Source organism: Gordionus sp. m RMFG-2023, chromosome 3 (genome assembly GCF_954871325.1).
Source record: "Gordionus sp. m RMFG-2023 chromosome 3, tfGorSpeb1-WG-v2, whole genome shotgun sequence".
Lineage (NCBI taxonomy): Eukaryota > Metazoa > Nematomorpha > Gordioida > Chordodea > Parachordodidae > Gordionus > Gordionus sp. m RMFG-2023.
In genome coordinates this window covers 13201108-13268814 of record NC_088777.1, presented here as the reverse complement: position 1 = coordinate 13268814, position 67707 = coordinate 13201108, and the positions used below count along the sequence as shown (strand labels likewise).

The window sequence follows — 67707 nt, the reverse complement described above, 5'->3', positions numbered from 1 at the left end:
GCTTTCTTAGTGAATCTTGATCCCTTAGATGTTCATGAGCATATTCAAGAAAAGTATAATAACCATTAAGAGCCTGATTTTTTGTAATTAAATGATCAGATATCTCTAAGTTCCCTTCGTCATTCTCGGAGCTTTCATAACCTTCTATAAAAAATAAGATTAATTAAAATTTTAAGTAATTAAACCTTCCAACTCTAATCTTATCTGATTACAAATATCCTGATCATCTAAAATTCCATGGCAGCTAGCATCATCATCTTGTAGCGTATATTCTTCAAATATGTCAAATTCATCTTCTTCGTTGTCAGTTAATGCTATATCATCCTCCGATTTCCAATCAAATGCCATAGACTTATCAAAAAATTTAGCTTCAATAAAACACTTTAAGATTGTGGTACTTGTCGCCTCACCCCATGCAAATTTTATAAGATAGAGGCTATCGTAAAGTGTAAATCTTTTATAAAAAGAGGTGGTGTCATTTCCTTCCATCAATTTTATCATTTTTCTCATGATACCCTTTCTATAATGACATTTAAAGGATCTAATTGCACCCATGTCCAATGGTTGAATTAATGATGTTGTATTTGCTGGTAAAAAAATTAATTTTATATTGTTAAATGTTAATTTTGTTTTGTGACAAGATGCATTGTCACAAAACAATAAAATTTTCTTCTTTAATGAGGAATCCCATTCTTTAAGAATATCTTCAAAAGTTGAGGTTGTCATCCAGCTGCTTTTATTGGAGTAGTATTTAACTGGTAATTTTTTATTTTTAAAGCACTTAGGGTTTTTAAATTTCCCTACAACATATAACTTTTTATCAGATCCATCCCCATTTATGATAAATAGAACTGTGACCTTTTCCTTGTCTGGTTTGAAGCCCAGTGGTTGAGTTCCACTAAATTCCATTGTGCCCTTTGGTAATGCTCGGTAGTATAGTCCTGTCTCATCACAATTATAAATATTACTCGTTTGATAATCTTTAATCAGAGATGGGAGTGTATTTCTGCTCCATTCATTTGCATTAATAATATCTGCACTCCCCTTTTCATTGCAAACATTATGAAAATTTATATTCTGTCTTTTCCTAAATCTCTGCAACCAGCTGCTAGTAGGAATGCCTATAATTTATATATATATATGATAAAACTTATAATTAATTTCATTGAATGTTTGGCTAAAAAACATAGCTTTTTCTAACATCACTGGCCCATTTAGACTGCAATTTTTACTTCGCATTTGGGTAAACTAAACCAATAAAGCTGCTTCTGTCTTTGGGTAACAACTCATTCTAACTCTTTTAGTTGTAGGAGGTTTATTCCTTAGAAATTGTGAGCATAGATTTTCTTTATTCGCTATTAAACGGTAGATTGTCGAGACGTGGCAATTGTAATTTGATGCTAATTGTGTTTTTGATGTAGTGTTTAATTTATCCATTATTTCTTTTTTATGCTTCAGGGTTAATGTTTGAATGATTTTTTTACCATTTTTATATTAATTTCTGGCGTGGTAATGAATGAATGAATGAAAAAAGGTTAAATAAAAAAAATAATGAATAATTTTTTTCGATAAATTTTTTTAATTTTTTCACTTATCCGATTAAATTAACGTTATTGTTATATAAATGGGACCTGAAAAATTTTGCAATTATCCGATATTTCGCAATTAACCGATTTGCAATTATAAATGTAATTTAACATTATACCATAGTAATTATTATCAAAATCGCGGGGTTTTTTCGCATTTAAAAGTTTTTGCACTTAAGCGATATGCAATTAAACGGTTTTGACTGTACAGCTTGATTCAAATTTTATTTTAAAATTAAAGATTGAGCTTTACAAATCGATATTAAATTTGTTTGATATTACTTTCATCTCGTTGATGCTACTAGTAGTCATATTTGTGATAAAACCTTCGGTATACCATAAATTTATACCCTAGGTAAATTTTTTTATCGAGATTAAAATATTTTGCGAGATCAGGAAAAGAAAATTCTATATCATCATCATTTTCCAGGGAAATTACTTTGTCGATATGATCTGTACCCAAATTTTTTCAATATTAATCTCTATCGTCGACATTTCAATTTATTTTGAAAACTAGATTTATAATTGAGATTTTTAAATATAAAATTCAAAAAAAAATTATATTATATAAAAAGAATATGATTATAGAATTATATAAATATATTTCAATAATTTTTATGTGTATTCGCTACTTTTCATATTAGTAGCCACCTACTTCTATAGCTATTATTTTTTTCTAAAGTAGCGCGATTAAGCTATCGCTACTGAAAAACACGATATATTACTTCAACGACACTGATTATAACCAACAAAAAATTAATTGGGGTTTAGCCTAAATAGGCCTGAAAGGATGTAAATAAAATTTTGTTGTCAAATTATAAGTGGTAGCTAAACATAAGATTCTTTTTATCAAAATCACTATAGCATAGGGGTTTAGCGAATATGGTGGCCGAAGGTAGCTGAAAGTTTTTTTTGGGGGGGGGGGGGGGTATGGAATGATTTTTTAGGGAGGTTTGCCTCCATAAAATTTTCTGCCATGTAGACGCTGCTTATTTGGATCTTGAAAATATTTTTAAAGTATGATAATAAAATTTCAAAATAAATATACAGTTGTTGATTAGTCATTTTGAACTCGGATAATTACAATATTAAATTTGTTAATTTTCAAATAATATATGAGTATATTTATTTAATTAGGGTTGACTAATAATTTAAATAATAAAAGTCAATTAAACTTCAACTGTGATAGCTAAATTAATATTTAGTGAGTTATTGATATTATATTTTTAATACAGAATTTGATTGTAAGCTGACATAGTGAAAATATAATTTATATGTATTAATCTAATGATAATAATTAAAATAATATTCAATTAATAAAAATTTAAATAGTCTTATTAATTTATATTGTGTATTTTAAAAACGGGTCTATACTGAACCCGATATAACAATTAACTGGTTTTAAAAAGTATTAAATTTTTTTACGAAGGAGAGATACTCGGTTGAGCAATAAGTTATATATTAGAAAACTCGGTAATATATGAATAGCCTCCCTCTATACCATGGAGTCAGCAAGAACGACAATATCTGCATTTACCATAGTATGGAACATCTGGGGCCTTAGTGCAGCACAATAGTAAATTCTAGGCAAAGACCTATTGCAATTCTGAATTATTTATCACATAGGAACATTTTTATACTCTGATCCTGACTACTTAAATTTATCATTGGTGTTGTGTTCTGGTCTAGGGTCACAGGCTCCACGAACGGTGGGCGGGGAAGGGATCGATTACGGTCGATGGTGCAGAAATATTGGGGGTTGGGACACGCGAAGTCGTTGTTAAAATCTTAATCATCGATAGCGAATCTAAAATCTTACTAAAATAAAACGTTCCGAATGCTGGAATGAAGGACATTGGGAGGGATTGTGAAAAAAGGTTACTGTATGATGACAAAGAGAATGCAGACCGGGAGAGGGGAACGGAATGAGGCAAGCATGAGGTAGGGAAAGGAGAAAATGAAATACGTATGTTGCAAGGAGAAGGAGAAGAAAGTTTTGCTTATGATCCCTGTTCGAGAGTATGGTTTAATTTAAATGGAAAGGTAGATGTTGTTTGATACAGGAGCAGCGATATCGGTGATGGGATATGAGGAATATCGTAAACTATGGCCAAAGGGAGTTATAAGGAAAGAGGAAATTTTTGTAAGGCAGTTTGATGGATCGGAAATAACGGTCATGGGCCGAGTAAAAATCGAGGATTTTTATACAGGGGAGCTACAAGTGCTGGATATGTGGATAATAAATCTGATGGTAGAAAAAATGTTAGGATGGGATTGAATCAAGAGTGTTGGTCCGGCTTACGATTTTTAGGAAGTATTTGTGAGATGGGGTGTGTTTGTACTCATGGATAGCCAAGGTAGAGATATGATCATGAAAGCCCGGTAAGTACGGCGGAGTGAATGGAAGGAAAGAATAACATCGAAATGAATGAAAGCGAGTCTCTGTATTGGGAAGAAAGTGAGGGAATTACAGTGAAAGATCGTGTAGATGTGATAAGGGAAAGTCAAGTGTTGGGAAAAAATGAAATAATTTTGAAGATGAGACATGAGGAAGTGAGACCGCCAGTTTGTAGTGTGAGAAATTGAAAATTTACGTGCGAGAAGATGCAAAAACAAGTAAATGAGGGAAGGAGACCGGAAAGGTCGGAAGAGGAATTAAAATGTCTGCAAAAGGAAGTAAGCACAAAGGATTATGATGAAATTTTTAATGAAGAGTTTGGTTGTTAAATAGATTATGAAGTTGAAATACGGATGAAGGATGGATGCGTTCCAAAGTATTGTGCACCTTTTGAGTGGAGAAAAAAGGTAGAGCGAGAGTTAGATCATTGGGTAAAAGAGGGCATAGCAGGCCCAGTTGAGTATAGCGAGTGGGCAACGCCTTTGGTACCCATTAAAAAGGCCAATGGGAAGTTGCGGTTATGTGCGGATTTCTGGGTAACGTTGAATTCATAGGTGGTTGAAGTGAAATATCCGTTACCTCGGATTGAGGAAATATTGGCTAATTTGAAGGGTAGTGTATATTTTTCAAAGGTGGATTTTTCGAATGCCTACTTGCAATTACGAGTGAAGCCTGAGGTACGAAAGCTATTGAGTATCACTACTCCGAGAGCTTGTATGCAATTTGTAGATTACCGTTTGGACTCTTCAATTTTTCAACGGACGATGGCAGCTATTTTCAGTATCTGGAAGGTGTGTTTTATTATATGGATGATGTATTAGTGATGGGAGAAACTTCTGAGCAACATGAGTGAAGATTAGAAGAGGTATTTAAAAGAATCAGAAATAAAAGATTACGGGCGAGCGCTGGAAAAAGTGTATTAGGAGTGTCGGAAGTCATATATTGTGGTCATAAAATCACTGGAAAGGAAGTGAGACCGGTATAGACAAAAACATGACTGGGATTACGAATATGCTAAGGCCAAATAATAAAGTAGAAGTGCAGGCTTTTCTGGGAATGGTAAACTATTATAATCGATTTGTAGAGGGTTTTGCACAGATAGCAGCACTTCTATATAAATTATTAAAGAAAGGAGGAAAATTTGTGTGGCAAGATGAACAGGAGGATGCTTTTGAAGAGCTGAAATGTAAAATCATAAGGGAACCAGTTTTAGTGTGTTAATAACGATTTGGAAGTAATATTAGCCGTGAATGCTTCGAATTGGGGTGTAGACGAAGTATTGTTGCATTGCATAGACAAGCTGGAAAGGGCTATTTTGTTTTTCTCGAGAATTTTTAGAGCAGCGGGAACAAGGTATTCAGTGATAGAACAAGAGGCCTTGGCAGTTATTTTTGGATTGACTAAGTGTCGAGAATACTTAACTGGACGTAGATTTATAATATATACGGATCACAAGTCTTTAGTCCATCTTTTCAAGAAAGATAATAAGGATTCAATGTTATCTCCTCGGTTACAAAGATGGTTGTTACTGGATGGCAGGTTTGATGTGCAAGTGAAATATAGGCGGAGAAAGGAAAACTATTTACATGATATTTTGTCTCGATGTGGCGCCGGATAAGATGGGGAAGAAATAGGATCTGAAGAAATAGGATCTGAAGAAATGGAGGAGGGGAAGGAAAAAGGACTGATTCGAACGATAGCAGGAATATCTAGAGGTGGTCCCATGACATGGGAGGAGCTAAAAAAGGTCACTTTGAAAGATCGAGAACTGGTGAGAATTAAAAGGAGCGTTATGGGGAGGAGACCTTGGAGAGAGGGAGATAAATATTTCAAGTGCGTAGAGAAAGAGTTGACCATAGTAGATGAATCTGTGGTACAAGGGAATAGAGGTGTGGTACCGCTCAAATTAAGGGATGCGGTGTGGTACCGCTTAAATTAAGGGATGCGGTGTGGTACCGCTCAAATTAAGGGATGCGGTGCTGACGATGATTCATGCCGGGCATCAAGGAGTGGAGAAGATGAAACAATGGGGCAGAGAATATGTATGGTGACCGGGGATATATAGAGATATTAAGAATATTAGCAGGAGTTATTTGATGTGCAATACATGGGAAGAGATGTCTCATAAAGACAAGAAAAGTATTTGGCCAAAGGCTACTCATCCATAGGAGCGCATCTTGATTTTTTTGACTTTGAGAATAAGATGTATATACTCGTAGTGGACGCTTACTCAAAATGTGCGAAGTACGAGGAAGTAAGGGGGTTAAAGACTCAAGTGGTAGTGTAGATGTTGAAAAATCTATGGGTAAGGTTCGGATTAGCTTGAAAAATTGTATCTGGCGGAGGTCCAGCTTTTATCAGTGAACAGTTTAAGATGTTTTGAGTGGAAAATGGGATAAGGCATATTTTAGCGCTGCTATACCATCTAAGTTCAAATGGTCAAGCGGATAGGATGGTGTTGATTTTCAAAAACTGGTTAAGAAAATCAAAGTATGGAGGTGGGAAATTTGGATAGCCATAGCATATTATAACAACAGTCGAAAGGGGGAAGAACAAGCTCCAGCAGAAAAGTTTTTAGGGAGGCGAACCAGGATATTATTGGATTTATTAAAGCGGAAACCGATTCAAGAGGTGGAAGTGAAGATAAGAGAGACGACTGAGTTTGTAGTGGGACAGACCGTATGGGCCAGAATATATGGGGGGTACAAGGAGATGGGAAATTGGGGTGATAGTGGAGAATATTGGACACAAATTAAATCGAGTAAAATTCACCGACGGGAGAGAGGGAATACGGCATCGGTATCAACTGAAAAGTAAGGGGGTAGGCATTAGAGGTCTGTATTGGGCGGGTTTTTGGACTGTAAGCCCGCCCACTCTATGTTAAAAAGATACCCGCCCACACATTAGTCTAAAATTTATTACCCACCCGCCCATTAGTCTAAATTTTTACCTGCCCACCTATTATTTATAAAAAAAATTTAACCCAAGCCCTCTATTATTAAATTTAATTATGGCCATTCTTTGAAATTTTTAAGTCTAATATAAAATTATTTTCTAACCCACCCGCCCATTGTTTAAAATTTTTAAACCCCCCCCCAAGCCTGCCCATTCTTGTAAAAATATTTGCTCACCTACCCGCCCTCTTAGATGGGTGGGCGTGGGCGCAGACCTCTCGTATTCATCCAGGGGGGGGGATTAAGTAAAAAAACATTATTTATAGATTATAGATAAATATAACTGATAAAATTTTTAATTAATTAATAAATATTTATTTACATTACCCCGTAGGGATATTGGGGGGGGGGGGGTGTAGGATAAAGTAAAAATAAACACTATTTGTAGATTAAATATAAAACTAACTGATAAAAAAAATTTAATTTATAAAAAAAATTATTATTTCACATTCATTCACAGATAAATCTTTAGTATTGTTTGAAGTTATTCACGTTCATGATTAATATTTAGAATACGGTTCCCACTGGATCAAATTATTTCTCCTCCACTTTATTCTCTGATTGGAATGAATTAACGATGATAAATTTTTGACAATAGAAAAACGCAAGACTTTAAATAATTTTACTATACTATTTTTTAAAAAATATATTTTTTATAAATTATACATCTATCCGTTTAAATATTTTCACATTTACTCGACCCATTGTCAACTCATTTTACGTTTTCATTTAATGACTTCTCAATAATCATTGCAACTAAATTTAATCCCACATTCTTCCTATACACTCTATTCTTTTTTCCTTTTTAAAGATAATTTACGATTTCCCCCAACTATGACAATTATAATATTCGAGTTTTCTTCCCTCATTTATTCTCTCGTCGAAAAAAATCTTATATAAATCAAACTAACAAGATTAATTTTTTAAATCAGCAGTAATTTTCTACGATAATTTTAAATATTAAATATATTACTTTATTGATTTGAGGTGCTTACCCGAATAGCTCATATATGAAGAAATTACAATATTACAATATTCTAGAATATTTCCGATATGAACTTACTCTCTTCTCCATCATTCCCATTTGGCATGCACAACATAGCGAATCTATTTTATCTTAGCTTCCTCTGTGTCACTGACTAGTATGCATTGATACCCAGAAGCAGTGGCGTAGCTAGGAATTTTCCTTAGAGGGGGTCCATAATATATAAAATTGGTAGTTCGCCCCCCAGACCCCCTTTAACGGGCCTTCGGCCCTTTTGTCCAGCCTTCGGTCGGGTTTATCTTAAAAATCATAACAATATCTTCGATATTATATAATAAATATAGTTAATGCATCAATAATATATTATTATAATTTAGTAGATTATCTCAATGATTTTATAATAATACTATCCAGAATAATTTCAATAGTAATATATTATCCTTCCACGAACATCAAAACTAGAAAAATATAAATATTCATGGTATTTATTTGATATAAAGTAACTTTTAAGTCTTTTGAACGTATAATCTAAAAAAAAATTTTGCTCTGGGAGGGGTCCAAACCCTAAAACCACCCCGTAGCTAGGCCACTGCCCAGAAGTCCCTCATTTTACCCGGTCTTTGGTTGTTCTGTTTTCCATTTTATGTTATTGACCGTTATTTACTAGTTTTGTTAACGGCTCGTTTTGAGCCGATTTTTAAAAATGGCTAAATCAATATTTTAACCAGAAAACAATTGTCTAAGCATCGAGATTTCGATAATAGATATCTAAACCTTTATAATATATATGGGTGAATTCACCAGGCTTGTGTAATATTTTTGTGGGTAAAATATTGAGTTAGCCGTTTTAAAAATCGGCTCAAATCGAACCGTTTAACAACGCTAATTTACCTGTCAATCTTCTCAAGATCTCGACCACACACTCCTATCTTGATTCCCTTTAAACAAAAAAATGTAGTACCGGATTGTTTGTCAAGATTACCCCAAATGAACACAGAAGAGATGGTACAAGAGATATATGACAAATTTTGGGACTTACCAATAAATTTTAAAAGAATAGTTCAAGAGACTAGTATTGATATCGAATTAATGGAGGTAATTAACAATATAAAAAATCATGAACAGATAAAGAATAATATATAAAAATATGGAAATGGAACTGGCCTTAATTAAAGATTGACTTTTTAAAGAGAATAGGATCATAATACCGAAAAATATGAGATAAAGACACAAAGGGCATCTTGGTGCTGGGAAAACGAAATTGTTGGCGAGAGATCATTTGTGGTGGCCTGGTCTAAACGTTGAAATATATCAGGAGGTGAGAAACTGTGATACGTGTAATAAATATGCGGGCAATCCTCATAATGTACAAAATCCATGGGAAACAGCTGTAAAAATGTTCGAACACGTGCACATCCACTTTGCACAATTTGAAGGTAGCAATTTTATGGTAGGTGTTGACGCACTTAGCAAGTTTCCTTTCATTAGAAGAATAGAGATATAACTACTGAGTAAACAATCAAAGAATTGTTAAAAATAATCAGCTTATTTGCTATGCTCAATAAAATAATCAGTGATAATTGTACTAATTTTACAAGTAACTTGTTCAATAAATTTTGCAATGATCATGGAATTGAACACATTCTCACAGCGCCTCACCACCAACAGTCAGTGTGAGCGAATGATAAGATCAATGAAAATATGCATGAAAAGGAATATGGAAAGTAATAATAAAATAGACTTAGATATAGCTTTAGAAAAGTTTTTATTCAATTATCGCAACACACCAAACGCAACAACCAATAAGATACCAAGCGAAGTTATGTTTAACAGAACCATAAGAACCAGATGGGATTTAATCAAACCACAAGAAGATAAAGTGAATGAATTTAATCGTAATGTATCATCAAATAGAATAGAAATATCATGAATGGTGACAAAGTTTGGTATAAAACTTTCAAGGATAATATATATGTGATAAAGGCACGGTAAAACGCAAAAATGGAAATTTAATATATGAAGTAGATACAGGAAATAACATTATTAGAAGACATTTAGACCAAATCAAAAAAAGGTCTACGAGTATCACATAATGAAACGACACATTTGAAAACAAATACTGAAAATGCAATACCTTTTACTCTAAGTTTTAAAAGAAATGATGATCAAAATTTGGGAGTACAAGAGCAGGTTTTATTAGTCAAAGACCAAGCAATTTTGCCCAAAAAATTCGATAATTTTATAATGAAATAAAGACTAAAAATATATTTAAAAAAAATATATATATAATAATAAAATATTTTTCTTTTAAATAAACTTTCAATATCAAAAGTTAATGAAATATATTAATGATGACAATATAACTATCAAGAAACGTTGCCTGCACGATAAGATTCACATGTAAGAAAAACCTGAGTGGAGTTTATTACTTAAAGGGTAGAATGTTGATATGACCTGATTAATACTAACCTTTAAATTGTTTTTTTTTGTGTTTATATAAATTATTATATTTATTTTTTTTATATAAATTGTTAAATTGATTTTTTATATAAATTATTAAATTAATATGTAAATTGATTTTATGTTTGTAACATGCTATATAAGCATTACATTTTCAGTTTTAAAAAGGATATAGAATTTTAAAAATAAATTAAATAAATAAAAATTAAATTGTTGTACCTATTACCAATCTCACAGAAAACTTTATAGTTTGAGATATCATACTTATGGAAGAAAATTTACCTAAAAAATATTTTTGGTTACAACCATATGCACTGCAATATATTACTATTTTCTTAAAATATAAAAATATATTAAATTTTATAATAGATTTCTAATCACAAAAAATATTTAATTCAGAATGATAAGCATAGGCGTAGCCGGGTGGGGGCAAGGGGAAATATCCCCCCTTCATAAATTTATCACTTTTTGTGAATATCATTTTAAGCTAATAAAAAATATTCCCCTTAGTCCTCCCCCCACTCCCTGACCCCCAAAAATGTATGCATATATCCTAAAAAATAATTTGAAAGAAATAATGTAAAAGTTAATTTTTTATAAAACTATTCATCATAATTTATACATATTGGAAAAAAGCATTTATATATTAAAAAAAGTGAACCAAAAATGCTTTTCAAGAAATGGTCTTAAGACAAAAATGAAATGTATTATAATTATTAATAATAGATCCATAAAATTACTAAATAATATAATATATCAAATATAATTTTTTATAAAGTGAGTAATTTTTATTTATTTATCTTAATAAAAGTAAAATATAATTATAAAACTATTGATAAAATTAAATCATAAATTAAATAAAAAAATTAAAGCATAATACAAACAGTGGAACATTATATGTTAGTTTTATCAATTATCATATGACAATCAAGTAATTTTTACCAGAATTATATATTTCACAGAAAACTATAAAATATTGATAAGGACATCAGAAAATATCTTTTAAAGACATTGTGGGATGAATAATATGAAGATAAATTTGTAATATTTAAAATAAATAAATGGCTTTAAATAATTGAATGCAAATTGTTGCTATATTTATTATCAAGAGAATTGATTAGTAAAATATGTTAAAATATTAACTGTAATATATTCTCTAACTATCAAATATGTCTGTAAAAGATTTTACCTAGTATTTTGTAACTAATTCTATATAATAGAGGAATATCAACTATATGTCTACTTACTTTTTCTAAATAAATTTCTTATATTTGTTTGGAATAAATTATTACCATGCTTTTTATATTAATGTATATACAAGTAATTTATTATATTTTATATAAACTAATAAAAATATATTTCATATTTGTTCCAGGCTTTTTTTTATTAAAATTAACCTCCTATCTTGTAAAATATTTTATGACTATATATAGACTATGGTAACCCGGCCGAAGCGCCCCCAGTAATTTTTTAATTCCCCCCCCCCTCATTAGGAAAGTCCTCGCCATGCCTATGATGATAAGTATTTTACTATAAAATTAACTGGATAAATTGATAATTCTGATATTATATTCTCTGGTAGGTAAATATTTTAGTAATAAAAAATATAAATGATAATATAAGTCATTTTAAGATTATATATTATATCTTTTCTCACTTTGATTTTTGTTATTAAATATATAAATAATTGAATTCTTTATAAAAATATTCATTCTAACTTGATTAATCTATAAATTTGAAAAATTAAGTAATAAAGGAAACAATAAATCCTTACTTCTCTGGAAATTTTAATAAAGGGCACCAAATTTTAAACTCTATTCTTATTACTACATAGTTTTTATTTTATATTGATTAGTCTATATAAAATCTTAAAGATATTTATTAGGTAATAAATTGCAACTGTTACTAAAGAGCAGAAAATATTTAATTATACTCCTATCACTATAAAAGTATTTATTCTAACTTAATAATATTCATTAAGGATTAAACATCACCTTTATTTGCTCTGTAAATGTTAATAAAGAGCAAAAATTGTTTAATTATATTCTTATCACTATGAAAAATATTTATTGTAAGTTGATTACTCTAAATAAATCTTAAAGATATTCATTAAACAATAAACAAAACAATATAACCGTAATTTACTCATCAAAACATATAAGTAAATAATAACTTGGGATCTAAAATAAATGTATTTATATATTATAAATATAAAACACATAAAAACATACCTGATATTATGAAATTATATGTTTCTTTGGTAATAGGTCCATACAAAATATGGCCATCAGTCACTTTTTTGCCACTTTAAATATATTAATCGATAGTCTATAGTATTAAATTCATTGCTATGAACCGAGCCTATATATTCTTTAATGTTTACATTACTACTTGATTCGCCTAACCTCATCGCTTCACACTCCACACATTGTAAATTATCCACCACGATTATATATATCTTATTTTCGAAATCATAGAAATCAATATGAATACGCTCCCTCGGCCGAATTGCTTTTGGCCAAACACATTTCTTATCTTTACTGGGCATACAGGCACAAGAATTGCACATTACGTAATTACTGCCTATTATTTTTACCCCTTTATTTATTCCCAGCCACCACCTTTTATGAATTTAATTTACCTTCAAATTTTTTTAAAATTTATAGCGCTGATCCCAAAAAAATGACAATGCAAAATTCTTGGCCTCCATGTCATTTTATAAAAATTTGGTTTGTAAATTCTTGTTATATTTATTTAATTTTATAAATATATACTTTTTCTTTAACAATAATATTATATTATGAAACTTTTTAAATTCAAATAAAATAGAAATTAAAATTAAAATACTAGATAAATTCATAATACAATACCTCGAAGGTACGATGCAGGGGCGCCGCTAGCGTTTACAATCTCAAGGGGCTCAATTAAAAAAAAATTTATGGGGGACTTCGTCTCCATACCCCCAGCGTCTACATGACAGGATTTTCACTGGATGCAAACCCCCTTAAAAACCTTTGCCTACCCCCCTAAAAAATTCCGCCGCCTTCGGTGGCAGTGTCTCTTTATTATTATTTTCACCTTTATAATTATATTGATACTCTTTTCAGAGAATTTATAAGGATAACTTAAATTAATCTATCTCTACTACCAACTATCGATATTTTGTGAATATAAAGAATTTATTTTTTAGATTATAAATTCAAATAAAACCTCAATTATTTACAATGAATTAATTATTATGGCATTATGAGCTTGCTGATTTGGAAAACAATGTGTATGATTGTTTGCAATATATAGATTTGGTCAATAATTGTATTATAATAATTCTATAATAAAAGTATTAATTTTTACAGCAATAAATTGTGTCCTATTTCATTTCAAAATTTAATAGATAACCCCCCAAAAAATTTATCCCACCCCCATTAAAGCAGCCTACCCCCTTCCCCCTCAAAAAAATAGGATGCAAACTGTTCCTACCCCTCCCGCTCATGTAGACGCTGCATACCCCCCCCCCCCATTTGTGGGCCTTCGGCCGGGTTTTATATTAATATATTATACTTTTTAAAAATTTGCTAACTCTGAATAATTATTATGAATTCTATATTTTAAATTATGCATACAAAATAAACTAATATATAAATAATTAAAACAATATGACATTTCTAAAAATATTATTTTTTAATACAAATCTATTTATTACAGTATAAAATATTTTCGATTGATGATATAAAAAATTTGTATCTAAAGAATTACAAGTGATAAAAAAGGTTAATTAATTCACACATATGCCTCATTTGATAATGGTTTTTAAAAACTACATATTATAAAATTAGCAACTTACATTGACAAAAGGTCAAGAAACTAATATAACACTCTGTTACCATTTTTAGACAATGTTTTATAGAATGGACTAACAATTATTGGAGAAGAGGATATAAACGACCAATCCAAATGATAAAACTATATGGTGGTTAGAGCTTCCTCTTAAATGACATGATGGAAGCTAGATAAGTAATTGAGAAAAAAATTGTGAGATATTAAATTTCTAAAAGATTATCTTCCATTTTTAATGATATATAAACAACTACACAGTTGACCACTATTGCTTATAAAATATGGTATCATATGCTCTCAGCAGCTGTAATAATAATCTTAAATTACATAGATACACAGCTGGTTAATTTGCAGTCATAGCCATGACATTCACTATATTATTTTATATCAGAATTTATTATGCTAAATAAATTGAGAAAAAAAAACACTAAAAATCTTTAGAAGAAATTATGCAAATGTAATTGAAGCCTTAAGTTATGTAAGGCAGGGATGCCATATTAGAAATGAAACATTTTGTAAGTATAAAATAAGAACCAGAGTGATATGATATGATAAAAGAAATTAATTAAGATTTTGTATATTATTATCGCAACACCTCTAGTTGGTATAATATATCTTAAAATAGTAGTAGTTTGTATTAATACCAAAAATATACTAGTATTAAAAATTTAACTCAAAACTGTTTTTCAAATAAGAAAAAAATAGCTTTTCTAAAAACACGTAAAAAAGAGAAGAAAAGTTATCTAATTTATTACATACATTCTGGGATAAATAATAATGTTAAATTTTAAAAAATATTTATATAAAATAGATGGCGTTAAATATTTAAAAGCAATTTATTACTTATATTTATTATCAAAAGCATTTATTAGTAAAATTTATTAAAATATTAATTGTAATATATTATATAACTGTCAAATACATCTGTAAAAGTGGTATTTAACCTAATATTTTGTAATCAATTATATCTAATAGAGGATTATAAACTATATATTACTTACTTTTTATAAATAAATCCATTAATTTGGATTTGGACCTTGAAAATAATTTTAAGAAGAGGCATGGTAATTAAATTTAAATATCAATAATATAGTTGATTAGTGATTTTGAACTCGGATAATTAGAATATTAAATTTGTTAATTTTCAATTAATATTTATTTAATAGGGTTATATAATAATTTAAATAATAAAAGTCAATAAAGCTTCAACTGTTAATGCTAAATTAATATTTAGTGAGTGATATTAATATTCTATTTTTAACACAGAATTTGATTGCAAGCTGACATAGTGAAAATATAATTTATAAGTATTAATCTAATCTAACAATTAAAATAGTATTTAGATAGACTAATTAATTTTTAAATTATAAAATTAAATCTATATTGTTATTTTCATGGAAGACATAGAGAAAAAATTTAAAATTTATTTGAAATCTTTTATTTAATTTATCATTTCTTATTACTATTACTACTACTGAATATATATTGAAAATTTTAGAACTATATATATTATTATACTATTTACATATATACAATTTAAGGTTAATTTTTAACAAATTCGTCCTTAAATTATATTAACATTTACGAAAACTAGGAAAATATAAAAGGTCATTAAAAAATTTAAAAGAAAGAATTTTTACAAAAAGGTCATTAATTACAAAGTAAAAAATATGCAAAATTTATATATTAACATAAATATTACTCAATAAAATTATAAAAGAAATCATTCAGTGGGCAATCAAAAAAATTTATTTTTAGTTCAAGGGGATATTAAGGAGCCATCAAAAAAAATTTTTTTTGCTTCAGGGGGCTATTCAAATTTTTGAGGGGGCTTGAGCCCCCGCGCGCTCCTCCCTAGCGACGCCACTGGTACAATATTGCTGTTTTAAGCACTAATTATAATTGGAATTTTTAACTTTAATAAAGTTATTTGAAAATATTTTCTATTAAATATAATTTTTAAACAAACAACAATTTTAAAATATCAATTCGTTTATAATAGGTGAGAGTTATGAACAAACACATATATATATATATTAATGCTTTGGCTATTCATTAATTAAACCATATATAAACAGAAGCTAGTTGTATACTAATTTAATTGTATTGATCATTCAAATAATGCATTTTAATGTCATTCAATCAGCGTGCTAACCACAAAATGGTTTAAAGCAGGCTTCTATACATGTAAAATTTAAATGCATCCTTCATTCCTTCCTTCCTTCCTTCCTTCCTTCCTTCCTTCCTTCCTTCCTTCCTTCCTTCCTTCCTTCCTTCCTTCCTTCCTTCCTTCCTTCCTTCCTTCCTTCCTTCCTTCCTTCCTTCCTTCCTTTTTTCCTTCTTATTCATTAGTTATGAATAGGTGCATAACCAAGGGAGAGGGATTTCTCCCCTTATCCCAAATTAGTTTGTTATATATGCCACACCTCCTTCTTAGTGTTGTTAATTGGTTGGTTGTATAAAACCAGACCCGGGGTTTGGGTCTAAAAAATCGACCAAACCAGCTCTGAGCACAGACCCGGGGTTCAGACCCGGAGTCCAGACCCGGAAGACCCGGGGTTCAGACCCGGGGTTCAGACCCGGGGTCCAGACCCGGAAGACCCGGGGTTCAGACCCAGGGTTCAGACCCGGGGTTCAGACCCGGGGTTCAGACCCGGGGTCCAGACCCGGGGTTCAGACCCGGGGTTCAGACGGGGTTCAGACCCGGGGTTCAGACCCGGGGTTCAGACCCGGTGTTCAGACCCGGGGTTCAGACCCGGGGTTCAGACCCGGGGTTCAGACCCGGGGTCGTGTCGTGTAACGATTTAATAAACAAGTTAATAAATAAATATTTTTTATTGCAATAATAATAATGACTGAAAGAGGGCAGGGCGGGTCTACTAGGTCTTGGGGGGTCAGGAATAATTTATCAAAACAAAATATCGATATATGGGTAAAATATAATCTTCTAAACTAAATATCTTTAAATTGAAAGTATTCATTTTTTATCTTGATGGGTTTAAATTAATTGGTTTTGGAGGTGGATAGGGTAAGAGGGGGGGTGAAAGTGGGGGGGGGGGGGTGAAAATTAATATTTTTTTATATGGAAATAAAAATATTTTTTTGTAATGATAATAATAATGATAATGATCACTCATACAGGACGGGTATAGGTCCTGGGGGGGGGGGGGTCAGGTATATTTTTATTAACACAAAATATCGATATGGGTGTTGTTTAATTGGTTGGTCTTGGTTGTGTAAATCCCAAACCCGAGGTGGGTCTAATAAAATTACTGCGATCTAAATTAGCAATATTTATATAAGAAATAAGCCAGCATTAACTCGAGTCGAACCCCATAAATAATGTTGTTTCAAATATTTTAATTAAAATTATTTATCAATAATATCGAACTTAAATAGGAAAATCCTGCAAGCAACTCAGCTTATGACTAAAAAATTTTTAATCGGGGACTCTTAGTCTTAGGGCTTGGAAATAATAAAAATGAATTATTATGTAGGTTTGCTTATAGATTATTTCTATACCTTCCTGATCTTAGTTCAGAATTAGATACGAACTTTCTGACCGGATTTTTTATATTTTAAATATTTTTTAGGTATATTTTTATTTAAATCAAATTTTAAAAATAAATTTATTTCTACTAGCACTTCACCCCCATTTAGTATATATATATATATATATATAAATATATGCATGTTTCTTTCACGTGGACAAAGCCGCGAAATCAAAATAAAATATTTTTTTAAAACCAAGCTTAATAAGCTGACATTAAAATTAATAGAAAAGAAAAACTATTGACGATATTATATTTATAACTAAGAAATGAAAAATAAATAAAATAAAACATTTGCAATTTATAAAAAAAATTAAATCAATTTATATAGTTTATTTTATTTAATTAAAGTTAAATAACTTTTTAAATAAATGTGTTATTTATTATAATTAATTTTACAAACAAAAAAGAAAAAAGAGAATAAAATAAAGCTTTGAATTATTAATTTAGAAGGTATAATAATATTAATTTAATTTAAGATTAGATATGAGATTTATTTTATCTTACTTTACATATATCTGTTCAGAACCCCATGTCTAGATTCCGGAATAAAAAATTTAACATATAAAAATAATATGAACCTCGGGTCTGGACCCTGAACCCCGGGTCGGCCTGAGCACAAAATTTGGTCGTAAATTTTACGACCAAGCAAATTAACAACACTATGATATAGATCGAATTTCCTTTTTGATATATCATATCGTATGTGAGTTAAAGAGGCTGTGTGTGAAATATATTAAATAAAAAACTAATAATTACCTCAATTATATGGATCTTGTTTTGTTATTTGGTTTAAAGAACCATTTGAAAAATAATTATTTAAGTTAAATTACAGGAAGTTTTTAAAAAATAACAAAAATTTTCTCAACAATTTCTTAAGTTTTTAATAGTCATTTATTTTAATAAATAAAATCGAAATCCATATTTTTTTAATAATAATAATTAATTAATCATTCTGCCATATTGTTATTTTTATGCACATTCTGTTTATAAAAGTTTGCGATAATCTCTTCAGAATCTTTTTTTAGTGAATTTGGTGATATTAATTAACTTGACAGTTAACATCGCCGTAAACGTAAATTGATTTCTGATAAATAAGTAAATTTTGGTATTTCCAATAAGAAATCTTCGATTTATTAATGTTAAATATTGTTTAAAATTTTATTCAAATTTCATATTATATATGTTTATTATTTATTATATATAGATTAATGTTACTTATTTATATAAAAGTTATTTAACAATAAAAATATTTTATATACTTTTAGAATTGCAATAGAATTGAATAAAAACTATAACTGATCATTATAATATATTTAAATAAATGACATAAAAATTAGATATGATATCGGATCGGTAATCGGTCGATATCAATTTAATATCGGATCGGATAGGCCTCCAAAATGTGATATCGGTATACACCTACTTAAAACCCAAATTTATTAGTTATACCTTTAAAACCCGTGGTGATCCTGGATAGTTGACATCCCTTTAAAAATTATGACATATATATTATTGGGAATATAAACTTTAATATAATAAAGAAAAACTTTTTATTGGCCATTATTTTATCACAAATTATAAATTTACATTTCTTTTTATTATTTATACATGCATGAATGACGTTGAATTTTTATATTGGTCCTCTCCACATTAAATTACAATATCAATATGTGTTAAAATAAAATTTTACTTTTTTATTTTTATTCCGTCATGCATGGGCTACTCTTTTTGAATATTTATTACATATATTTTTATTTTACCATATAAATTTTTTATCAAAAGAAAGAAAATGGTAAGAAAATAATAATAAAAAAAGCTTTATTTATTAATTTAGAATGAATAAGATAAGAAGAATAAGATTTAATTTAAGATTAGAAAATGAAATATTTTTTTTTTACTTTTCATTTATCCGAGCCCAACCCCAAGGTGTAAGTCTGGACCCCTGGTCTGGACCCCGGGTCTGAACCCCTGGTCTTAACCCCGGGTCTGGACCCCGGGTCTGAACCCCTGGTCTGAACCCCGGGTCTGGACCCCGGGTCTGAACCCTGGTCTGAACCCCGGGTCTGGACCCCTGGTCTGAACCCCGGGTCTGAACCCCGGGTCTGAACCCCGGGTCTGGACCCCTGGTCTGAACCCCTGGTCTGAACCCCGGGTCTGAACCCCTGGTCTGAACCCCGGGTCTGAACCCCTGGTCTGAACCCCTGGTCTGAACCCCGGGTCTGGACCCCGGGTCTTAACCCCGGGTCTGAACCCCGGGTCTTAACCCCGGGTCTGAACCCCGGGTCTGAACCCTGGTCTGAACCCCGGGTCGGCCTGAGCACGAAATTTGGTCGTAAATTTTACGACCAAGCAAATTAACAACACTACTCCTTCTCTTCCAAAATTTATACAATATATTACTATAAAAAGAATTTAAAAAAAATTTAGTAAACGTTAATAACTTTCAAAATAAACAGCTATAATTCAGAATTTTTAGAAAAAAGCATTTTTATATAAAAAAAGTGAAACCCCAAAATTATTTTTATAAAAATTTAGTATTCCCCCCCCCCCCCTAGCAAAATACCTAATTCACCTATGGTTTTCATAATATAATGATTATGGAATACAAAATAATAAATATATAGATAAATTATTAGAAATATTACAGTCAATATAAAATCTATAAAAATATGGATCTATTTTTCTCCATCTCTTAAGATTTTCTCCCTTAGTTCAGATAGAAATTTCATGTCTCTTTGTAATAGCTTTTACTTCTACCAATTCCCTTTAAACATTTATATATTTATTATATAAAATTGAGCGTGGCTTCAAATAAAAAGTAATTTTGACAGTAAACATGACTTGTGTAACTCTTTTTGTTTTATATTCAGAATATTCTAAATTTATTTTCCAAAATTCCAACCTGAGAATATGATAAGCTCATAAATTATTTTGATTAATGGTCTTAAGAAGGCATATAACATTTTTATTCTTAGGCTGGACCTGGGTAAATTGATTCATGACATTGTAAATTATATTAACTTTTTATTAAAGAAATTAATGATAATTAATCATTGAACCTATTTAAAATAATTAGAAGCTATAAATTTTAATAATTAACTTTATTATTAGATGAGATATGGATTTTGTGAAGTATCAAATGAAACAGTGTATGCCATTACTTTTGATGGTAGTATTTATAGTATTAACAAAAGTTTTGGCATTATCAATTGGAAAATTCAGTTTTCTTCAGTTACTCAAGTTATGATGAATTCCCATGTTAAGTAAAAAATTTTTTAAGCAACTTGAAATGTATTTTGATATTTATAAAGTGACGTCTTATTTCCTAATCCTAAAGATGGAACCCTTTATATAAATTCTATTGAGTCTGGAAAGTTAAAATTATTACCCTATACAATTCCGGAGTTGGTACAAATATCTCCAACAATCACAAAAAATGGAATAATTTATACTGGTAAATTTTTAAAAATATTTTTGAATATATTAAAATGTATTTTTAATTCAATTATGAGAGACCTGCAGAGATACCCTTTGCATGGTCTTGCCTGGATTAAAAATTTTTGGCCTCCCAAGTTTTATATTTTCATGCCTGGCCCAGATTTTTTAAAAATAAATTTTTAGATAATAATGATAATTTAAAATATTTGGTTTTAAAATGTTTGGCCCAGTCTGACACAAATATTTTTATAAGAATATGTTTTAGGCCCAGCCTGGATATTAAAAAAAATTTTTAAGCACAGCCCAGGTGTATTAAAAAAAAATAAAATGAGGCTTGGTTTGTTTAACCACATTGGGCCAGATCTGTGGGTCTCTGATATTATTAAAGAATATCATTAAAATATTTTAGAATTCAGAGACTCATCATATAAATATTATATTATTACAATTAATCTTATTTTCTAAGCAAAATTTGAATATGTGAAGTTAAATTCTGGAATATTATATTCTAATTTAAATTTCATATTAACCCAAAATTAATATTATAAAAATGTGTATACAGTAAATTTTATTATAGTTAACCTCCAAAGAGACATGAAATTTAGTTATAGAAAAAAATAAGGGGGCATGTAGTTTAGTCATTTAAAAAAAATAATTTTTTTGAAATTTTATTGTTACCATTTTTTTTAAAAATACAAAAAACATTTCCTAACTCATCTTATGAAGCTAAATACGATTCTATATTAATATAATTTATATTAAGCTTCTTTGATAAGGGGCACACATTTTAGTCATGCCCATATCTGATTGCATTATATAGTTAACTTTAGTAATAATATCCAATATATTTAATTTAGTAAATTTTTTAAATATCTAATAAACAAATTTTTTAGTTTATTATTAGTTTTACTGAATAAAGAGTATATTGAAAATAAACCTATAAATTTTGTAATATACAATATAGGCCTTAAAAGTTCAAAATAAATAAATAATTACTTAGACTTTACATATTCATTATATTCATTTAATTCGACATAGAAATTTGATATTATATTTGAAGGGTGGAGATCAAAGATTAAAAGATAATACCAGTTGATTTCAATATAGTTCTGATCCCATCCAATCTTTGAACAGAATTGTTAATTATCATTGGGTAATATTAGATCCAAGGTATCCAGTAGTGTATCGCAAAAAATTTTTCTCACAATTTGGCTTGAAACTTATTTACATATGGAAACTTCTGAAAATTTTTACAAATAATAGCACATTAAAAAATTTATTTTTCTTCCAATAATTATTTTGGTTATCCTTATGTTAATTTTTAAAAAAATGGTATAAGGTAAATAAAAATACAAATGTTTTACCCCCACGAAAAGAAACATTATTTACCTCTACCATCCAAAAAAATATTTAAAAATATAAAAATGTTAACAAAAATAATTAGTTAAAATAATAATGAGGAGTATAAAAAAGTTATCTAGAATAATTTAACATTAGATCATAGCCAGACTTTTCATTTGGTTAGCTATATGGAGAGTGAATTATATCTTGATTATCAATAAAGAAGTTATATTGTATATTTGTAATATATTTACTTTACCTCAGATTTTTTATGTTTGGTCAAAATAATAGGATATGCCACACTACATAAACATGAAAAAAGTCTGATGATCTATATTAGAGTTGTTAGTTTGCAAATTGGTGATAAAATTTTCATGGAAAATCAGTATCACCAGAAATTTTTTCAACTCTGACATTATTTGATGGAAAATTATATATTGTAGTCATTTCATATCCATCCATGGAGCATTCCATTACAAAACCATTGCTGGCTTTTAGGATTTTACATTGGGGAGCTTTTTAGAAGACATTATCATCAATGAAATGACAATGAGTGAACATAAACAACATTTATTTGCTGTTTTAATTTTACTTGTATAGACCAAGCTTTGGTTAATATTAAATATATTTTTCAATCTAAAATAAAATAATATCTCGTAAAAAAAAAGTTGCTCTAAATAAAATCTTTTAGATATCCAACTAATTATTGAAAAGATTTTTTAGGAATGTTCACTTTAGTCAGAGAATGACTTATTTATAGCCCTCTATTCTGTGGCTTAACTATAGCTATTAGCTGTTGTCATAAAAATTGGCTATGACCAAAAGCCTAATAGTTTTTTTTAATTATTCTTTTTTAAATCATTGAGCTTATTGACTAGAAATATGAAACAAAAGATAATGATAGATCAAGCAAGAATATATATTATATATAATTGAAATAAAGACGACTAGTGATATGGATCACTCATTTTTAAAAAAACTATTAGCCAAAGCTATTTAAAATTAATTTTTGACAAAGGCTAAACTAGTGTTGTTAAACGGCTAACTCAATATTTTACCCAAAAGAAAATAACGTAAGCCTGAAGATTTTGCTCATAGTTGGCACAAATGCTTGGACATCTATTAGCGAAATCTGAAGGCTTTGGAAATATTTTTCTTGCTAAAATCCTAGCCTTTTTTAAAAATCGGATCAAATCGAGCTATTTAACAACACTAGGCTAAACGGTCGTTTTCATCCCTATACTACTGACTAGAAGCCTGTAAAGTCTATTTTTTCATACCCGAATCTGGTAGCATATTTTTTTTAGATCTGGACCAGTCTTGCACCTTGGCTTAAATTTTTATAGGAGCTGGAAAAAATGTCAAACTCGATAATTTCTCTCCAAAGAACTTATAAATATTTTGTAACAAATGTTGATAAAAAATTCCTTATATAACAAATTATTTGGTGTAGCTTTAAATTCACTATATTGCGTTTGGATGCATTATAGGGCTATAGAGCTGGCCATACTCCAGATCGCTATGACCCAAAAACACCTATCAATTGGTGATGGATAATTGAAATGATTAAAGAAAATATGAGACTAAAAAATTATTGATTAAAAAAAGCGAAGAGATCGAAATTGATACCAGCATGCTTAAGAAAATCTATCTGTTAGGACAAGATTGTGAAAAGAAATATGGCGGAATATAAAGCATGTAAGAAGCATGCAGATCAGTCGGGATTACTGGTGCTTGACAGAATAAATATTGGAAGAATGTATTATATATATTTGTAAAATGTGTACTTTGGGTCAACTTTCATATGCTAGGTTTGAATATAACATAATGATATAGCGGATACATTGGTATTTTATATTATTGCAAAAACGAAATCACTCTTATAATAATTTTTTAAAAAATGAATTCAAAGAGGGCATTTTAAAAAGCAGTATGTAATCTCCTTATTTCTCTTTTCTTTGGTTCATAAAAATTAAATGAGACGCCATTTTATCGGAGATAAATTATTGCATCATTTTTTTAAAAGAAAATTAACAAAGTTAAAATTAGATATTTCAAAATGTAATTATAGGCCTTTAAACGGCTATGAGAATATATATAAAATAAATAAAAAAATATTTATATTATAAATTCCGCTAGATAAGGTATAAGGATTTATAAAATTTTGTTACTGCCTTTTATTTCATTTTTTTTATGTTATTTTTATTTAAGATATTTTTAGGAGAATTTTGCCTACAATTTAATTTTTTTTGTGGTAATTCTTAATTCCGCATATTTAAGATATTTTTAGGAGAATTTTGCCTACAAATTTAATTTTTTTTATATAAAATATAGGAATTCTTAATTCCGCATATTTAAGATATTTTTAGGAGAATTTTGCCTACAAATTTAATTTTTTATTTAAGATATTTTAAAATAGTTTTTCCTATAAATTTTTATTTAAGATATTTTAAAAAAGTTTTTCTACAAAATTTTATGGGTAAAATATAGGAATTCTTAATTCAGCAGCGTATGGGGGAGGAAGGGGAGTAGGAGAATTTTAACTACAAATTTAACTTTTTATTTAGTGAAATTAAATCTATTTATCTTAGATATAATAGGTTAGAATAAGCCAATTATTTCTATTATCGGGTCAATAATTCACGAAATTTTATAGATTCAAATAACATATCAATCAACACCCAAAAAGTCGAAAGACTTTGGCGGGATCTAAAAGCCAACTATAAAAGACATGGGGATAAGGATAATATTCATAAATATCTACTAGAATATAGATATTTTAGAAAATATAGATTGTTAAATAGTTTTGATATTTTTATTCATTTTATATATCACTGTATTAATTTCAATAATATACTTCAATTTAATGAATAAAATTGGGAATTTAATACTATATTTCGTGTACAAATCTTAATACTATATTTAATTGCGTCATTTAATACTATATCCTTCACTAGAAAGGTTAAAAAAATCACTTACACTTCAAAGGTGGGATCTATTTTATCCCTAATATAAAATTAAATAAAAATTTGTAGACTTAAATAAAAAATTAAATTTGTAGGCTGCCCCCTCCCTCCCCCATATATAAACGATGCGGAATTAAGAATTCCTTTTTTTTTTACACAATTTTGTAGTAATAACTTTTTCAAAATATCTTAAAAAAATTTGTAGAAAAAATTATTTTAAAATATCTTAAATAAAAAATTAAATTTGTAGGCAAAATTCTCCTAAAAATATCTTAAATATGCGGAATTAAGAATTCCTTTATTTTACCACAAAAGAATTAAAATTGTAGGCAATAAAAATATCTTAAATATGCGGAATTAAGAATTCCTATATTTTACAACAAAAAAAATTAAATTTGTAGGCAAAATTCTCCTAAAAATATCGTAAATATGCGGAATCAAGAATTCCTATCAGAGTTGTTAACGCTCTTTTTTAAAAGTAGCTAGCTCCCGCTCCTACCTTCTCAAAAAGATCTAGCTTCCTCTCCCGCTACTACATTTTTAAAAGGAGCTAGCTCCCGCTCCAAGTAATGGAGTGCCACTCCATAACCGCTCCTTTGATTTTCATTTTTTTAGAAGGTATATAAAACAAAATCATATTTTTTTTATCAAAAAGCTTTATTTACATTAAATGATCTATCAAAATATTTATAACCTTTTATTAGCTTTTAAAAGGAATAAATTTTCTAAATTATAATATAACAAACATCCACGCCTCTCCCCTAAGACCTGTTTTGCAATGCTAAATAGGCACTCCACAGGAGCACTAGAGGGAAGCGGGGTATTGTATTTTATAAAGATATTTTTTAATTCAGGAAATTTATCAAAAATAGTATTTTGGTATCATTATTTAAAAAATATTTGTCCAATATATTTCTTCCTGATGATCAATTTCATGGAATTAAAAAAATTTTCCAAATCAATTTGTATTTAAAAGAAAGATTTTTTACAATTAGATGTTTTTTTGGATTATGAAGCTCACTTTTGAAATTTAAATAATTTATTTAAACACAAAAGACATTTTGCCCTTAAATTTATTTGATCATTTGTATCAACCATCTTTTAGAAGTTTAAAATATTTTTTGTATGATGGAAATGGAAATTTGATTTCTTCATCTATGATCTCTAAATCCATTATATCTAAATCTATTTTTTATTATATATCTATAAAATGAATATTAATATGACTTACAAGATTTTTCAAAAAATTTTCAATATAAAAAGGAAAACTTGATGTTTAATATTTAAAATAGATGAAAAACCAATATAAAACTAGGCTAAACATTTAATAATAGATAAATTTAAATTTATTAAAATTTCATTTTATTGAATTTTAATTAATAAATATTATTAATATTTAATAAATAATTTAATTTATACATTAAATTTAAAGGAGCGGTGGAGCGGCGCTCCTCCACTCCAGCTCTAAAAGGAGCTAGCTCCCGCTCTCCAATTTAAAAAGGGTTTTTTAAAAAAAATGTAGCTCTTTAACAACTCTGATTCCGATATTTTACCACAAAAATATTAAATTTGTAGGCAAAATTCTCATAAAAATATCTTTAATAAAAATAACCAAAAAAACAATATTATAAAAAAAATAACATAAAAAACAATATTAATACTATATATCGTGTATAAATTTGAATACTATATTTAATTGCGTCATTTAATACTATATTTCGATTTAACCCTTCACTAGAAAGGTTAAAAATCACTTAAACTTCAAAGGTGGGGTCAATAAAAATTTGTAGACCTAAATAAAAAATATAATTTGTAGGCAAAATTCTCCTATAAAAATAATTTAAATATTTTACTACAAAAAAAATTAAATTTGTATGCAAAATTCTCCTAAATATAACTTAAATATGCGGAATTAATAATTCCTAAATTTTACCACAAAAAAATTAAATTTGTATGCTAAATTCTCAAAAATATAACTTAAAAATAAAAAATTGATAAAAAAAATATCATAAAAAAATAACATAAAAAAAATAACATAAAAAAAATAACATAAAAAAATAACAAAAAAAAATAAATTAATTCCTATATTTTACCACAAAAAAAATTAAATTTGTATGCAAAATTCTCAAAAATATAACTTAAAAATAAAAAATTGATAAAAAAAAATATCATAAAAATAAAAATTGATAAAAAAAAATATCATAAAAAAATATCATAAAAAAAATAACATAAAAAAAATGACATAAAAAAATAACAAAAAAAAATAAAATAAAAATAATATACCTGGCAGTAACCATAATTTCTTTTATTTTTATTATTTAGCCTGCTTGAGCAGGTCACTTCATAGAAGCTCTTATTTTAAGCAAAGCTTAAACATTAAAATATAAAGATACAATAATACTAAAGAACATTTTTAAATTTTTATAATAAAAATATAATATTTTTGTCATTTTATGATCTTTTATTATTTTTTTAAAAGATTGAATATATAAACAAACATGCCATTTAATCAATAACTAAGCAAAGTTATCATTTAAAGACAGTAACAATAAGCGAATTTATTTAAAACTGACTATTTTTATACAATATTTTGCAATAATGATAGTTTTATCAGTATATTTGTTGATTAAAATAAACTTATATATCATAAAAATGGCATTCGAATTCATCAGATCTCTCTCCATTGTTAATGGTGTCTTTTTTTAAATTCACTAACATGCGCAGCCCCACGGCCTTTGGCTACCAAAGTGTTTCTAATGGCTCATAGAAACAGTTAAATATAGGAAATTATATTTTGGCCCCAAGTAAACTTTTGGTTCTCCCCCTCAATGGAATCTTCCTGGAGCATGGACTTGAGCATGCGTTATATAACTTTCTGATTTAAAGAAAACAAATAATTAATTATGAATACGCTATCTAGCGGGATTTTTAAAGTTATTAAAAAAATAATTATTATTTACATAAAAATAATTTACACTAACCATAATTAACTATTTATAAAAAGTATACATATTGCTTTAAATTTTATATATTGTTTCAGAAATAAAGATGTAACTGTTGAAAAGTTTGATCCATATGTATTGTAATGAAAATTTAACCAGGAAAAATAAAATTAATATAATAAAAAATTGATTATATGGAAATGATTAAATGTAAAATTAAATGCCTTTAGTAATTAATCTCATATACCTTTATTTCATATTGAAATAATGCAATTTTTTATTTTATTAAATCAAATCCCAATAAAAAAAAATGATCATATTCATCGAAAAATATAAATTTTCATTAAATTAACAAAAACATACAGAGCTAAAACTAACTTAATTTGATTGGCATTTGAGTATTAATTAAGGATACATGTTATAAACTTACGACACTAACAAAATTAAAAGTGATATATTGTTATATTAAATTTGATTATCAATTATTTTTTCTTAGAATTAAAAAATCATTTATTATTTTAAGAATTTACGTTATCGGAATTTATGCTATTTTTACTATCAATTTTAAGAAATGATATTATTTTCCATTATTTTTGTTCTAAGAATTAATTTTAAATAATATAAAATTATATAAATCTAGAGTAAACTGTTATTTATTATATTTAAAGGCTGCTAATTATATCAAATTATTTTTTTGTTGTTTTCCAAAGGCGGAAAAATGGATCATTGGTACTTGATTGACCCCTCTAATGGGGCCATAATAAACGCATTGAAAGACAATGAAGGCTTTTACGACAAGTGCTCGGTTCAAGATCCTTACGCTTCTACTGAGCCAGAAGTGGAATCAGGAGAAAGGTTGTCAACCCCAGAGGAGCGGAAAGAGAAGACTGCCGAATACATGCTGCGTGTGGTTAAAACAGGTTGAATTTACGTTTTGTTACTTTTATGCAACTCTCATTGTTCTCTATCCAACCTAAGCTAATGATGATGAGACCCTAAGAAAGAGGTACCATACCGATTTAAAGGAGTTTTCGCAATTTTAAAACATTAAAAAATGTATGCCCATCAAGATGCCCATTCAGGAATTATTCAAATCAACTATATCATTGACAAATCAGAAAAGAGAAGAACGAAACGAATCAATCAACTTTCATAAAAAATTATTATTTTGATGTTTCAATGTGAATTATCGGGAAATAGTTTACAAATGTATCTAGATATCGATACATCGACTAAAAATATATCTAGTTATTAATACATTCCAACAAATGTACCTAAATTAGAGGTCTACAATGGCCGGGGTTTTAGCCATAAAGCTCGTCCACTTGTTTTGAAATTTATTTAACCTACCCGCCCGCCTATTTATCTATAAAATTTGTTTAACCCGCCCGCCCGCCCGCCCGCCTAATTTTTAAAATAATGGCTGGTTTGGCTCTTTATATATTTATTATAATGTATTTTTAATTAAACATATATAATATGGAATATTATTATTATTTTTAACAAATTGAAGTCTGCTCTACTTATTTTGCCTGAAAAATATCAAAAATTCACCCGCCCACGCCCGCCCATTAATTTAAAAGTTTTTAACGCGCCTGCCACCCGCCCAATGTTGTAAATATTTTAGGAAACACGACCACGTCCACCCAAATCTAATCTAAATACTTTATTTTAACAGACCAGGAAAATTGCAATGCCTCTTCAAAATTTGCTATAAAACATTTCGATTTTATTTAGAAATTATGCTAATAAAACGAGAAATGATTTATTTACGTTTACAATGAAAGCTGAAAAAATCTTATCAGGTTAATTCAGCGAATCCTTAATTGCGAAACACTTTTTAGCCAAACTTTTACCGCGATGGAGTTTTAGAGCCAAAGTAAAATCGCGAAGGCAATTTCGCGAACCCAGTATAGCGAATTTATTTTTGCGAACACTAGAACATACATTTTAGCCAAACTTTTATCGCGAACCCTTTATAGTGAATTTTTACTGCTAATGTATTTTGACAAAGTCATTAAACTCTAAATATATTGCAAATGCATTTATTAAAAGAAAAAACATATTCATTAATAATTTATCCGCATAAGTTCCTTAAATCATTAACGTAAAGTGTTTTAAGAATCTTAGATGTGACTTTTATATGATGTGATAAAAAAGTAAAAGGTCTTGGTCGTAGGTATAGGGTATTAATGAATTAATAAAAAATAAGTTCTATAGACTAAATATTGGCGAAACCAGATATCATTTTCACCAATAAGGATCAAGATTAACTAATGAACGCAATAATTAATAGATTCTTATAAAATAAGACTTCGTAGAAAAGTAGGACAGGTAATTCTAAGCTCAATAATATATACCTTTGTTAAGGTTAAATAAAATAAAAAATTTTTCATTGAATCGATTTTTCAACCAATTTTTTTTAAAAAGATATTTACATAATATGATCTTAAAAATTTATTTCAAAATAAAATAGTCATGTCGCGATATTGATTTCGAGATAATAGATTCACCTAATAGTTTTCGCTATATTGTCTTCGTAATTTGGGTTTCGCGATAATGACTTCACTATAAATATTTCTTATTATTGATTCGCGATAAAAGTTTTGCTATAAAATTCATGTGAAATTGAACCGAAGAAATAACTAAAATATGAGAGGAAGATTGTTATTTTAAAAACCAAAAACTTGCAGGCCCAGCCCTAAACCAAATTGCACGCCGGGCTCTAATTTATTTAAAATAAACTCGAAAACCTTGTATCAAGGTATTCAGCCGATGCCTTGGCCTTTATGGCATTGGGATTATACTCTTTATTTAATTAAAAATTTCGTGTAAGCATAACTTATAATAAAGATAACTATATTGGTAGGATGAAATTTAACAAAGCTATTTACTTTAGCGAAAGATAATGAAAAATATGGTATATGGTGAATTTAATGACAAATCCAAAAAACATCATTTTAAACCCGACCCCTTCAGATTTTTCTAAATTTTTACAAGAATTTGTGTATATATATATTTATATATATATATATTATAACTAAGATATAAATAAAATTTTAGCCTCCGACTCCAGACAGCGGCTGAGGGTTTGACCTCTAAATGTCAAAAAATGTGGAATTTTGGGCAAAATGCACTCCTTTAAATTTTAGATATAATTAAGTCATTTAGATTTAGATTATATAGATTAATTATAGACCTTTTAAGTAACATAATTAATAGGCAAGTTAGTTGACTTTATTTTTAAAAAACGTATCGTTCAAAATTGTCTAATCAATTCATATTTATCAATCAAAATTTAAATTTTTTCTATTAACGATAACCAATAAGGATAGACGTTTATTCAAAAAAGTCTCCATTTTTTAAAATGGATAGGGTGGGGGTATCTTAAATGTAGTGTTGTTAAACAGCTCGTTTTGAGCCGATTTTTATAAACGGCTAAATCAATATTATAACAAGAAAACAATTGTCTAAGCATCGAGATTTCGCTAATAGATGTCTAAACCTTTGTGCCATCTATGGGTGAAATCTTCAGGCTTGCGTAATATTTTTGTGGATAAAATATTGAGTTAGCCGTTTTTAAAAATTAGCTCAAATCGAGCCTTTTAACAATAATATTTAAATTATCATAATGCTATTTATTAACCCCCACCCCGCAATGGAAGGCATGCACACTGACATCTGTAGAATATATCTTTTTCAATATTAGTTATACATGTAAATTAAAAAAAATTAACAATTCGTTCTATAAGGGTTGTCTCTTAATTTATATTTATTAGTATACACCCTTACGGCTTTCGATACTAAAACCTCCAGCCAGCTGTGGAACGTTACTTATTTAGCTTATAAGATTTTTGGCCCGTCAATCACGCCTATCAGCCAACCGCCTGTCGTCCAAATTAATTATTCTGACCACCACCCTTTGACAAGTCGGGAGCTAGAAGAAGATCTTGAAATTAACCATTCGAATGAGAGAAAACAAATGACTGATCAATCGGGGGCCCAGATAACAAAAAGGTCACATGATCAATATTTGTTGACTAATCCGGAGCTAAAAGAAGAGTTTGGATACAAATTATCAACCCGTGAGAGCTTTTTGAGCGATTGTCAAAGGGGTCAACTCTTATTGCTCAACAATACTAATTGTGAGTAGTTTTCAGATTATTAGGCTTGTAACGAAAAGGAATGGATGGAAGTAGTAAAGAAAGGAGGAAGGAAGGGACATAAATGGGGGATAAAACTGATAATAGTAATAAATTTAATTTTTCGTCATATTAGATAAAAAAAATTATTGCCATGATACTTTTAAGGTTGGAATATAATTTATATTTTTTAAAATCCTTTTCATCATATTTTATTTATAAATTCTTTAGCCAAAATTAAATGGTCTATAGACCTGACATCCCCCGTTATATCTTTATACGCTGGCTCTACTTTTTCTTCCTCCCATCGGTCACTTTTGAAAGTCGTTTCCCAACACTCGCATCCGTCTGTGCATCACGTTCAAGAGGAATTAATTTATCCAATCGACTTCATAACCGTCTCAATCCCCGATTTTTTGAAAAAACGAACTAGATTTAGAATCCAAAATTGCAATCAAAATATTATAAGAAATGGTCATTATATTTTTAATTACTCAGTCGAAACACATTTTAGCAAGCCAAAGAATAAGGTCAATTATCCTAAACATGCTCATAAGGATAATCCGACTTTAAATTCGAATAGCCGAAATATCTGTCCGATTAACTCTTGTAAAAAATCAAATCATTTTGCCACTTTACCCGAGATAAAAGTTGGTCATTTTTCGAATGAAAAGATTTCCCGCGAAAAAGTAAACAGCTGTCTCAGAGATTGGGATTGGGGGTTGGAACCGGTAGCTGCTCTATTTTTAGGACGGGCCTTTACAACCTCGGTCGTCTCTAGACCGAATTCGTTTACCACCGAAATCCCTAAAAATATTAATAGGAATGGGGAAAATATAACTAGCCATTTCAAAAAAGACGAAATTACTAAAAATGGTATGCTAAGACATATGTCTAAGGAATTGAATGACTTTGAGAAGCCTACGAATCCCGAAAACCCGAGGCAAGATGACACTTTTTCTCCTAAAAAAGAAATAGTTAATTATCATTTGACCATAGCAGATTACGATAGACCATCATCTTTGAGTGTGGATTCCTTTTTCGCTCTTCCGACGCTCGTTTCTTCGGATCGGTCACGCCCTCTTGCCAAGAAGTTTTTAAGACAGGTTTTTGCTTTTCTATTACAAATTTTTTATTTTAATTTGATGAAAAATTCATGCAAAATATGTAAAAAGAAACGGAGAATAAAATTAATAAAAAAAATAAGAAATGAATTCATCATAAAACTAAGAAATAATAAATGAGAAATTAATTAATTGATATACAATGGGAAAAAAGAAACTATAAAATAATAGATAAATGAGGAAAATGATTTATTTTATACTAGCAAACTCGCCCGATAAGCATGATTGGCATAGAGGATAAATCTTCCAAACTTTTCCCTACTTTTCGAAAGTCCATCACCCCTCAACACCTCAATCAGAATGGCCCTGTCAATCAAAAAGAGATTAGTGACACGCTTTTTGATATTCTGCGGAAAATAGAGAGCAAACCCGTTTCCGATCGTTTTGCTGAGACCTTTAAGAACTCGAATTCTCATCTCGATTCCTGTAACGATAAAAAAATTAAAAGATCGTCGATCAAACATAGTGGACCCAGAAATAGTTTAAAAGAGATAGACGAAAATGTCCATGATTCTAATATTGGTAAATATATATTATTCTTTTCATAAATTTTTGTTACAGCCATTTATATAATTATATACACGGTTGTGCAGATTTAATGGAAAACATTTCCATATTTTTTAATTTATTTGCAAATAAAATTATTTGACTTGAAAAAATAACATATTTATATTAAAGATCTGCAAGCGGCCCGGCCCGACCAGTACTCGGGTGGGTTTTTAAAAAAAAATAATTTGGGTTAAGCTTGGTCTGGCCTAACATTTTTTAAAGAATTTCGGACCGGGCCGAATCGATCTTAAATTTTTAAATATGATATCATTACATTTTCTCAAATATATTGATATATTTTAAAATTCTTGCTAGAATAATATTTTTTTACAATAAAAAAATATTAAATTTTTATTTTTTTTATTTTAAAATTTATTATTAGGCATACAAATATAAAAGTAAATAATACAGAATACTTATCCAATATATACAAATAGTTTACATGTACAACTTAAAAATATATTAAATCTAGTATATAAAAATATTTATAAAAATAATACTGTATTTATAAAAATAATAAATATATATAATTAAATAAAATATAAGTAATTTTGGTATAACGGAATTTAAGAAAAATATATAATTTAACAATTCTAGAAATTTAAAGAAATTTAACAACCAACGACTTCATAATACAAAGTATAATAATGGAAATATAATTAGTGCAAATAATTATATATTTAAAAAATTCTGGCCAGGCGGACAAATAATTTTTATTTTGGGTCGAGATTTTCGGGACAAATAAAAAAATTCGCTCGAGATCGGGCCGGGCCTGACAAATTTTTTAAAAAGATTTCGGACCAGGTCGGGATTGAAAAATTAGACCCGATGTAGATAATTAATTTATATATTCTTATCAATTTTTACAAGTTAATTGATTTTATTTACAAACGATAAAAAATATGGAAAAGTTTTTCCCTTAAATCTGCATAACATTGTAAATTGTGAAATACGAATTATTAAAAGTTTTTAAGAAACATTTCCTATTTTATTTCTAATTTTTATAACAATAATATATCTTAATTTTTATTTTCCTTTATTTTAGTAAATAATATACTCGATTCCCAAAAACTTGAAGAGCCCGCAGCTGTTAACACGAAATCTGATTTGTTATCTGGCCGATTTCATCCATTTCCCGTAGAAGTTATTCCAGTAACCGACCTTTTTTCTTCACATTACTCGTATCCTTATCCCTTTCAATCCTCCTTCCTTCGTTCTACACCTCTTCATTCAACCACTTCTGACCAAGATATGGATTTAAATCCCGCCCTCGTTTGGTTCCACCCCCCTGACCAGCTCGCTCCCCCTGGAGCACAATTGGCTTTATACAACAAGCCGGGAAATGGGGTAAAAAGCAATGGCTATTACGATTACCTAAATAGTTACGGTATTGGGAACAATCTTTCGAAAGATTTGGGATTTTATTATCCTATAATAGACGGGGAAAGGCAGAAGCAGAACTATTACAATTATGCTGTATCGATTTACATCATTTTGTTGACATTGGCGTTTCCCTTCATTTTGGTGAGAAATTGGAATTTGAGAATTTAAACTAAAATACATTTCTAAAGCGACTTCCAGATAGGACGTTTATATCGTGAAAGTCGTGTCTAAAAGTCATATAGGGCTGGGAAAATTAAAAACACGATTTTGATTTAATTTTTTGAACTATTTTTTTTTAAAAATGCATTTGGTTGCTATGATCTCGTAGATTTATATGCTACTAACTTTCATTACTTATTTTAAAATTTGAAGAATTATTTTTCAAGAATTTTTTTACAGTAGTTTTATTAGATTATCTTGTCAATCAATACTTTTATATGATCTTGAATTAGGTTGTAGGGGATGGAACTTACAAATATAATCTAAATTCGAATTATAAAACATAATCTTAGTGTTAAATGGCTGCCCGTTGGGTCGATTTCTAAAAAAGGCCCGTTTATGATTTTAGGCAAAATAATATTTCGTAAGTTTGGAGATTTTGCTCGTGACAGAAAGATTTAGGCCTCTAATTTCTAAATCTCGAGGCTTACATATTATTTTGGCTAAAATTTAATCGGGCCGTTTTAAAAAATCTACTCAAATTGGCCGGCCGTTTAACAAAACTACATAATATCTTGGAAAATGAGGGAACAATTAATGAGATCTATAATAGATTAAATATGAATAGATTTCGCATACCTCAATACGTTGTAATTTTATAACATTGGAATTATTTTGATTTGATAGATTTTTAAAATTTTTACGCCAATTTCATAATGTATCGTAGAATATTTTTCCCAAGTCTACTGATTTTAACTTTTTTCTTTTATGTTATGTGCATAAACAATTAATTAAATATAGATAGAATGAATAAATAAATTTGCTATTTTTTTTAAAGTTATGGCACTCGAGCGTTCGATTCACTCAATTAGCTCTCCGTTTTCTTCCTGGCATCATTCGTGTTAACATGCATATGGATTTAGGCAAATGTTTTAATGAAATATCGAAAAGACAAGGGCGCCTTGTCAAAATTGGCAAAATAGTTTGCAATACTGAACGCGTGCTCGGTTACGGTTCTTTCGGTACTGTCGTTTACGAGTGAGTAAATAACGAATTCTTTAGGAGTGAATGAAATTATCGATAAAGAGAAAATGGGGAATGAATAGGACATAATTAATGAAATCTTGGATAAACATCAGTTAATGATATAAAATGGGACACGGAAACTATATATTCTCTTTAAGTTCCCATTATATCTCTTCAGGTCAAAATTGATCATTATATAATGGATTTGAGCTTTTCTTTTAACAGTGATTTGCATCTTATTTATAAACTAACCATTAATTATGTTTATAATAGTGTGCTACAAAGTAACTAAGAAGATGTTTTTTGAATGAGTTTATATACATTCAAATGTCAAGCTACCTTTTTTTTTTATAAATTAGGGGAACTTTCGAGAATCGTAAAGTAGGCGTCAAACGGCTTCTTATTCTCGATAACAGCAATCACTCACATTCTTCTAATATCTCTGATAGACTTACATCACAGGCGCGTCGAGAAGTCCGGGCCCTGATTCGCTGCGACAGACATGATCATGTGATTCGATATTTTGTAACCGAAACTCTTGGGGACTTCATATACATAGCTCTAGAGTTGTGCATGGTATCATTCGAGGCCTGCTTCAAAGGTAAAATATAAGTTTAAAAATAATTCTTATTTTTTATTTATTGAGGCATTCTTTCTTATAATTTCTAACCTATTGTTCAAGATCCTTTTAACTTTACTCAAAATCACTACTTTCAGACATTCATATATTCTTTTTATATTACTTACTATATTCATATATTCGTCATCCTAACTGTCACTTGACATTTGAATCTCCATTTACATCCCATCTCTCATTATTAGTTTAATATTCCATTCATTACATATATATTTCACTCTGAGAATCTCATAATTCTCGCCATCCTCGTCTGCTACACGTCATTAATTTCTAGTCTCATACCGCTTAGTTAAATTAAGAAATTCTTCATTATGTCACCACAAAATTATTTTACTTCTTAACATGTCATTCATATTTCCCTTTTATCACTCGCCAATTTTTCCTCTCTTGAATGAACATCAATGTCATAGCCAGGGTATGGCAAATTTCAGGCCGCTAACAAAAAATTACCCCCACCTCCCTCCAAAGCGGGGAAAATGTAATTTTTATTTATATACTTATAAGCGTTTTATAATACTATTATTTTTTCCCAACCAATTATTTCTTTATTTTATTAAATATATCTAAAATAAACAAGGGATGCAACTGGCTATGAAAATCTAAGCCTGCTGATATATTTTTTGAGAGGTAATTAGTTAGATTAATAAATTTGAAGAATCTTTATGCAAAAAATATAAGAAACTGCATTTTAAAGAAACTTGATGATTTAAATATCAAAGCAAATAATATAATACGCAAGGCATAAAATGAACCAATGTTATGTCCAGCGAGTTTAAGGGAATTCAGTCACGTCTACAAAAAAACTGAATAAAACTATGCAAAATATGTTTTCACCATATTGTTATAATAATCTTCCTGCAATTTTAATTTTTTTAAAATTTAGCAAATACATTTATGAATTTTGCAGCGATTTAACATAGCTAGTAAAAATACCGGTAATAAACTCAATCAAATCTCAGCTTAGAGATGGAGCGGCCACTTCTAAGCATCTTATAATTATATTTAAGAATTTTGAATCAATTGTGACGTTTATTCTATTGGTAGAAATATTAAGACTTGAAAGTTTCCGCAAATGATACAGTGGAAACTTCAGGTCTGTATTAATATGATTGATGCAAAAAAATTGTTTACTATTATAAATGCTTTTATTCTTTTTTATTTATTGGAGGTTTTTCAGGTTTGCCTGGATAGGCTTTCGTGTCATCCGTTATCACTTTCATACACATCCTCGTCTAAATATATTGAAAGATAAAAGAAATGATCAATCTTTTGATCTTATAAAAATAAAGTCAATGATACGGAGGCTTAAAAATTTACATGATTTTTTGGTTTTTACAAAAAGTGAGCCTGATCGTTAAAAGGATTCTAATAGAATTATTTTAAAGAGTATTTATTTTGAAATTATTTATTATTTTAGTGAACGTTTTAACGAAAAGTTTCCGGTGATGTGATTTTTTCATGCTGCTTCAAAATTTTTTATCATTCAAACTATTTTATTGCATGGTATTATATCTACTCTTTAAATCTCAATATCGAGACCTTGAATTGCGTAATGAAAATTGCCAAATCATTATTGGCTGAGAAATGAAAAGCAAATCGAACATGATATTCTCCAAAATTTTTTTAAAAATTATTTGCTAAATAAACGGCTTACTGCATACAAACAATTAAATAAATGCTATGTAGCAGTCCTAAAAATTGGAATGTCAATAGGTTAATATGGAGCATTTTCTTCAGCCCTCAAAAAGGGTGTTATCTAGCACAAGAGAATTATAAAAGATAATCGAAAAAATAAAATTTTATATTATAAGTGTATGGGAAAAAAAAATTACACAAAGGAATTAAATTCGATGATTTTATAATAAGGGTTAAATTAAACGCTTGGTATAAATATATTTTTAACTTCTTGCTTCCATTTATTTATATTTTTACATTTTTCAATAAAAAGTAAGCCTTAAAATTGATATTAAATTAACCTTTTGACGCCCAACTTTTTAATAATTAAAAAAAAATTCTTTTTCTATAAATTATTCATTTATACACCCATAGATGCCCAAAATGTTTTCAAAATTTTATTTTTAAATACACAGGTAAAAAAAAATGATGATGCAATTTGACATCATCAGGTAATACAAAAAAATACAAATATCTATTTATTATAAAAATCACGAAAACAATTTCTATATTGATTAAAATATAAATATATATTATATTTTGCACATTTTGTTCTGGGGTATGCATTTATGCATAACTTGTATCTTTGCTTCATTTCGCAGGAATTCGGTCAATGACCAATGTTCTCATATCTGATATCAGATATAGGAGCCATTATATAAGAACTTTTTTAAAAAATTATTGTTCATTCAAAGGTATCTATGATTTTCTTTTACTAATTTTGCCTGCCAATAACAATGCGTTGACAATATGTGTTTTAAATTTGATAAGTTCATGAATTTATTCTCTTTTTCATGGCATATTTGCCGCCAAAAGCCATGAATTTACTACATACATATCAATGAGATGAAAAAGGATTCTCAGGTAGAACCTTTTACCTTTAATATCTATAGCATTCAACAAGCATATCATGTAAATCGACTCCTCCCATACCTTCATTATATATTTTTAATATATTTGGTGGCACTTCAATATATTTTTTGCTACTTAGTGACCATCTTTTTTATTTTATATCGGATGAACACCGACAAATGATGAGATGACGTGCACAAACCTATTGTCATACCATTTGGCAATAGCTCCCCACTTATCTCTAATTCTGATGATGTTGGATTAGTTTGATTTCCCGCATAAATCTTAAAATTATATACAATCCCGTATAAATTTTGTTCACATATATTATTTAGTATATTATCTGAAATATATAATTTAAAGTAGATATGGAGTTAATATATTGGTTAAAGTGGAAAATGTATTAGTATAATTTGTGTCCAATTGATGGATATCACCTGCTCTCCATTTAATATTATTTTGGATGATAATATTATCATTATTTTCTGGATCTTCTATCTCGACTTGAAGATTATTAGATGTTGGTGTTGATGAAGTTGAAGGAGAATCCTCGTAAAAAGTGTGCAAAATACCTTCTTCATTGTCTAATTCATCGATGTGGACTTCCGAAAGAGTACCTCGACTAGTATTAAATTATTTTTCATCTAATAATTATACAGATTCATTTAAAAAATATAATAAATGTAAAATTATAATATAAGTCAGAGGAAAGTCTTATTAACGTCAAATTCAAAATTGGTGTGTTCTGATTGGATTTAGAATAATTATGGTGAAATATAATTATAACTATTATAAATATAAAATAAAATAATTGTTATATAAAAGGTATTCTAATATCCCAATGACTTATTTTGGCATCATGCACTTTAAGTTGATAAAAAAAAGAGCATATTCATTTTAAATAAAATGATTATTCATAATATTATACTCTTATAATAATGAACAAAAAATTGAATAAATATTATCCACAGAATTCGTTATATTGTCGTTATAAAATCATATAATTCAGTAAAATGGTAAAGATAAAATTATGAAATATGATTGGATGAAATTTAAAAATAAAACATTATGAGTTAATAATTTTAATAAAATACGAAAGTATTTTTATTATATTTATATCGTATGATGTTAAATTAATTCTAGTGGCTTTTATAAATTTAAAATATTTAATTATATTATATGATGTCAAAACAAATCGTGTGACGTCAAAGGGTTAATAAAATTTATGAAAAATAAAATGATTGCAAAATTCATTAAAGAAATGAGAGATAAGATGATAAGGAATTTCTAATATTGAGGAGTATAGTCTATGATGGCGATATTTTATAATTAATTTTTAATTATATTCTTTTTCTTCTTTTTTATAAAAATATAAAAAAGTGAAACAATAAAATCCACTAATCAAAAAAATATAATCATTACAATTTTGAATGTAATTAAGAATCAGTTTTTTCGAAATTATTTTATCAAAATACGAGTACATAAAAAAAGTTTTAAATACAACAGTATATAGTAAAACTTGTTTAATTTAGACTCTTAGCAATACGGCCAACTCCTTAATTTAACCAAAATTTTGAGTCCCCAATTAATTCCTATTAACTACTGTGTATTAAAAAAAATACCTTAATAAATTGGGCAACTGTCTAATTTGGGTAAAAAATCTTTGTCCCATCGCTTCCCAAATTTGGTAAGCTTTACTGTGTATAATATGCCATTTTAAAATAAAAATAGCCTCTTCTTGGCAAAAGTTCTGGCTACTAGCCTGGTCAAAAAACCAAAAATTTCATATATTATCTACTTATACGAAGTTAAAATATCTATACTTTCTTCTCTTTTTACCATATTCCTTTTTCTTTTCATTCTGATATTATTTATATATTTTATCTTAAAAAAATATTTGTACAATTATATTTTTCTGCATTTTACAGCCAACAATCTTTTAGATTGTCCGTTGAAACCTTATGACTCTACTACGGGCCCCAATCAGAATGGTTTTAACGCATCTCTCCCAATAAACTGGCTATCAGATTGGTCAGATTCAGGTCATGTAGGCGTAGAAAAATCGATTTCCATTAGTCAGTTTCACAGCGATGGCCACGTGATCCGCAGTTGTCACGCTGGCTTTAACGCGCGTTCAATTGACCAAAAGGGTACAAGAAAAACATTTACAAAATTTATATAAGAGACTTTAAGAAATAATATCCTAAAAATATTAAAAGTAGGAATCGGGCCTAGGATTAAAAAAAATTGGCCAGACTTTGGCTTGAAAATTTTTTTTCTCAACTCCAATAAACAAGGTAAATAGGAAAATGCATCAAGATGATATAAGAGTTTATCTTACAACCCCTCAATAGTAATTTGATTTGTATGCTACATCACCTCTTTTAAAAATATAAAAAATTACATTGTTTTTTTATCAAAATAATATAATAATTAGAATTAATCTGCGATAAGGACCAATCAAATAGTGAAACAAATAGTGATATGTACTGCATTTATCGCCCGGAAAGGACCGATAAATAGCATGATTTTAAAAAATTCAGGCTGGACTTAAAAATATTTAAAAAAATTAAAAATCCACTTTAGGCTGATTTTTAAAAAATATAAATTTTACTAATTAATCAGTTGGAAAGCTTATGTGGGAACGCTTAATACTCTTATACTGATCATATTTTAAAAAATATGAAGGGAAAAAATTCTAGGGATTAAGAAAGAAAAAGAGAAAAATAATAATAAAAGAAAGTAATTAATGGAAAGAATGATTGAAAAATGTTTAAAAAAAAGATCAACAATGTAATCAGAGACCAGCGGAGGGTACTAATTACATGTCCTGGCGTGGATTTTTTATAAAATTATGTATTTCGGCCCTATTATTATTTAATTTTTTAAAAAATAAAATTTTAAAGTCAGGGTTTTTTTCAAAAATATACTAATTCTTTATTTTGAGGTTCGTTTTTTTGAGCTAATGTTAATATGAAATCATTTAATGTCTAATAACATTTAAAATTTCTATCTTAAAATAAAGATTATTTAATACCAAAGAAAAGCTATATTTGTGTTCATTTTAGGTGAAGGGTATTTTATTTTATAATATTATCTGTTTGATTGACCAAAGATAAAAATTATAATAATTATTCTCTAAATTAATAACTATTTTATTTATCTAAGTGTACAGTAAAGTATATAATTATAATGATGTTGTTGGTTATATTGTAAGTTATTTTCTATTAATTTATAAAATAATTACATATAATATTAGTTAGATTTGGTTATTTTGGTCTGGAATTGAAGGCACAGTTGTTTAAAATGAGAAAATCAACATTAAAGTTTAAAATCATACCGGAAAAACTTATCGATTAATTTAATTAAAAATTTCACAAATAATTTATCATATTACTAATTAATTATAGTCTAAAAATTTAAATATAAAATTTATTTGATAAAATCAAAATGCAGGTGAAGCAAACATAACACCTTATGATTTATTTTAATGTTCAAAATGCTCCATTTACATATTTTTTTATTAGAATTTAATAAATAAATTCAAAATAATAGCTTCAAATCATTGAAACTAACATTATATTTTATTAATTTTTTTCTAAGTTATTCTTACAATTAATAAAAATGCATATAAAATAAAAATAATAATTAATTAATAATTATTTTCATATATTCTTTATTAGCTTATTTTAATCTTTTCTAGGAGCCAAATAAGTTCCAGCATTGCGGTATAAATTTTAAAGAAATAACTAATTCGTTTATTACTTATATCAAGTGTTTGTAAAAAAAATTGTCTGCAAACTCTGACTTTAACATTTTTTACTTTATAAGTATGAATAGTTTTATAATTTAAAGAATCTTTTGCCCTTCTCTTACATGGAGTCAACAATAAATTTGCAATAGAAAGATCCCTTAGCTTTATTAGCTAAGCCTCAAAAATCCTCATGAATATTTCTACTCTGATCTGCATTAACTTTTTTATGACATTGAAATATATATTTATTAGAATGATCATTCTGAACCATCCTTGCTTTTTTCAAATCACCTTTAATATTGATATAGGTCTCACCAATTTTCTTAGTCTTTTTCTTTCATTTGCTTTACTTGAAGTTGAAGGGCTAGATAAAGTAAAAATAACAAGATTCCTTAATTCAATTTTTATTATTTAATGAGCAAAAAATGCTTAATAATTTATTTAAATGACGAGCAAGTGGATTATTAAAAAATTGTGATAAATTTTACATAATATTTAATTTTAAATTCAATTTTTATATCTTTAAAGATCACACATGAAAACTATATTATGAATACTATAAAATAACAAAAAATTTACCTTGATATTGAATTAATTTGGGAATAGATATGGAAGGAAAATATTTTACGATTCAATATGGAAAGCGAAAAATTAAAAAAGGAGGGAAATACAACACATGATTAAATAAGATAATAGGATAGGCCATGCATAAGAAAATTACATCTTTATATGCAAATAGCACAAAATCGACAGCAACTTTGGCAAAATTTAATATTTTTTAATCTAGTTTTTATTTTTATATATATTGAGAATAAATAAGTTATAATCCACTTCTAGCTGAAAAATTTTGAAAATGTTGAGTAGAGCACTCCAATTCTAGACCTACGATATATTGTAATTGTTTAAATAATAAATATTTACTTATTTCTAAATTGTATATTCTATTTACCTAAGTATTTTCCAATGAGAGATATAAATGGTTTTGAAAGAAATATGAGAATCGATTATTATTAAGCAACAACTATAAATATCCTGCCCGGTTTTATGGAAAAGATATTTTTTCGGCCCGGCCCAAGTTGATGAAAAAAATTTTTTAAGATCCGACCTGGGTTTTTTTCAATAAAAATTTATATGCTCCTATTCTTTTTCGATAGATCGCCAAATGCCCGAAAACGACAAATCTAAAAATGATGAACAAATTTGGGAAGACGTACTGAATCGCATTAGTGCTCGCGAACTCTGCTCTCAAATGTTGAGCGGATTGAGTCATCTCCATTCACATAATATAGGTTATTTTGAAAGTTTATCATATAAATATGAAGGGACAAGAGAAAAGAACTAGGAGAATAAAGTTAAAAAAGAGATTGATGAAAGAGAAAAAAAATAGAAGAGTTAAGGAAAAAAAATTATTTTGTAATCTTTATAAATTTATTGCTACCCGTTAATGGTAAACGGTACATATATATAATACCTATAGTAGCTTTTATTTTAGAGTTAGACATTGAACTTCAAAACTGGAAAAGAAAAATATAAAAAAAATTTTATGGCGAATTTATGAGGTTTAAAACAAGGATGTGAACCCTTCGACAAAAAAAGGGTCCGGGTTCGGGTACAGGAATAAAATTTGAAAGGACCCGGGTACTGGTTCAGGGAACATAAAAATAATGACTCAAAATAAGATTTTTTAAATTCATTTATTATTATACTTTATTATATACATAGTCATAATTTAGAAATGAAATAATTTATATTTTAAATGTTTTATTCTCGCACAATCATAATATCTTCTAAAATACCATCCTTGAGATTTCCACGAGAAGTAGACAATATATATTTCAAAGATGAAAATTCACCTTCTACCCTTACCTAAAATAGATAGTTATCTTTATAAAATTATTGTACTTGTATCGCCGGTACAGTATGAAGATTCTAGATAAGATATATAATTCTGAATATATTGAAGAATTTTCTTCCCAGAATTTTAAAATATTTATATTCTTATTTATTCTCTTATTCTGACTTTACTATTAAAGATGCAATATGCATTTTTTGATCCTCCTTTCTATTTGATGATAATTTGATTTTTTTTTCTCTATCTAAAAGTAAAATTTCAAGATCATCAATGTTGCTATAATTATTATTATCACTATAACCACTCCAATATATTGTAAATAATGGAGTTTTGCTTTATGCCATAAATCCTTAAGATGTTCTTTAGCCATTTGTTTTTGATCAATACTCAATTATCGAGGGTCTAAATATAGCGTATACAACACTATTTTGCAAATATTGTTGCTCTCGAATTTTCATGTTTTCTAGTATTTCATATAAAAAGGACTGTAAATTTTTCTAAATCTAATCGGCATCTAATCCATATGCCTTAAAATCAAATAAACATAATTGTTCTGATTGTAATCTTAATATTGTTATTTTTAAAGGAACTAATACACTAGTAAGGTCCTTTATTTGGCACCAATCTTCATCCGACAAAATGACTTCACATGCTCCTATAATAAAATCATTACAGAAATCTTTCAAACTTAATAATCGTTCTAGCATCATTCAAATTGGGGACCAACGTGTTGTGCATTATCATTTAAATTAAAATATTACTTGTACTACAAAATAATTCACTTTTAAAATAATCAACGTATTTCTGTAACATAGCATATTAATAAACTTACATAATAAAATATTATTACGCTGGAAAATAATTTATGATATCAATCTCTAAATAAAATGGAAGTCCAGGAAGAAAATTGGAAGAAAAACGCGTAAAATAAATGATTCCACAAAAAAAGTTAATTAAATTTTAAAAAATTTATATTATTTTTTAAAAAAATATTTTTATTTTTAAAATTTTTTATGACATCTAGAACCCTTGGACCCTCCACTTTTAAAAAGGGTTCAGGTTCGGGTTCACATTCCTGGTTTAAAATACAAAGTTTTTTAAGTAATCTCACGAGCTTAATATGGAATTATTGCAATGAAAACCAGTGTGTTTATTTTTTTAATAGATTTATCAATCATTAAATAATTAAAATTTTGATAGGTAATCATATAAAGATGACTGGTGTATGCACCGTTAACCATCTAGCAGAAGAAATTATTAAAAAAAATTTTTTTTTGAGCCACCCAACATTAAATCGAATAATATATTGTTCCTTTTATAATATTTTATCTATTCGATCAAATTATATGAAATTATTCGGTTCATAAATATTCGAAAATATTATTATTTGTAACCTCTTCCTTTGCCAAACATTTTATTTTAATTTAAATTTATTTAATTTTTTCTTATTATGCACCTGTTTTGTCAATTCAATTAAAATTATGAAAATATTTTTTAAAACAAAACATACAAATAACTATTTTAAAATATAACTATTCATTTTTTTGGGAATGTGTAGTCCCACCTCCGTTTTTATAAAATAATGTTTTATTTTATATTTGATATGTTAATTTTAATATTATAAACTATGTTGACTAATTAAAAAATCAAAATTATACTAACTAAATTAATTATATTTGATTTTTAATTAAAATTTTAAAATGAATTGTTTTCTAACAATTTGACAAGCACTTGCTCAACTTTTGTCTTAAGATACTGCTGGTGAATTGATTCATAATTCAATTGATGACGACATTCCAGGACCATCTTCTACAAGAAACTATTCTGTAATTTCTCGCAATTTAAAATGGAGAAAAACAAGATATTATATTACAAATCCTTTCGATGGTTAAGAGGATATAATAAAATTTGAAAACGATTTGCATAGTAAAAGTCCATCAGATATATTTTCCTTAATTTTCGACGAAGACTTATTCCTAATTGTAGTTCAAAGTAATATTTATGCAAAACAAATGAATATGCCTAATTATGTGCAACCATCCCAGATTTTAAGAGATTTAATGGAATTCTATTATTTACCTGATATCATTCGCTCCCACAAGAAAGGATGTTTTGGTCTAATGATAGTGATATTTATATTCCAATACTCGGGAATATAATGACCCAATTGCAATTTTGAAATATAATAATCATTTGGCAACACATAAGCTAGTTTGCACAACAGAGTGAAAACCTTACTGATTTATCTGGACATTATTTATTTAAAATTATAGATGGAAAAAACGTAGATATACGCACTAATAGATGTATGTACCAACTTCATGTTAAATGTTAAAAGGATTTTCGTAATATATAAACATTTTCTCGTTTTTATTATGAATAACAAAAAAACAATAAAGATTTCTGTTGCTTTTTTATCTTATGGTATTATACATAATTTTTATCTTTTTTAACCTCTTAATAATTTACTGCAAATATGCACCAGGCTAGATTTTCTATTTAGGATTATTTTTCTGGCTCATTTTTTTGAATATCACATTTAGGCCTTAATCAATATAATTTGAAATAATTGAGCATTTTTATCCACCAGAAAAATCTAGTAATGGATTAAATGATATAATTAAACACGTTACATTTTTTATGTCTGCATTTCTGCAATATTTTTATACTAGCAGTGGCGTAGCTACGGGGGTGGTTTTCGGGTTTGGACCCTTCCCAGAGCAAAATATTTTTTTTAGATTATACGTTCAAAAGCCTTAAAAGTTACTTTATATCAAATAAATACAATGAATATTTATATTTTTCTATTTTTGATGTTCGTGGAAGGATAATATATTACTATTGAAATTATTCTGGATAGTATTATGATAAAATCATTGAGATAATCTACTAAATTATAATAATATATTATTGATGCATAAACTGTATTTATAATAAAATATCGAAGATATTGTTATGATTTTTAAGATAAACCCGGACAAAAGGGCCGAAGGCCCGTTAAATGGGGGTCTGGGGGGCGAAGCCCCAATCTTATATATGTATGAACCCCCTCTAAGGAAAATTCCTGGCTACGCCACTGTATACTAGTAAATTTTATAAAATCCTTATTCATTTTATTTCTCGTTTGTTTTTATTTATTCTTCTCTTTTATATATTTACCATTCATTTTTTTGTTTACTTTATTCCACTTTATTTTAAGTTAGTTTATATATTTTTTAACTCATTTTTTCCTTTCTTTTATTCACTTTATCTCCAATTTATTTTCTTATGTAATCCTTTCACAGCTAGACATCTAAAGGTTTCTATTTTTATTATTTATTTTATAAGTTCACCGGGACCTAAAACCTTCCAATATCCTCATAACATTTTCCGACTCTCAAAATCGAATTCGTGCCGTTATATCAGATTTTGGCATTTCAGCTAATTTTTCATCTGCTTCTGGTAGCAATAGCTGGGCCTCCACTTCGGGGGCGGGAGGCGGAACGTTGGGTTGGAACGCGCCAGAAATTTTGAGGAAAATGGGGGACAGCGACGGAAAAACCAATGATGTGAATCCTAAGAATTGATTTTTCTAAAATCGTTAAATATTTTTTTTATTGTTAAAGATAATTTGCGATCAGATGATCAAAATGGAGTATAATATAGATTTATCAAAAAAAAGCGGTGGATTATTTTATCATTTGATTAATAAATGATTATTTATTTTTATAATTTATTGTTGATATAAACCTTTGATTATTTCAAATCAAGACTTAATCTTTAGTGCCTTATATGTCAATCAATCGTATAGGATCAATACTATGATATATTTTAGACTAAATCCAACCATTTAAAAAATCACTTAAAATTAGTACTCCTCGGACCTTTTTTCCGCTGGTTGTGTGATGTTCTATGTAATAACCCGCGGGTGCCACCCGTTTGGCGGGACCGACCCTTTCGAAAGGCAAATCAATATACTTTCCGGCAAATGCGATTTGAAACAATTATCTCATCAAACTAATGGTAAATTTAAATGTTTTTATTTGCTTATATATTTGACTTTTTGATTCTTCTGGCCTTTTTAAAAAATAATTAATATCGGGCTTTACTTTAATTTTATGGGTAATATTTATTTATAAATATTTCTTTTATAGACGACATTTGCCTGCGTCATCTATTGAATCAAATGTTATCGACTGATCCCCAGATGAGACCTTTGGCTAAAACCTGCATTAACCACCCTTACTTCTGGACAGACGAAAAAAGACTCCAATATTTATTGGTACGAATCCATAAATATTTTATTCATTATTTCAATTTCATTACATTTATATAGTAGCTAATCTTGTATTTTTTCTTTCTAAAAAAATTATACTAATAAGTAAATTTTTTTGTATAAATAAATCTAAGGACCTAAGTGATTTGTTAGAAAAAGCGGATTCGAAAACGGAATTAGTAAAACGTCTTGAAAAATATTCGACATTCGTTTTGGAAGGGGGAGATTGGAAAAGTCGGATAGATTCTGAGTTGTCTTGCGAACTAAGGAAATACCGCAATTATAGAACGGATAGTGTTAGGGACTTACTCAGGGCTCTTAGAAATAAGGTAATTTCATTTACTAAACAGAAAGATATTAAAGAGAGAAATATAAATGTTATATAACCGATACGGATTCAAATTAAAAAGTACTATAGGTAAAACGATGAAGGGAATTTTTCAGTATAGATATTTTTATGTAAATTTAGATTAAACCCAATCTTACATTCATTATATCTAAAAAATTAAAATCCTTATAAGATGTTCCAAAGAATTTGGTTTAATTATCATCACGTGATTTTTGATTTGATTCAAAGTGTCATTTTTGAGATAACATTGATCATTAATACTTCCCAATCGACCCAATTTTTTTTTCTAAGACCTGAATCCTGTCCATACTCATATTCTTAGAAATAAGTCCGAGTTCGCCGAAATTAAAAATAATATTGAACTTAGGAAGTGTTGTGAGTTCGTTGGATAATTTTTGCACGCAAATTGTTTTTTTATATAATATATAAATTAATTGTTATTTCTAATTATTAAATGATGCAATAAGAAAATTGTATATTTGTAGAAAAATCGGATATGTAAATTAATAGTTATTTTTAATTATGATGAAGCAATGAGAAAGTATATATTTGTAGAAAGGCCAGACATGTAAATTAATTGTTATGATTGAATGATGCATGAGAATTTATTATATAAAGTAATAATACTTAATTTTTAATTCGATCTTTTATCACAGCTTTTACGACTCTTTGTATTTAATTAATTTCTCATTGATATAACAAATTCCAATAGGAAGAATCTCATTTTTTCATAAAGCGGAATAATTGATATTATTGAAAGGAATATATAAAATTATCAATATTAGGAAAATAAAATAATTTAAAAGGTCCAGTCCAAAACAATTTATCACTTATCCCACTTCGGTCTGAACAGACAGATCCTTGCAGAGCTCTAATATATAAGATCATGAGTTATGAGTCACTCAACTATTTTAAACGTTAATATTTTCTCATTTTTAATTAGGATGGAGGTAGATCAAACCAAAACTCAGTTTAGCGATATTCAGGGCCGTAGCCAGGAATTTTCACTTAGGGGGGCCAAGTGCTTACTTGGGGGGGGGGGCACTATTTTTTTAAAATCAAACAAATAATTACGCATTCATAGAAATTTTTTCCCATTTTTATTAAAAATTTAATAACAAAATAATACTATAATATGAATATACAAAAAAAAATAAACTATAATATGCATATACAAAACAAAATATTACTATAAAAGAATACGGCGATTTTTATTTTTAAATTTTAATATAAATGAACTAAAAGATAAATTCTGCGTTATTCTTTTTGCATACGCCATTAATACTAAATTTTGTTTACGTTTATCCTTCATAGACTCTCTACTGCTCGATAAAACTCTCTTTAATGTAGAGAACGAGGCCTCACAAGAAGCCGTTGATATCCCAATGATTATCGCTGCTGAGTAGCATTTATATAATTCTTTAAATGCATGATTATATTTTTTTTTATACATAATATGTAAGATGTTTTCAAAATTATGATTTTCTTTAGCTTCCGAAGCTAGCAATCCTTTTGCTATCTTCATTTCATGATGCAGTGTTTCCATATTTAAGTTTAACAGGGATTTTAATGGGGCCATTTTATCTGATAAAAAATAATCAGGGTCAAGGGGGAACAATGTATTAAAAGATGAAAAAAGATTAAAATCATCTTCTGTAAATCGGTCTAAAAAACGATCCACAAAGTTATCTATAATTTCATAATATATCCTTTTTAAAGAACTCCAATTGGAGTCTTTTTCACAATCGAATTCTAGTTTGCTATCAACTAAAAAATCTTGGAAATTTTTAGGCGTTTTACGTACCCGTGATGATTTTTGGGGAGTGAGATTAAATTTTGATAAAAGTTTTTCAGCCTTAATCATAATCAAAGCAAAAGAATTATCACCTCTTTTATTTTTTAATATATTGATAGTAGAATCAATACAATTTTTAGCATCCACTAAATTAGTACCTACTGATTGTAGATACTTATTTAGTGGATCTATTGTAATTAATATCTCATAAATTATGATGGCTAATATAATGTAATTTATATTAATACATTGAGATAAAAGACCAGAGGCTTCGACTGAATCATGAATTGAAACCTCGGAATTAAGATAGCCTCAAAATTCTCATAAATAATGCGAGATGTTTCTAAATGACCAGTCCATTTCTGGTCTAAAAGTCTCTTAAGGGTGTGGCCTGTATATTTACAGGATACGTTAAAACGCCTGAAAAAATTATACAATGCATTTGATAAATTAAAAAAATTAGAAATAATAACAATATTATTATACCAATTTTGAACCACAAGATGCAACTTGTGGTTGTAGCAATGTATAAAAGGAACATTTTTATTAATTTTTTTTTGAAGAAGTGTTTGCACTCCTCCATTTCGGCCAGACATAACGTTTGCACCATCATATGCCTGGCTTATTATATTAGCTGAATTAATATTTAGATCATTAAGTTGCTTTAAAATGCAATCTGTAATGCTTTCAGCAGAAAGACACTCTAAATTAATGATTCCTATTAAATTTTCTTGGATTTCTCCAGAAAAAATATAGCGAATTATTATGCTCAGATATTCACAACCTGAAGCATCTTTTGTCTCATCGGCCTTAAGACAAAAAAAAGGCATCTCGCTTTTATTATATTTGTCTGAAATATGTTCAAGCACCATATCTGCCATAATGGATATTACTTCGTTTTGAATCTGTGGTGATGTATACTGGGCATTTTGGGGTATAAATTTCATAATTTTATTTAATTCAGGGTCTTTTTGGATGGTGTAGGAAAACATTGCTATAAATAGTCCAGAAGAATAAATTATGTTTTCATCTTTTGCAGCATCCGTAATATTTGTTGAACCAGTCCCACGGAAAGGTAGCTCTTGTATGCTAAGAAACAGCATCAAATCAAATATTGATTTAATATAATATTGATTACGATTAATTTGATCACCTCCCAACATTTTAGTTATTTCTGTACCATTGTTTATATTTTGATTTTTATCATGCCATATTGTAATTGAATTTAAATGAGCTTTTGAGCTCTCGTGTTTAAGCAGTCCCTTCTTGGCAGCTAACGCATTTTTCCAATTTCTGAATCCCGTTTGTCCAAATTCATCACTTGGATTACACAAGTATTTCCTACATGGAAAACAAAAGGCAGCGTCAGCTTCTACACTATACTCCAACCAGTCTCGGACTCTATACCATGATTTTTGAAATGATCTTTGCCTTCCATGGATATCTTTTTTCGCGTAATTGTTTAATTTGATTTGATTTGGTTTATTCTGGCCAAGGTCACCAGGGATTTGAATTGAACCATTAGAGGACTTTTTTGACACTAAAAATTTTATAATTAATAAATTGTAATGAGGGAAAGGGTCATAAATAATAATGGTCATCAGGATGGGCGAAGGAAGGGCATGCTGAAAATGAACAAACACAAAATTTATCTTGTATTTAAGATACAAGTTACTGTAGTGCCCCCCTGATGAAGATTATCAGTAAAATTTCAGTATTAATAACTAGAAAAAAGTCATAAACATTATATCTTTAAAGATTAACAAAAAAATATAATATTTTTATATTTATAAATCAATTACTAGTTGCTTCTTGACAATGAGAGACTGAGCTGCTAGATGAAGATGATTGAGTCTCTTCTTCGTCTTTATTTGTTTTAAAATCAAAATGTAATAATGAAACACCATAATCTCCTACTCCTATTCATATTGTCAAAAATATATAAATAGAAAAATTTGGGTTAAATTTTAAACTATTTACCATCTTCCTCCTCTTGATTTTCTAGATTAGCTTCATTCATATCTTGAAATATGAGTAAATATATTTATTTTAATAATTAAAATTATTATACAAAAATGATAATATTAATAATAAATGTCTTTCTCTTGTATTAAATAATAATATACAAATATTGCCCTATATCAATATCATATAAGTCATGAAATAATAATATAAATTTATACTAACTATGAGAAGAATCAGTTTCTGAAATTTCTGATGTAGTATTACTAGTAGTTTGTAGAGGTGATGTTGCTTGACATTTGTTTAACTTTAACTTAAAATAAGAGTTTATAATTGATTGTTTCTTCATAATTTTAAAATAAACGCTCTAAAATAAAATAACTGGTTATATATTATAATATTAATGTGATACCTATAGAGAATGTGATACACAACAAAAACAGATGAAAAAAAATGAATGAATGATAATTTAATATTGGGTAAAAATAAAAATAAAACAGGATAAAAAAAATTTTACAAACTAGATATGTTTGTAGAATAAATATTCAAAATTTATTTTAGAAATATAAAAATAATCAATTCTAAATAGACATGTTTTTTGAATAAATATTTAAAATTTATATTAAAAATATAAAAATAATCAATTCTAAAAAAAAAATTCAAATTGGGGGGGGGGGGCAGAAAAATTTTTGCTGGGAACCAGGTTTGGGGGCCAAAAATTTTTTTTTTTTGGGGGGGCCCCCCGTGGCTACGGCCCTGGCGATATTAATCAATCGCTATATTTATCTCCAAATGCGATATAAAAGGCGTATTTTAAATATTTAAATCATTGATATAATTTATAAAGAAAACCCATATTAAAAAAAATTTAATTTTTTTTTACATCTTAATATATTAAATGGTATTTTCACAATAGAAGCACCACTACCAAGAGTTGCCAGACACTCTGAAGCTTTCCTTAGGACCAATCCCAGGGAAATTTTTGGAATATTTCACTTCCAGATTTCCATACTTGTTGATTCATTTGTACACCACTTATCAAACTTTAATGAACCATAAAAATCATAAAGATATTCGTATTTTCGACAAATACTTTTAAGTAGTTAAGTTTATATTCACCTTTATTCTTTATATTTTAAATCAATTCGTTTCTCGTCATATCTCAAGTGACGAGATAGAATGTAGAAATAAAAAATTAGCAAATTTTTATTATTTTTTAGCGATATTTAATTAATATATATTTTTTTTGTAAGAATCGCCTATTCATTTTTTTTTAAATTATAGAATGGCAATATATCTAAAAAAGCTAGAGAGAAAAAAATTGTATATTTATTTTAACCTTTTTCATTCTATACGTTTAATATTTTATATGAATATCGGTGCTATAAACCTGGGATTTATATTTTTTCTATTGTAATTTATTAAATCATGTTTTTTTAGTATTAATCAATTTCGTTTCCTAAAACATCTTTCCCTCAATCGCATTGTCGTTACAGTAGTTGTTTTTTATTACAAACCTTCTGATAATAAAAAATTAATTCTCTCTTATTTCATTTGATTAGCAATAAAATCCTTATAAAATAATAACACAAGGAATTCAATATGACTAAGAATTATTCATCACATGATCTCTCGTCATCCTAATTTTCTTAAATAGTATATTTATAACACGTGATTATCCATTTATTTATCTATATAAAAATGTTTATCATTCCTTAATATAATTTATTTATTCGAGAAATTACCTAATTATTTATGAATTTGTATATATTATATGTATATTTATTTATTATATAGATAATATGTAATTCTAATTATTTTAAATTAATAAAATAATATACAAAATTTGAAAGAAAAGTGTATGAAAATAAAATATAAGGACGTTAATAATTTATATATTATTTATAGAGTAATTTTAAAAAAATCCTTATGATTTAATATTAAATGTTTCTTAGTATAATTTTATGTGTAGATATTAGATTAAACATAACTTTATATATATAATCATGGCCTTTATTCTGTTTTCTTTATAAAAATCAGAAAACCAGGTAATATTACATTTGAGTATAGAGATTTACAAATTAATGTTTAAAACCTGAAATATAAAAATAAATTGATCTAAAAAAATAGTAAATGAAAAGCAATATTAGAAAAATAATACATATTTAGTAAAACAGTAATTTTTAGTTTGAGGAGTAAAATGATAATTAAAAAAACTAATTGAAAGAAATTTTAAAGTATCTTTGGAATTAACTTCAAAAATTATAGTGGAGTATAAAATTTGGCAAAGTAAGCAATCAAGAGTTGTTTCATTGTATAGTCATTTTATAAAATAAGATTAATAGATATTTCTGCAAAAAATAAAATAAATGAGGGTTGGTAAAAAGACAGAAAAAAATTTTAATCAAAAATTTGACGAAAAATGGAAGAAGGCGGCACACTAGTAGCTAAGCTTGTAGAATTTATATTAATATCGTTATCACTGTTAGAATGGTCCCGATCTCTGCTTCCGGTTGGTGAGATCAAATCAGGAATGGGATACTCAATTAAAGGACTTACACTTGTTGATAATCTATGATCCATAATATTTCTATGTGTTAGGCGGGTGTATTGTGTTTGACGGTAATAAAGTTTGAGAGCTCCTTTGCAGGTTAGAAAAACTAAGCCACCCTTTTAAAAGTTATATATTTTATAGTACATATATGTACTATATTAATATACTTTGATATAATTTTATTTTTCCTTTCTCCTAACTTTTATAAATTTTTGATTTATTTTTCCATTACTTTCCTTTTATTTCTCTTTCATTACCTTCCCCTAAGAACAAATTTTTCAAAATATTTTCCAGTAGAAAATTTTTTTAAATAATATAATTTGTTTTATACCAAAAGAGTTCTTTGAAGATGAGATTTGAGGTTAGGAGCTATAAACCTTCCCACAATACTAGCTAAAGTGGGTAATATCATGGCACCACAAAGGACACGTGTTGCAGACACATGATCGTAAGTCAAGTGATTTAACCCATTACCATTCTGTTGCAAGTTTGTTTCGCTATTTGAATCGCTCGAATTTGTTGGAGGAATATCATATACGTAATTATTTTGAATTTGATGATCGTTGGCAAAATGATCAAAATCATTCATTCTCTCAGAACTATTAATTATAGATTGGTCAGATGAGACAGGAAACAAGATTTTATTGTAAATATAATCTAATTTTGGAGTGTGTTTTCTCCATAGCTGAAGAACTTGGTCCTCCCAACGGATCATTTTACCTTATTTATTATTAAGATTGTGCCAATAAATTGCACGAATATATTGATCATATATAAACAATTTCATCATTATTCCCACTATCTTCCATCTAAATAATCTTAGCCCTTCCTTTCTAAAAACAAATAGATTAAATCATTTTGATTATCCGAAAAAGACATTTTTTAAAAATTATAATTATTTTTTAAAGTAGACCTTGCAAAGTGATTTTTTCGCGGCCCGAGCCTGAATTTAACATTTTTTTGTCCGATCACACATTCCAACCCCAACCGAACCCGAATAAAAAATTTTTTTATAATTTGAGTTTAAATATTTTAATATCTAAGAAAAAATTATGTGTATTTATTCACATATTGCCACTTATTCCCACGCAAACCTTTTTTAGAATACTTTATTTTTTTAATTTTACCGTTTTTTAATAAAAAGGCAAATAAACTATATTGAGTCTTTTAGGGCAAAAAACCTTAATCAATATGGTCAATAACATTAATTCTACCGAAAACAAAAATGCAACAATCACAAATGATAAAAAATTTATTTACATTTCTATATTATATTTAATTAATAAACAGATAAAATTTTAAAATATTTCAAATATATCGGCCCCAACCCCTCATACATCAATTAGAGATTTTTTTAAAAAATTCATAAATATTTATCATTATAATTAATTTACAAAAAATAGGAAAATTTTTTTATCCATTCAAGACTTAATATCAGCTAAAAAAATATAAAAATTTATGATATCACTTTCAAGTACTGGTCAAAATATAAAATATTGGCTGATACCTATCAGCATATCTATGATTCAAAGTGACATGAACTAGTGATCTACACCTGGTCTAAGTCCGACCCAGCTCCCAAATTGTTTTTAAAAAATTTCCTGCCAAGCCCAATCAAATATTTTTTAATTTGTCCTTAAATGCCCAATCTAAAATAACAATTATTTGTCCATTAAGACTGGCCCAAATTTATGTAAATAAAGAAAAAAAATTCTCTTTATTGTAAAAAAATATATTCTACAAATAAAAATATTAGCGCCTTGTTTCTTGCAAAAATTTTAAAATATATCAATTTATTTGACAAAATGTAATGATATCTTATTTATTATCAACTTGGCCACAAATTTTTTAAAAAATATCAGGCCCAAGCAGGGTTGTCAGATATTTTTCATTTGAAAACATGAGTATTCATAATAATTTATGGAAGGCAATCAATATAGTATACTTATCATACTTAATATGTTATATTTAATGCAAAAAGATCTTTTAAGACAATATTCAATTTAATCTTTTTTAATTGATTTACTATTACCTATTATTATAATGTATAATTCTTCCAAGTTTATAAATATAGCATAATATTAATTATTATATTTTATAGATGATATTAAAAGAGATTTAGCAACAGTACTATGGAGATAGGCTAAAAACTTTTTGCATGTATAATTATAACATTGTTTAATCATAATTTCTTCCAAAGAAAATGACTATAATCCATTACATTTTCACCAACTAGTAGTCAGTCAGTAGGCTGACTATTCTCTCTGATGACACATTTGAATATGGAATGGAAAATATAATTGCATATTTTCTCTATTAAAGGGGAGTTGTTATTTGAAAGGAAATTCATCCATTCTAGAGAGTATCTGAATCTATATTTGGTATTTTATAATTAATAGTAAATTTTTGAAATTCATAAAATGCAGGCTTCTGATGTCATAAGGCCAATATATTTCCCTATAATATCTATAATCATAGTGTATTTCTATATATTCTATATTTTTTACAACATCTTGATTCATTTTTGAAATTCAAAAACTTTTCTTAATCATTATTTGTAAAATGTTCAAGGAAATACTGCAGTAAAAATTGTGTTAAATTTTTAAAAATCCTTAAGTATTTTGATTAATGTATATATAGCTTAGACATCTTCAGATTGTAGTTGTAAATTTATGTTATTCAATAAATTGCTAACATTAAGGAATGCCTAAATATTTCTCCTAAATTAAATATTGAGAAATGGATTGGTTTATTGGACTATTAACAAATATTAAAAAAAATTTAAAACTTTATATTTGTTTTTAAAAATAATTGTTTAAAATTTATAAAAAGTATGATATTATAATTTGCTCAAAAAACATAAGAAAAGTGTAAAGTGTGAGAAAACATGATTGAGTAAAAAATTTAGTATGAAATCCTGCAAATCACTTCTAAATAAACCCTGTACCCAACCCAGCCCAAATCAAAATTATGTCTGGAGTCATGATTTGCAGATCCCAAACATGATTCTAACTCAAAAATATTACATAAAAAATCTAAGCAAAAATTTAAAAACAAAATAATTTTTCAATTTAATAAATAATCAATATATTTTTTATATAAAATTTACTTACTTAATATTAAAATAATTGGTATTGCTGGTAACCCAAGCAATAGAAGCATAGGGTCAGCTGATTCTAAAAGTTGGAGACCTTCTTTGTGTCCAACAACCTATAAAATTTAAAAAATATAATGCTTTAAAATTTAAGACAAAATTATATATTCATATTTATGTGATATAATGGTTTTTAGATAGGTATTCATTGACAATTAACATACACCTGCATAACGGTTACAGCTCCATAAGTAACAGCTGTCCAATAAACTGTTCCCACTATAATACCAGCTGCTATAAATGGACAAATTTTAAATATTATTTTATCTATTTGTTCCAGAATATATATAACTGGTCCTGATATTTGAATTAACACTAAAAATAGGGCTAAATTATAAATACCTGATTTTGGTAACAATATTACATATTGAAACTTGCATTGCGGGCATGAAACTGCTTGTGACTGATTTCCTTTCTGTTTTTCATCAATCCACCGTTGAAGACAAGCCTGGTGTACCCATTTAGTTGTGCCTTTACATCTACAAGGTTGAACCCATTGGTGCAAATAATATTTTGACCCACTTTGATAAAATTCGTCCATATCGTCTTGCTCTGTGGCAAAACAGACCCAACAATGTTTCCTATTTATGAATTATATATTATTTCAAAAAATTGGCAATTAATTAAACTTTATATCTTCGTTATTTTCTTGCATTTCATATTTCGAAATATAAGAATTATTAAAAACAGATTGATGACATATGCCTCAACCACGTGATATAATTAATAATAAATAATGAGCCCGGAAAATATGTATTTAAAAAGAGGATTAAATGTTAAAAAAGCTTTTTCAGTTGCATTTATTTTTCCTAAAATTGGGGCATTGTATTTATTGTCTTTTTTGCGGATCTCGGTTTTCTATGGCATTTTAGCTGGGATTCAAAAATTATCTTAAGTCATAGGTTTATTCAGAAATATTTAATCCTATGATATTTTTAAATATATTTTATCGAAAATATGTTAATTTTAAGAATTAATATGTCGGTCAATTTAAATCTTTTGAAAATATAGATGTGAAATTTTCAATATTCAAATAAATAATTAAACATATGGCTATATATTGTATAACCTCTCCATGGTTAAATTTTTAAAACCTACAAATTAATGCAAAAGAATAATTATCACTTAAATAATTAAAGTTGACATAAAATAACGGAAAGTAAAAAGGTTTAACCACAACAATCCCATCCGTTTAGTTTATAGGCGTTTTACCGATTATATGTACTAATATTGGTAGCCAATTATAACATTGAAAAAAGCTGAATGGTTGTGTGTCTTTTTCCATCAACTAATCCGATATCTTAGAATTGACGCCATCCCCTTACCTACACATAAATATTAGTGTGGTGGAAAATTTGGTTATATAAAACAGCCTTTGAGACAAAAATGAAAGTAATTGCACTAGTTTATCAATTTCGATTTTTGTATGGCTAGTTAATTGCGATAACAAAAGAGGAGGGCAATTAAAGTTTATAAATGATGATAATACTTTTTAGTTCATCTATTTTATCTATATGTCGAAATTTTATTTGTATGAACTTTCGATTTTATCCCATTAATTTTATTTTCAGTTATATATTTCTTTTTATATGATTTTAATTTTTTATTCTTCAAAATTATATTTGAAATAAATTCTTGCTTTACAGTACAGCTTTCCTGCCACAAATCATATGTTGTAAATCTTGAGGACTCATGCCTTGATGTATTTGTAGCAAATACTACACCAGGCAGAACTCCTGACCAATCAGTTTTTAAGTGCGTGATTTAGATTTTTTCCTACTAGTTTGTGATATACTTTGCTAACTTCTTGCCAACTTCATTCACAAACTTGTGGCCCTATAATTAATTTGAATCTAAATATAAATAAATTTTGTTCTTATAAAAATTTATTATCAGACCTTGGCCCTGAAGTCTGCATAATAATCTATATAAAAAAAATCATTGTATTCGCCGTTTAATTCTTTAAGGGCTGCACTTCGACATTTTGAAAAATAATCTATTGTAATTGCTGATTTGCGATTATAATTGAAGTATAAAATAGTTTTCTGTACCAATCATAGGACATATGAAGTAATCAATAATTATAGGCGCATAAAGAGTAATCCAAAGTAAACGAAATAAATATAATACATGATAAATTATTCATAATACATAATCTCTCAATTTTAAGAAAAATGTTTTTTATATATACATTAAAAAATTAAATAATCATAAAATAATGATCAATCATTAAGTTACTCAAAACGAAAAATAAAATGTTCTTCGTTTAAAATTGAATTTAACTTAAATGATAAAATAATAAAAAAATGTAAATTGTAAGTTAAAATAAAACGATAATATAAACTGATTTTTAAGTTAATAAACATAATCTTTTTTTGTCATGCCGTTTAAAATAAATATATTTGAAACAAAACGAAAACGTATATCTAACATTAATAATTTTAACATCATCACTCTCTGGCAAGGAACACAAATCTACCAATGTTCATCTCCATACTGTAGATATTTTGGCAAAAATCACAGCATCTAACAAAGTCAAAAACATCTTGTCTCATTACTTGCCACCAATATCTAAATGAAAGATAATTATCTATACTATTTATAATTGAAATGCTATGTGTTTTTTAAAGTCTTATAAGTATTTTAAAATATTATTAAAAGTTAGAAATAAAATTACTCTTTAGCTCAACCCTAATGTTCTTAAAATAACTAATACGTAACTAGTTCCTTAAGAAAGGGTTAATTTCTGCAAAATTTTATACATTTTTGTGCCATCAATAATATTAATATTCATTGAAAATTTTAAAAAAAATCTCCATTATAAATTTATATCTTATCTTATATAAATATTGTTATAAATAGTTTTATTTATTAATATTAAATAAATTTTTTTGTGTGAGTCATGAAATATTTTTTTTTGTGTTTGGAATTTTATTTTTAATATTTTTTTTTAAAAGTTTCGCGCAGTCATCATGAACATTATTATATAAATATTTTTAATATTTATTATGTAAAAATAATTTAATATTTATAAAGTAAAAAATAATCATATATAAACTAAAAAAAAGTGGAAATTGATGATTATTATAATTATATTTTTTATATATTTTTTTTTTTTAAATCCTTCTTTCTTTAAAAAAATAAAGACGAGATATTAATCCTTGTTGTGAAATTAATAAAAAAAGGTAAAAAAAAATAAAGACTTTGCGTTTTGAAATAATAAGAACTGCTAAGTTAAACGTTTCTGTGCATTGAAACTTTGAAATTGGTGGTCGTAATATCATATAGTGGTATTTGAGTCTATATCTACGGTAAAATATCATATAGTGGTATTTGAGTCTTCGAGTGAAAAATATCATATAGTGGTATTTGAGTCTTGAAGTGAATTGTACATCGTCTTCATCATCTACATCTACGGTAAAATATCATATAGTGGTATTTGAGTCTTCGAGTGAAAAATATCATATAGTGGTATTTGAGTCTTGAAGTGAATTGTAAATCGTCTTCATCATCGACATCAGCTGTCCATTTATTTAATTAATTTATTTTTTTCTTCTCTTCTCTTTCAAAATTAAAAAAAAAGTCTTATCGTACGGAAGTGCTGTCCGAATTTTACGAGTTGTAAATCTGTTACACAAAATTTGCTCAAATTTTTGTCGTATCTTTAGACTTATTAACTGTAGATGTACATGTGTATTATTGGATTGTTTACACTATTAATAATATCATATCTATTAACATTACAAATAACCAAAATTTTTATTTTAAAATTAATTAAAAATTTTTTATAAGGTCGAAATGAAAAGTTTAAAATTTGTAAAATACTGGGAAATACAGTATAATATTTTTGGGGCATTGATTATATTAGTAATATGGATGTGTAGCTTAATATGGGGAAGAAAGTTGAGAAGAAGTCGAAGTGTGAAAATAAAGGGGCAGACATTGACGATAGAAGGACATAATGGGGAAGAGGATGTTATGGGAAAGGTAACATGGTTCCCAGTGCAGGAGTTAATTAATGGGTGGACGGATAGCGAATTAGATAAATTAACCTATAGGCCTGAAAGGAGAGATTCATATACTAATCAGAGATTGGGGACATATAGGGGACCTAGAGAAAGTTCTCAGGGAAGGAGAGGAGAAATGACACCCAACTTTGATTCTAGAGTAAGGGGGAGAATGAATTGTTATAATTGCGGAAGACAGGGACATATGGTCAGAGATTGCCAAGAAACGAAATGTTTTGAATGTGGAAAATATGGACATATAGCCACGTTTTGTCCAGGAAGACGTGATAAGCTACGATGTGAAGGTTGTGGTCGATTTGGTCACAATAGGGAGGAATGCAATGTGGGTAATTTCAAAACTAGAGGCGGTTTTCCACAGAGGGACATGGGGCAAAGTGCTCCAAATGTTAGAATTATATAAGTGAAAAAAATAAAGAGGTAGGAATACCATTTTTGGCTGTGAATAAAGAGCAGAATAGAATCTGTTTCCGTTGCCGGAAGGAAGGACATGGGGCGAGAGATTGCGAGTATTTGTGACTATATGATGGCAAAGAGCATGCCGCAAAGGTCGGGGGGCTTTGGGCGAAAGAGATGGAAAGATTAGATTATAGTGAGAAAGATTGGGTTTCAAAGGGCATAAATATGATACAAGAGGAAAAGATACATGATCCTTGCCCTAGAGTTTGGATAAATTTGAATGGAAATATGGTATCCATGTTATTTGATACCGGGGCAGCCATATCCGTGATGGGATATGAGAAATATCAGAGTATTTGGTCGGAAGGGATAATTAAACGGAAGGACATCAAGATCCGTCAGTTGGATGGATCAGAAGTCGCAGTGATGGGAAGGGTGGAGTTAAAGGTGGTATTAGAGAATAGAGTGGAGATTTTGGACTTATGGATAGTAGATCGAAAAGTAGAGCCAGTAGTGGGATGGGATTGGATCACCCGAATTGGTCCAGATTGTGGTTTTTGGGGGGTATTCGCATGGTGTGGTGTATTTTTACCTGTTGCAAGATGTGAAGAAAATAGAGATATGAATTTGTGGTATGGAGAAAGATTGCCAGGAATTGAAACCTTTTTGGAAGGGGAAAGGAGAGGAGAGGATAATAGGGTAGTTAGAGACTGTAGGGGAGGTTTTGGGGGGAACTCTAGGGGAGGTATCGGGGGGAATTATAGGGGAGGTTTTGGGGGGGGGGGGAACTATAGGGGAGATATCGGGGGGAATTTTAGGGGAGGTATTGGGGAGAATTATAGGGGAGGTATTGGGGGGAATTATAGGGGAGGTATTGGGGAGAATTATAGGGGAGGTATCGGGGGGAATTATAGGGGAGATATTGGGGGGAATTATAGGGGAGGTATTGGGGGAAATTATAGGGGAGGTATTGGGGGGAATTATAGGAGAGGTATCGGGGGGAATTTTAGGAGTTGTCGCGACTTTGGGAGAAAGGAAGAAAGAAATGATACCGAAGAACAGAAAGAAATTCATGATCAAGGAAAGTTTGAAGCGGAGCTGGAGGAATTGGCAGATGGGAAAATAATGTTGCCAGAAGAAGAAACTAGAGAAGATAATGATTTGGAACAAGGAAATACTAAGGGAACATATAGCCAACAAATGGAAATGGATGGAAAGGAAACGAGACGACGGGAAGAGAGGGAATTGCGGAATAGAGAGATAGAATTTGGTATGATCAAAGTACAAGAGGGAGTGCGAAACTTGATGAAAAATTACAAGGAGATTTTTGGTGAGAAGTTGGGTTGTCTCCGAGATTATGAAGTGGATATCAAATTAAAGGAGGGATATGTGCCCAAGTTTTGTGCATTACGTCGGATACCGTTCGAATGGCGAAATGAAGTAGACAAGGAATTGGAGCAGTGGGTGCAGAAGGGCATTGTTTGTCCAGTAGAATATAGCGAATGGGCAACACCGTTAGTACCTGTGAAGAAGGCCAATGGAAAGCTTCGTTTATCCGCTGATTTTCGGGTCACGCTAAACCCGTAGGTTGTGGAGATAAAATATCCGTTACCTCGGATTGAAGAAATATTAGCTAATTTGAAGGGTAGCATATATTTTTCAAAGGTGGACTTTTCGAACGCTTACTTACAATTGAAGGTGAAACCCGAGGTACAAAAGCTATTAACGATCACGACTCCGAAGGGATTGTATGCCTTCTAAGATTGCCGTTTGGACTTAGCGTGTCGGCTCCAATTTTTCAACGAACGATGGCGGCAGTTTTTCAAGGACTAGAGGGAGTATTTTACTACATGGATGACGTATTGGTGATGGGAGAGACTCCCGAGCAACACGAACGAAGATTGGAGGAGGTGTTCAAAAGGATCAAGGATAAAGGATTGCGGGCAAGCGTTGAAAAAAGTGCGTTGGGAGTATCAGAAATCGTATATTTGGGGCATAAAATCAATGGGAAAGAGGTCAGACCTTTGGACAAAAATATGGCAAATATAACAAGCATGGTGAAGCCTAATAATAAGGTAGAAGTACAAGCTTTCTTGGGAATGGTGAATTATTATCACCGTTTTGTGGAAGGTTTCGTGCAGATAGCGGCGCCGTTGTATAAATTGTTAAAGAAAGGAGAAAGATTTGAATGGAAAATTGAACAGGAGGAGGCTTTTGAGGAGTTGAAATTGAGGATTGGAAGGGAACCAGTACTAGTGTGTTTTGATAACGATGTGCCAGTGATATTGGCCGTTGACGCTTCGAATAGGGGTGTGGGTGGAGCGCTATTACATTGTATAGACGAATTGGAGAGACCTATTTTATTTTTCTCAAGAATCTTTAGAGAGGCCGAGACAAGATATTCAGTGATCGAGCAAGAAGCGCTAGCGGTTATATTTGGATTGACTAAATGTCGGGAATACTTGATCGGACGTCGATTTGTCATATATACGGATTACAAGCCCTTGGTTCATCTTTTCAGGAAGGACAACAAGGACCTCATGTTGTCGCCTAGGTTGCAGCGATGGCTATTGCTGGTAGGCAGTTTCGACGGGCAAGTGAAATACCGGCGAGGAAGAGAAAATTACTTACCGGATATTCTTTCTAGATGTGGAACGGGAGAGGATTGCGAAACGAGTAGGTCGAAAGATATAGATGAAGAGGATGAGCACGGGTTGATTAGAGCGATAGTCGGAATATCTAAAGGAGGACCAGTTGCATGGGAACAACTCAAAAATGCTACTTTAAAAGATCGCGAGTTGACGAGAATCAAAGCGTGCATATTGGGTCGGAAGCAATGGCGAGATGGGGACAAAAAGTTAAGCAAGTGGAGAAAGAGCTAACGATAGTGAACGAGTGTGTGGTACGAGGAAGTCGGGGAGTGGTGCCGTCAAGATTAAGGGAGGCAGTAAAGGCAATAATCCATGCTGGACATCAGGGTATGGAACGAATGAAACAATGGGGGCGGGAATACATATGGTGGCCTGGCATGAATAAAAAAATCGAGAATATGGTGAGAAGTTGTGAAATGTGTAATTCATGGGCAAGTATGCCTCGAAAGGACAAGAAAAGTATTTGGCCTAGGGCTACTCAACCATGGGAAAGAGTGCACTTAGACTTTTTCGACTTCGATAAAATATATCTCCTCGTGGTGGACGCTTACTCAAAATGGGTAGAGTATCAAGAAGTAAAGGGGTTAACAACGCAAGTAGTAATTAAGACGTTAAAAGATCTTTGGGCAAAATTTGGGGTAGCGAAAATAGTCGTGTCGGATGGAGGACCCGCTTTCATAAGTAAACACTTTAAAGTGTTTTGTAATGAAACTGGGGTGAGACACATTTTGGCGCCTCCTTACCACCCAAGCTCAAATGGGCAGGCGGAAAAGATGGTGGCGGTGGTGAAAAGTTGGTTGAGGAAGTCGAAATATGGGGATGGAGAGATTTGGATAGCGATTGAATATTATAACAATAGTCGAAAGGGAGAGGAATTGTCCCCAGCAGAAAAGTTTTTGGGCCGTAGAACTCGTATTCAGTTGGATTTCTTAAGACCCAAACCGGCGCAGGAG

General features: G+C 28.6%; 3 protein-coding genes across 3 annotated transcripts; 1 reads left to right on the top strand and 2 right to left on the bottom strand.

Moving 5' to 3' along the window:
• Positions 1-20637: 20637 nt before the first annotated feature.
• LOC135926603 (uncharacterized) lies at positions 20638-55715 on the top strand. The gene is made up of 17 exons (XM_065462529.1): positions 20638-20757; positions 20883-21034; positions 21083-21225; positions 29169-29378; positions 32238-32603; positions 32832-33706; positions 33928-34246; positions 35319-35797; positions 36654-36853; positions 37201-37442; positions 41933-42154; positions 44913-45047; positions 48938-49158; positions 49462-49612; positions 49744-49871; positions 50000-50194; positions 54888-55715. The coding sequence occupies exons 1-17, from the start codon at positions 20710-20712 to the stop codon at positions 55068-55070; spliced, it is 4269 nt and encodes a 1422-aa protein (XP_065318601.1). The 5' UTR covers positions 20638-20709; the 3' UTR covers positions 55071-55715.
• LOC135925812 (zinc finger protein 862-like) lies at positions 51576-54445 on the bottom strand. Its single transcript, XM_065461303.1, has 6 exons — positions 54197-54445; positions 53990-54031; positions 53812-53928; positions 52304-53549; positions 51666-52103; positions 51576-51612 (listed from the first exon to the last, which is right to left on the bottom strand). The coding sequence occupies exons 1-6, from the start codon at positions 54318-54320 to the stop codon at positions 51576-51578; spliced, it is 2004 nt and encodes a 667-aa protein (XP_065317375.1). The 5' UTR covers positions 54321-54445.
• Positions 55716-55838: 123 nt separating the features above from the next.
• LOC135926604 (E3 ubiquitin-protein ligase MARCHF5-like) lies at positions 55839-60396 on the bottom strand. Its single transcript, XM_065462530.1, has 6 exons — positions 60309-60396; positions 60022-60260; positions 59846-59976; positions 59639-59735; positions 56857-57245; positions 55839-56641 (listed from the first exon to the last, which is right to left on the bottom strand). Exons 1-6 carry the CDS (start codon positions 60332-60334, stop codon positions 56372-56374), a joined length of 1152 nt encoding a protein of 383 aa, XP_065318602.1. The 5' UTR covers positions 60335-60396; the 3' UTR covers positions 55839-56371.
• Between the last annotated feature and the right edge of the window lie 7311 nt (positions 60397-67707).

Bases quoted from the DNA above. Each gene is read 5' to 3' on its own strand.
- LOC135926604 (XM_065462530.1), bottom strand. From the start codon at position 60,334: ATGCAAGAAAATAACGAAGATATAAA. The intron at 59,977-60,021 runs GTATTTATAATT...TTCAAATATCAG, and splicing joins AATATTGTTACCAAAATCAG to GACCAGTTATATATATTCTG. The intron at 56,642-56,856 runs GTATAAAACAAA...AACTTTTAAAAG, and splicing joins ATCTTCAAAGAACTCTTTTG to GGTGGCTTAGTTTTTCTAAC.
- LOC135926603 (XM_065462529.1), top strand. From the start codon at position 20,710: ATGGTCTTAAGAAGGCATATAACATTTTTATTCTTAGGCTGGACCTGG. The intron at 35,798-36,653 runs GTGAGAAATTGG...TTTTTTTTAAAG, and splicing joins TGGCGTTTCCCTTCATTTTG to TTATGGCACTCGAGCGTTCG. The intron at 42,155-44,912 runs GTACAAGAAAAA...CTTTTTCGATAG, and splicing joins GCGTTCAATTGACCAAAAGG to ATCGCCAAATGCCCGAAAAC.
- LOC135925812 (XM_065461303.1), bottom strand. From the start codon at position 54,320: ATGAAGAAACAATCAATTATAAACTCTTATTTTAAGTTAAAGTTAAAC. The intron at 53,929-53,989 runs GTAAATAGTTTA...CAATATGAATAG, and splicing joins AAATCAAGAGGAGGAAGATG to GAGTAGGAGATTATGGTGTT. The intron at 51,613-51,665 runs GTATAAAAAAAA...AATGCTACTCAG, and splicing joins GAAAACATCTTACATATTAT to CAGCGATAATCATTGGGATA.